The sequence below is a fragment of the Camelina sativa genome, chromosome 9 (genome assembly GCF_030686135.1).
Source record: "Camelina sativa cultivar CO46 ecotype springtype chromosome 9, ASM3068613v1".
Classification (NCBI taxonomy): Eukaryota; Viridiplantae; Streptophyta; class Magnoliopsida; order Brassicales; family Brassicaceae; genus Camelina; species Camelina sativa.
In genome coordinates this window covers 18,707,146-18,779,234 of record NC_141888.1, presented here as the reverse complement: position 1 = coordinate 18,779,234, position 72,089 = coordinate 18,707,146, and the positions used below count along the sequence as shown (strand labels likewise).

At 40.4% G+C, this 72,089-nt stretch overlaps 2 protein-coding genes, 1 non-coding gene and 1 pseudogene across 4 annotated transcripts; 2 read left to right on the top strand and 2 right to left on the bottom strand.

The window, feature by feature from the left end:
- Positions 1–21,808: 21,808 nt before the first annotated feature.
- On the top strand, positions 21,809–24,023 carry LOC104710967 (xyloglucan endotransglucosylase/hydrolase protein 31-like). Its single transcript, XM_010427628.3, has 4 exons — positions 21,809–22,492; positions 22,867–22,967; positions 23,063–23,280; positions 23,366–24,023. Exons 1-4 carry the CDS (start codon positions 22,291–22,293, stop codon positions 23,724–23,726), a joined length of 882 nt encoding a protein of 293 aa, XP_010425930.1. The 5' UTR covers positions 21,809–22,290; the 3' UTR covers positions 23,727–24,023.
- A 10,605-nt stretch (positions 24,024–34,628) lies between these two features.
- LOC147938289 (small nucleolar RNA R71) lies at positions 34,629–34,735 on the bottom strand. Its single transcript, XR_015567586.1, has one exon. It is a non-coding gene; the product is annotated as a small nucleolar RNA R71 (small nucleolar RNA).
- A 9,212-nt stretch (positions 34,736–43,947) lies between these two features.
- Positions 43,948–46,309, bottom strand: LOC147938288 (ABC transporter G family member 19 pseudogene; annotated as a pseudogene). Its single transcript, XR_015565625.1, has one exon. The product of XR_015565625.1 is annotated as an ABC transporter G family member 19 pseudogene (transcript).
- A 13,114-nt stretch (positions 46,310–59,423) lies between these two features.
- On the top strand, positions 59,424–65,066 carry LOC104715268 (uncharacterized). Its single transcript, XM_087465572.1, has 2 exons — positions 59,424–61,610; positions 61,695–65,066. Exons 1-2 carry the CDS (start codon positions 59,424–59,426, stop codon positions 65,064–65,066), a joined length of 5,559 nt encoding a protein of 1,852 aa, XP_087321698.1.
- The last annotated feature ends 7,023 nt before the right edge of the window (positions 65,067–72,089 follow it).

Genomic DNA, 72,089 nt, shown 5'->3' with positions numbered 1-72,089 from the left:
ATTATATAAAATTTATAAATTTTCATATTAGGAATTTCAGAATAAATTATGAACATAATTAGTTATGTTTTGATTTGAAATAATACCATCATTTTATGCATTGCCTTATATCTACCCACTATTTTCCTCAATTTTCATTTTTGTTTATATTACTTCTCATTTTTAACTTATTATTTTTAAACACTTGCAAATTTATGATCATTAATATTTGATCTCAATCCCTTCTCTCTTTTAAAGGCTCAAACATTATGTAAAGTTTGGTTTTCTAAAAAAAACCTATTACCATACAAACACATCCTCTTTCAGATTATTGTGAAAACTAAAACATTTACTTTCTATTCTATCCTCAATTCAATTTCCAACGAACAGCAAAACACTGGTAACAATAGTATTGTTGTTCGGATCATCCATTATTGGGAAGTTTCTAACTTTAGAAGATAATAATCTTACTAAGTCTTGAATAATTTTTCCAAAAATGTAAATTATTTTTACTATTATTCATCTTTTGATGATTTATGCAATCATTTTAAAATATTTATAAAAGAAAATAAATAATTGTATGTGTATTTGATTTTAAAAGAATTTTAATATATAATGATTATTGGCGTTAGATTCTTAGAGTAAGAGTTGAAATAAACATTACTATATTATTTAATACTAAAGTAAAATTTTGTTTTGGTAAGCTCCAAAACATTGTCATTTGATGCTCTCTTCTTTGACAAGTGTCAATTTGTTTCTTTAAATTTTTAGTGTAACAAATCTATTCAATTGAATTTACATAATAAATTTTTCTCTTAACAAATAATTTGATGATTAAATAGTTTAAGGATATAAGATTATAATATATATATTTGGGTTGTATAAAATAATGTCGAGTAATAATTGGCTGTTTCATTTCCACACTTTAATATAAATAATTCACATGATCTTGATATTACATTATTTTATTTTATTTATAATCTATTTACACAAGACCAATGGTAAGTCCTTAATGCACAAGGCACCATCACACCATGGATTGAGTTTCGCTCCATACGAATATAGAGATTTGGCTAATGGGCTGGTCTGTTGTGGCCAAATGGTTGACAAAAAAAATAAAAAAATAAACTAAAGTATATTTTAATATATAATTTTTAAATAGCTAAATGAGAATTGTATATATTTTTTGTGATAAAGAGATAACGGTATATATTTCTGTTTAAAGAGAGAAGTGAATATATATTTAAATTCATGATTTGATTAGCTAAGACCGCCCTTTCATAGGTCTATATTTATAATATATAACTCTTGAATATATATTTAAAAAAATAGACAATTTTAGTTATTAATTCACAATATTGTATTTTTATAAAACTGACACATTTTTTTTATTAACTTTCCTATTCTATCTCATCAATCCCATATTTTGTACTAACTCTCATTTTTGTAACTTTCATAATATTTATAGTAATGCAATGAATGATTAATAATAACATTTAGAAATATTACATATATAAGAAAATATATTAATATGTAATGATTGCATATCTATAACTCTTACATAGTTTACATAGTTTATGTGGCTCCTATAACAATGAAATACTCTCTCTATTTTAATTTAGTTGTCGTTGTAGGTTTTCAATAAAAATGTTTAGTTAATATTCCAGTTTATCCATGCTGTTTAAAGTTTTGACCAATGAAATATTTATAAAATATATCAATTCAAGGTAAAACAGAAAATTTAATAGTTTAATGACAAGTAAAAAACCGGAAGAAGTATAAATTACATTTAACTAATAAATAGAAATTGATATAAAAAATTAGTGTATTTATTATCCAATTAAATAATAAATTTTCTATACTATATGCGGCTTAATTACAATTTTCCTTATTAATAGAAAGATACACATTTTACTAACCTTCATACTATATCTCAAATCTCACATAATATTTTTATTTACTTAGTATTGTCTTAACTAACAATCTCCAAAATCACAAAAAAATATCCAAAAACAATGAAAACTAAATCCGTGCGTAGCACGGAGTGACTACTAGTTAATATATATGCTTAAAGTTTTTTTGAAGGTAATACTATTACCATAAATTTCACAATATTTTCATAATCTAGTTTTGCATTTTTCAAATCAAAGATAATCAATTCAAGTCATACTAAAACTCTTTTTACTCACTTTCACTTTGTATTATATATATTTCATATATATGCTTAAAGTATTGCTACAGCGCTGTAACAATACTCGTGATGACTATCCTGCTATAAAGACACGATCACAAGGTACTATTTTTTTTGTCATGTAAGCTCTACTACTCTGGATTGGTTTTCTATTTTGGAAAACTGTCAGTTTTTAGCTTGAATGGAAGAATTTTTTTTGCTGTAAAAGAAAAAATTAAGTAAATATAGTTCATGCAGTTTTCACAACGAGTAATTCCAGAGACGAATATACAACAATCAATCAATTTTTTACACGCATGTACCACAAAATATATAATAAACGATTTGTATAATATATGCTCACAATTAGCCAGCTGATGATTTTTTAATTTTGGATCTAATTCATACATAGTATAAAATTTCAACAGTTAAGTTTGGTCTTCGATCGACCACTAGATCAAAGAAATTTCAACAAATCAATAATCTAGTTTGATTTATTTATGTTTGTATTTTCTATTTTCTATTCTTTAATTTATTTTTTCTTTGTTTATATTTCAACAAAGAAATATGAAAGTTTGACTATTTTTGACGTTGTAGTTTATTTGACCTAGCTTATACAGATTTCCTAATTGTTGAAATCTGTTAACGATTTTAAGATCCATTTTCTAAAATTGTGTGTATTAATTCACTTCCAGAATCTTTTAAACTATTTAGAGTTGAAAATAATTGATAAACTATTATTAGATCCTAGAAAAAAATATGAAGCTACATTAGATTGATCTAGTTTCTTATCCCATGCATGTGACCCCCGATAGGAAATTGACCAAACATGTTTCATCTTCGGCTTTATCCTAATTAAAACGAAAAATAAAAGAAAAAGAGAAACCGATGTATTATAACAAAAGATAATGTCATTTTTATATAGGCCGCAAAAAAAGGTGACATATTTTCTTATATGAAAATGTCATTTGTTCATTGTACTTTATTCATATTTTCTTATATGAAAATGTCATTTGTTCATTGTACTTTATTTATATAGATACGTTCTCATTCTTCTTCTTTATTATTATTATTATTATTACATTTTTATATTCTGGTTCGAACCGACAGTTTATTTAACGATAGGTTCGATTATCTTACTACATAAAATAAAAACTTTTAATAAATATTTTGGCTATCTACATAATTTTAGCGAATTAAGACGCTTTGGCCAAAATGTATAGCATTGAAAACTCTGTTATTAATTATTTATTTAAGATCATAATATATTATATTTAGATAGCAAACACTTATTTTTAATAGTAGTTGACAGCCTAAGTTAAATATTATTTATAATTAAATTTCATAATATTCATATGTATTAAGAATTTTGAACTTTCTTTCATAGTGCAAGTACGCATATGCATAATACAAAAGAGGGTTATAACAATACAGTAGAATCTCTATAAATTAATACTCTTTAAATTAATAATCGCTATAAATTAATAAATTCTTTCGATCTCAAGTTGGGCTGGTGTAAAAAATAACACATTTCGATAAAATAATAAGATAATAATTTTTTTTAAAATCCTATGTAAAAATATGGTCCCATCAATATCATAAATTAATAATCAAATAAACTAATATATATATATATAGATATATTTAAGAAAATCTTGTGAGATATGACTCTAGTGTTGTTTGCCTATTCTTGAATTTGTATTTTTGTTGGAGCTCATCTCTAATTTTTTTCATTGTTGTCTTCTCAAATCCAAAAATTGTGGAGAGTTTTAGATGCGATAATTGCTTCTTTAGTAACTGGTTCTAAAAGTACAACAATATTTTCTTCCATGTCATCATTACCTTGAATGATAGTAGTAGCAATTTCTTATAAACTCTAAACTTCTAACATTTATCATTTTTACCTAAATATCTAGTCAACAATTGACATTCATCCTATTATGATAGCCAAAATTATATATTAAGTAAATTCTTTAAAAATGTGAATGATAACAAAAGTAACTAATTTTATAATAATTTTTTTTCAAAATTATGAAAATAAGAAAATCTCTTCATAAATTAATAAAATATTAATTTACCGATAAATTAATAATTATTAATTTATCGGTAAATTAAAACCTCTATAAATTAATAAAATTACATAGTCCCAACCTTATTAATTTATAGAGGTTTTACTGTATTAAAAACGTAGTAATGTTAGAAACACATTTTGGAATATTAGTGGAAACAAACTCTATATATCATCACTACGTTGCCTTTTGTTAAGAATCATTGCCACATGGTATCAACGAAAGTATGTTGTCAGTACAATACAGTTATATATATATATATATATTTTTTTTTTTTTTTCTTTTTTTATCATACAACATTTTACTTTAAAAAATAAACTCATGTATAGCACCGATTACCTTCTAGTATATCCATCTATATATACATTTTTGGAGACATTTATAAAATAAATCTTGAAGTTGACACTTATTTACAGTGATGCCATTGGTATTAAATAATTTACTTAATAAACAAATTAATTCTACCTATATTATATTTTTTTATAAAAACTAAATGTTTTAAAAAGTAACAAACATAATTGCAAATGTATACAGATTTTATTTCCTTATTTTATAAGGAAGTGAATGAAGAGGTTCATCCCTAAAAATTTGAAAAATTGATTTGATAAAAAGTGACTTTTAACATCACATACTATATTTTACTTTCACGGGTATCGTATGATGAGTTTTTGCGGACTAAAAATATTTGAATATGTTGCGTGATCTGCCTAGCATGGCGGGTTTGAACTATAGAACCAACACTAAAACTATTAGTTTATTTCATATACTATAGACTAGGGAGGTACCCGCGCTTTAAGCGCGGTAATAAGATTTTAGCAACAACAGTTTTGTTACTTCATGATATGTTATTTTCTGATTTAACATGTAACAATTGACATATTTAAACATAGTATTTTATCTTTTGAAAAAGTTTAAAATGTTTTATTGGATTGTTAAGTACTTTTTGTGTTTGCATATATACATAAAGGTTTATCTTACTAAAGATAAATAATACTCTCAATGTGAAATATTAATTGAGTCTTTTAAATAAACAACTAAACTGTAGTAAACAGATATTGAAATTCAATAAGTAAATTCAAAATTTTTAAAAGCGTAAGCAATTTCCAATAGTTCAATATTATAATGTATTATCTCAATTACAAAATAAAGATGAGAGTAATGCAAAGTTGGATTTCAAGTAGCGGTTAATACAAACATACTAAATTTTATAGACATTCAAAATGAGTAAAAATAAACGGCCAACATCCCATTCTTTACATTTGAGTGTCTGAGCTTTCACCTTGTTGCTTCATCACATGGTTTATGTAATAACGTCCAGCAAATTCAGACCTGTAAATATATAAAATGTTTTAAGAAATTTTACTTTAACATCATACAAAACTTGTTTTAATATACATAATTACATCTTACATAGTCTGGTGATGCTCCAGTCCTTCAAACTCTGGTTTTATGAAGATCTTCGAAGAGGCCAAAGTGTTTTCAAGACACGGTGCACCTACAGACACGGTGTATCGGGTAAATAAAGAGCTTCAATTTTGTCACCTTCACAGTTTAACAACAATTTTGTAAGAAGTCTTATATACAATAACTGTTAGAACTTGAAATTTAAGTAAAAATCATTCAACTAACAACCCTAACTTTTACATCCACAAGAAGCAGAACTCGTTTTGTAAAGAACTCTCTGACTCTCCAAGAATGTAAGACCTTGGCATTGATACACCAATTAGTTCTTCCGGGTAGCAGATCAGCAATATAATCGAACCTCATGATTTTCTCAAATTAGGTTTTTACTTGAATCTTCTCTTTTATCGAAAACAAAAAGGGGATTTTTGATTTGTAAGAATACAAAGAGTCACGACTAAACGTTGCGTCTTAATCTTTTTAGTTTCTCACATTTAGTCTGATTATTAAAAATTCTAATATTATATAAATAAATACAGTTTTAATATAAGGTTTTTCACACTTGCATGTACAAAATACAATTTATGTTAACATATTGAAGATGTTTTCACGTTTTCATTTTTAAAAACTTAACACTTAGATATTGATATGAAAAAAGTAATATTATTAAGGGGAAAAAACTGAAAATCTGGTGACAATTGTATGAGCTTTGCAAACTCGATCACACTTCATAATATCTCGCAAACTCCTATCCAACGTTTCAAAACAAAATATGTTCATCATTGGAGACTCATCCCATATAATGAGCTTTGCTTCTCTAATCAACTCGGCAATATAGGATTGACCATCTATCGAACACGTTGTATATTCGTCCACATTGATGGATATACCAAATCTAGAATGAGCTGTCCTACCACCTTTCATAAGTAAAGCAGGTATACCATTTGATGCAACGTTAAAAACAATATCATCCCTAGATCGTATATCAGCGCCAAGAATACTTCACAAGAATGTTTTTCCAGTGCCACCAAATCCATGAACAAAAAATATACCTCTATTGTTTCAATTCACATCAATAATTTCTAGGAAGACACTTTTTTGCTCATCGGTTGACATACGTAACAACCTGTTGTGATCCTCTCTTTGGTCAGCACGTTTATAGTTCCTCTCATCTATGAGAAGCCTATTCTCATTATTATTCATCATAGATTGGTCTAGTTTAGGATTCACAATAGTTGACAGAGAGCTTCCATTAGACCGCATAATCATTTCAATCTCAGCTAAACATAAGTTTGTTATATGATCCTGACTTAACATTAGACCTGCATTATAGAGTATTTTGATTTTAGTTGACATATTTATGATCAGAATAATAATCGTAAACGTCTGTGTACACCAATATATCATAAAATTTTCTTATATATATTCATATAAAATAACTATATATGTACTTTGGTTGTTCGTACGATTCCTTTGCAAATACAAAATATCTTTGCATAATATATTTTTTGTAGCGACCCATAGATCGAGAGGCACTGAAATACCTTTTGAAAGCAATAGTATGACAAACAACTTCCTTAAAAACGGCTTAAAACATCATGTACTTTCCTCTTTTATAGCTAAAATATATTCTTTGTCGTCATCCAATAATCCCAATTGCAAAGCAGGCATCTTTAAATTCCTTGTACACATCTTTACCAACTGACGAATATGATCAGTTTGTGATTTAAGCTCATAATTATTTCCGTTATTCGGAACCATGGAGTCTTTTATATGATCCCAAGTATTGAATTACCCAACATTGGTTACTTTTCCAATGACGTAAACTCATATCAAAATAGTACATAGTACATTAGAAGTTAATTACAGGAGATTTTAAAATATGGAGCAAATGTAACCTACCGACCAAGTAATCATCACAATAAGATTTTTCCATTCGTATTTTGAAGGATTCAAACGTGAAACACGATCAGTTAGAGAATACATGACCATATTATAACCTGCACTAAACGAAACCAGTAATTATAATCAAATTTAGATTTTAAAACGCATTGAATGAAGAATTTTTTAAGAACCTTGGAAAATATTTGAGATTTGTAATCAATCATAAGCTCTGACCGACGTGTATATATATAACCTAAGAGATTGCTATATATTCCTAAATATATAAAATTATTTAATAATATAAAATTTGTGTATTTATAATAATAGATATGTGTAAATATATAACATATATATCTCTTATATATGTTAATTTACTGATTTAAACAATACTTACTTACATCCTAATCTATCGATTATATAAAATCTAAATAAAAGACTAACCAAAATATATTTATTTCCATCTTTATCACTTTAATTTTATAATAAATACAAATAATCATCCATTTAAAGTAATTATATATAACATATTTATATATATTTTTTCTGAGATATGATAATTTTATTTTTCAACAATAGTTATTTCCATCTTTATCATTTCAAATTTGTAAATTTTATTTGAATCGTAAATTTTATCCTTTGCCAGTATGATTTTTACAAATAAAGGTATATAACAGTTATTTGAGTTGTCTAATATGTATATGTAACTGACCAAACTATATTAGTTATGATCTTTAGATTTAATTGGGCGTCTGGTGCTTGTTGAAAGCTCCGGATACCTTTCGGCTAACAACGTGCACACTAAACTTTTTTTCGAAATAAAAAACAAAGAGTAAGCTCCGGATACCTTTCGGCTAACAACGTGCACATGCACACTGAACTTTCTTACATATATTTATCGTCTTAAATTTACCAAATTTCAAAAATTTGAAGTTATATACACGATTATTTCGTCATTCATTTATGTATAATTTATTAATCTATTATAGAATAAATTAGAACTTTTTCAGAAACCTTTATAAATAAATATTTTCATAAATCCAAGCTTTATTAAAAATTTAAGATTCTATTATACAAAAGTCATAAAATAAATAATTCTATTGTTAATAAATTAAATAACCTTTAATGTTACAATTAAAAAATTAGATTAAATTAAAGAAACAAATATTATAGGAATATTGTAGGGTGAAAAAATTGTCTTCTCTTTGATCTTGGCTTCCACATCATGTCTTTATGATACCAAACAGATGGGCTTGAAATTTCAGCATAAGCGATTTCTTTGGCTTGAAGAGCTTGTGTATTGAATATAATCCAATCTGAGAATTTAGTTGTTGTAGTCGTCGAAGGAATCATAACATCATCCTCAGGACCATCCTCATTGTAGTATTCTTTAGGTTTAACCTGTTCAATATTTTTTTTTATAAAGAAAAGTAATAATTAAAACATAAAATTATTATCCATTCTCATATAACATGATTATTTAAATAATCTACATGAAATTTAAGCTAAAGATAAAAATTAAACAATTTCGTTTCTATATTCCCAAAAATATACATGGTTATTAACGATCAAAGTTATCCTGCCAATATGGCAATCCAAGTGTAATCAACTTATGAAAAAGAAATTATATATAATAGAAATAATTTAACACGTTAATCATTCCGATTATATAAAATAATACCTGATATTAATTAGAAACAAATTTATTTATCGATATTATCTATTACATTAACAGGAAAATAAAAGAATAATAAGATCCATATGCAATATATTTTTTTAAAAAGATGGAAGATAAATATAAGAATATATTATAAATATTCGATTGAAGAAAATTTTTTTTTTGAATGTTATTATAATTTTGAGAACATAATAAAAAAATTAAATTTATAACCTCATCAAAAAGCATATTTATTATACCTTTTTTGAAAGGTGAACCAATGTGACAACCCGTCCCGCGGACCCCACTAGCCCACTGCTAGCCGCCCCAACGGACCATCCGTGGGCCCCACTAGCCCACCGCTAGCCGGCCCAACGGACTCCAAGCTGGCCCTGCAGGGCATCGATCCTAACCCCTCACTGGGCAAATGGAACTATTCATCCAAATCCACAGTAGGTTATTGGTGTACCAGGCGTTCCTCGAACCCTGGTCCCCACCCTTTAACAACCTTCCCACATGACAAGTTGCCACCAATTGATCTGCAGGTCAAATGGTGGCAACTTGTCATGTGGGAAGGTTGTTAAAGGGTGGGGATCAGGGTTCGAGGAACGCCTGGTACACCAATAACCTACAGTGGATTTGGATGAATAGTTCCATTTGCCCAGTGAGGGGTTATGATCGATGCCCTGCAGGGCCAGCTTGGAGTCCGTTGGGCCGGCTAGCGGTGGGCTAGTGGGGCCCACGGATGGTCCGTTGGGCGGCTAGCAGTGGGCTAGTGGGGTCCGCGGGACGGGTTGTCACATAAAAATCGATTTTTTATTGTAACAACCCGTCCCGTGGACCCCACTAGCCTCACTGCTAGCCGCCCCAACGGACCCCAAGCTGGCCCTGCAGGGCATCGATCCTAACCCCTCACTGGGCAATTGGAACTATTCATCCAAATCCACAGTAGGTTATTGGTGCACCAGGCGTTCCTCGAACCCTGGTCCCCACCCTTTAACAACCTTCCCACAGGACAAGCTGTCACCAATTGATCTGCAAAAATGAAACAACCGACCCTTTTTTTTATAATAAATAAATAATAAATAATAATATAATAAATAACTACAACTAGTGGTCCCATACCCACTAGCCACCTAACCACATTCACAATCCAACAGCGGAACAACATACCAATAGATATCCAATAAAACAATATCCAATAACCAAATAAGTAATATCCAGCATTAATCCCAAACAGCATAAATCAAACAACCAGCAATCCTAACAATGCTCTAAGACTCAATTCTAGCAACCTAACAATGCCAGATAACCATACAATCAAGTCCCTAGAACATCCTCCTCTTCATTGCCTTTGATTCCACGATCACACTTTGCCTTTACCTGCACCACAAACACAAATTGAGATGCATGAGTATTTGATAAACACTCAGTGAGGCAATCCTCCCATCTACTGGGCTATACACACAAGCAATAAGATCTCGACATGCCACAAACAACAATCAATAAAACAAACCAGGCAATATACATAGCATGCAACATCCATCGTAACTGAACGAGGGGTGTCGACCGACACCAGATGGTGTCGATCGACACTGACTATCTGGTGTCGACCGACACCAAACTGGTGTCGACCGACGCCCTGCCCGACACTCCCGAAAACCCTAGTTTGTGTCGACCGACACCTCCACATGGCATCGATCGACACTCGCCAAAGTCCCGAGCCGTCCTCGCGTTGGTGTCGACCGACACCCCCAACTGGTGTCGACCGACACCGATGCCGAGCAGCGATTTCCCTCGATCAGAAACTCCGAATCTCGCCTCCAATCTTCTCCAATCCGCTCCTTGCACTCCCAGAAGCCAAACCCAGCCCCGACAGCAACGAAATATCATAGAGAACTCAAAGAAACAACCACATAAGCACCAAAACACATAGAATCTAGAGATCTTAGCTTAGATAAGCTATGGTCATGCACTCACCTCTTTGCAGGAAGATTCTGACCAACAAGAATGAATTCCCTCACTCCTAGCAAGCTTCTAGCACCTTCCCAGCCTTGGATCTCCCAAGAACAGCAAGGAATCTCTCAATCTCTTCCCAAAAGCTCAAGAACACTCTCTCTTTGTGTTTTCTCTCAAAAACGGCGAATAAGACAAAACAACACGACCCTAGGTCGTTTTCTTCCTTTAAAACTCGATTTAGGGATTCCCTAAACCAACCACGCAAACCGGATAATTAAAATTGAACCGACCAAACCGACCACAATTGGTGTCGATCGATGCCTCACTAGGAGGTGTCGATCGACACCCTTACCAAAATACCAAAACTTGGTTTGCGGGTGTTACAATTCTCCCCCACCAATCTAGATTCGTCCTCGAATCTCGAACAACCATCAGTCAAGGACTCCCGTGCAACCGTCTCCACGGCCCGCACTCCTCCAGGCTCATTTGCTCTTGACTTTTTGTACTTTCCTTTACTCATAGGCCTAAACCTTGAGTTTTTATTGGCTCCTCATCAGACCTAAGTCTGCATGCCAAAATATATAAGGAAAAGTCCAAACTCGTCTCTCGGGTTGCCACCCTACAGCGCGCCCCCGAATCGTCATCCGAAGTCGATATACCACCCATACTCCTGAGCCACAAAGTCTCTGAATATGGCAGTACTAGGAGAACCTAAGTCCTCCAAGAGTCGCGAGCAAACGATTCTGAACACGTCTGAGCCCTATCCCTATCCAGGTTTCCTTCCCGTGGCTCGCGTAAAACATCTCAATGTCCTACCAACCACATATCCCCTCACCGGGATACCCCATGACCACACAAGTATCATCTTCACGCCACAAAGGCCATCTGTCCCGAAGGACCGTCTGTCCCGAAGGACCATCTGTCCCGAAGGACCATCACAAAGACACTCTGGCTAAACAGCCCGCCACAAAGGCCAAACAAACGTCCTAAAAAGGACCGCCACCAAGGCCACACAATTGTCCTAAAGAGAACCGTCACAAAGACACTCTGGCTAAAAAGCCCGTCACAAAGACCACACAAATGTCTAAAAAGACCGCCCCACACGGGCACACTGACTCAAAAGTCCGCCACTAAGGCCACACCCAAGCCCCTCCAAGGCTCTCCACCGCTAAAATGGACAAATTCCAACTCCCGGAAAACTTTCCATATTTAGCACTTTCCATTTTTTTTGGAAACTTTCCACTTTTGGAAACTACTATTTCAGGAAACTTTCCTCCAAAACCCCGCCTCACGGAAACTTTGTACCCCGAACACCACCTCATCTTGTTACTGAGTCGCACAACCAACCTCCCCAAGCGACCGAGTAACAAGAGAGATGGGCTGGAATACTCCATTCCCGCTCCAGCCACGGATTACAAATGGGACCAGGCTAAACAAGCTCAAGTCGCGGCTTGCTTCTCATACCACTTCTTGAACCTTGCCTTCATCTTTGCCTCAGGCTCCCAAGTCTGCTCCTCAACACCATCACAGTCCCACAGGACTCTCATCAAAGGAATCTTCTTCTTCCGAAGTTCCTTGATCCTCCTCTCGAGAACCCTCACTGGTCTCGCCTCCAAAGTCATGTTAGGCTGAAGATCCTCAGGAATCTTAGCCAACACCTCCTCTCCCTCACGGAGACACTTCCGCAACATAGACACATGGAAAACCTTATGGAATGCACGCATCACCTCAGGTAACTCCAATCTATACGCCACTGGTCCAACCCGCTCAATCACCCTGAATGGACCCATATACCTCGGACTCAACTTAGTCTCTGACAATGACCTGTTCGGACCCCGCAACATGGCCATCTTGAGGTACACTCTGTCTCCCACCTGAAACTCAAGATCTCTCCTCCTCCTATCTGCATAACTCCTCTGCCTATCCTGAGCCTCCTTCATGTTCAGCTTGAGAACCCAAATCTTCTCTGAGGTCTCCTGAACAAAACTAGCACCAAACATGCTCCTCTCCCCCACCTGAGTCCAGCATAATGGTGTACGACATGGCCTCCCATACAAAGCCTCATAAGGAGCCATCTTAATACTCGCCTGATAGCTGTTGTTGTAAGCAAACTCTACCAGGTTCAGGTGATCTGCCCAATGGCCACCCCAATCCAACACACACATCCTCAGCAAATCCTCCAGCGTCTGGATCGTCCTCTCTGACTGTCCATCAGTCTGGGGATGATAAGCTGTACTCATATGCACCTTAGTGCCCATATCTGCCTGAAACGCCTTCCAGAACACCGAAGTGAACTTGGAAATCCCTATCAGACACAATGCTCGCTGGCACCCCATGCAACCTGACTATCTCCCTCACATACTTCTTAGCCAAGACCGCTGCTCCATCAGTCTTCTTAATGGCCAGAAAATGTGCTGACTTAGTCAACCGGTCCACAATGACCCAAATAGCATCAAAGGTCCGTGACACTGGCAATCCCACCACAAAATCCATAGTGATCATATCCCACTTCCACTCCGGAATGGGTAAACTCTTCAGTAACCCGCCAGGAACCTGATGCTCAGCCTTCACTAGCTGACACACATCACACCTCGAAACCCAACTAGCTACATCCTTCTTCATCCCGACCCAATGATAGTACCTCTTGAGATCACGGTACATCTTAGTCGCTCCTGGATGAATGGACAACTTGCTCGCATGAGCCTCTCTCAGAATCTCCTGTCTCAACTCCTCATCCTTGGGCACACACACACGACCGTGCACCAAGATAGTACCATTATCTGAGACCTGATACTCTGAATCCACATCCTTAGAGGCATTCACCAGCCCCAAATCCTTCTCCTGAGCCAACCTCACCCTACTCAGAAGATCTGCTCTATCTACTGCTTCCAAACCCAACGGTTCCTGTGAAACAGCACACAAGCTCAAAGCACTGATCTCCCCTACCAGAGACTCCATCTCCTGCTCTTGAGCCGAAGCTACCCTCTTCCGACTCAGAGCATCTGCAACCGTGTTAGCCTTACCAGGATGATAGGCTATCTCCAAATCATAATCTGCCACCAGCTCCATCCACCGCCTCTGTCTCAAATTCAACTCAGGCTGAGTGAATATATACTTCAGGCTCTTATGATCTGTGAACACCTGTACCTTTGCACCATAAAGATAAGATCTCCAAATCTTCAGGGCAAAAACTACAGCACCCATCTCCAAATCATGGGTAGGATAGTTGCCTTCATGCACCCGCAACTACCGCGAAGCATAGGCAATCACCTTCCCATGCTGCATCAGAACACAACCTAAACCAACTCTGGATGCATCTGTATAAACCACATAGGGTTCTCCCTGCTCAGGCAAAGCCAACACTGGCGCAGTAGTCAACATCTCCTTCAGGCTTGCAAAGCCTTCCTCACACTCTTCTGACCAGACAAAAGGAACATCCTTCCCTGTCAACTTAGTCATAGGACGTGCTCTGCTTGCAAACCCCTGCACAAATCTCCTGTAGTAACCTGCCAATCCAAGGAAACTTCTGATCTCTGTGGCATTCTGCGGTATAGGCCAATCCCTGATAGCCTGAATCTTCTCTGGATCTACAGAAACCCCCTCTGCAGAAACAATGTGACCCAGAAAGCCCATCTCACGCTGCCAAAAACTGCACTTGCTCAACTTAGCAAACAACTTCTGCTCCCGAAGCTTCTCCATAACTGCCCTCAAATGCACTGCATGCTCCTCAGGACTCTTAGAATAAACCAGGATATCGTCGATGAAAATGATGACAGATACATCCAGAAACTCCTGAAACACACTGTTCATCAATCTCATAAACGCTGCTGGCGCGTTAGTCAATCCAAAAGGCATCACCACAAACTCATAGTGCCCATACCTCGTCCTGAAAGCAGTCTTCCTCACATCTGCCTCATCTATCGGTATCTGATGATAACCCGATGCCAGATCCACCTTGGAGAACCAAGTAGCACCCCTCAACTGATCCAACAACTCGTCAATCCTCGGGAGAGGGTACTTGTTCTTCACAGTGACCCGGTTCAAACCCCTGTAATCAATACACAACCGGAAACTCCCATCCTTTTTCTTGACAAACAACACCGGCGCTCCCCACGGTGACACACTAGGACGGATGAATCCCTTACTCAACAAATCCTCTAGCTGCTTCTTCAGCTCTGCCATCTCTGCTGGAGCCATTCTGTAAGGAGTCTTGGATAACGGTGTCGTCCCCGGTTCCAGTTCAATGGTAAAAGGATCCGACCGAGATGGTGGTAATCCCTGCAAAGACTGAAACACATCCTCAAACTCCTCCACTACCGGAATACCGCTAACCGTAGACTTCCCCACTGACTCTGGCATAGATATAGTAACCAAATAAGCCTCACGACCCTTCTCGATCATCTTCCCAGCCTGAATGGCTGAAATCACGAGACTCCCCGAAGTCGGTCTAATACCCTGAAAAACCAACTTTCCTCCTGGACGCTCAAACTCCACTCTACCCCGATAGCAATCCAAGTGCACCATATGCCGATGCATCCAATCCATCCCGAGAATAATATCATACAGCTCCACTGGACTGATAAGCAGATCTGCTGGCCAAGACTCTCCTGCGATCTGAATATCAATTCCTCTAGCTCGTCCAATAACTCTCAGGAACTTGCCTCCCGCAACTCTAACAACTCATGTACGCTCTCCAGGATTCCCGCTGATCCCCGCACACTCTGCACACTCTGGAGTAATGAAGCTAGGGGCGAAGCTCCAGAATCAAACATAACGTGGGACTTAAGCCCGCCCACCAACAAGGTCCCTGTGATCGCTCCAGCACTAGTTCCACCAGTCTCTGCTATCGTGTAAACCCGTGGCGCCTGCTCAATCCGTGCTACCTGCTGACCTCCAGGCTGCACCTGCTGCAACGCTGCCACTGCTGCCGGCTGCAACTTGGGACACAAGGGCCTGATGTGCCCTGGCTCCCTGCAATGATAACATACTCGAGGCCCCACCGTCGGAGCACTCCTCTTGGGACAGCTAGCAATCTTATGATCCTTGCTCCCACACTTGTAGCAACTCGGACCACTCTGTGTCCGCGTAGCCTCCCACTTCCTCTTGGTTCCCTGTGCAGGCCTACCGCCCCTGCTCGAACCACCCTGCTGCTGAGCCCTACTAGACTGCGCCACTGGAGTAGCCGACACTGACTGTGCTCGGATATCCTCCTCAATCTCTGCTGCATTCTCAACCAGCTCTGCACGCATAGCATAACTCCTCCCTCTACAGTGAACTCTCAAGTCATCACGTAGAGCCCTCAAGAACCTCCTGATCTGAGCCTCCTCAGGCTCCATAGCCCGACCCCCATAACAAAGAAGTCGACTGAACTCCAAGTCCAGCTCCCGCACTGACCGTGTCCCCTGAGACAACTGAAGGAACTGCACCTCCAAACGATCTAATGCCTCTCTAGGAAAATACTTGCGGTTGAACTCCAAAACGAAGTCAGCCCAAGTCATCTCCCGCTGTACCCTCCTAGCAGCCACAGATCTCCACCACAACTCAGCATCACCACTCAAAAAGTAGACCCCTATGTCCACCAAAAACTCCTCACGACATCTCAGAGTATGGAAGTTACGTTCCACTCTCGTCCTCCACGCATCCGCAGCAGTAGGATCTACACCTCCTGAAAACTGCTCAGTACGCAACCGACCCATCTCTGTCAACATGCTGAGATAACGAGCATGGACCCCCGCATCCGCAGCCACTGGCTGCCGCTCCTCCGCCACCACTGGTGGCACTACCTGAGCCTGAGCCGGTACCACTGGTGGTAACCGCTCTAACACCTGTGCTAGCAAAGCCGCAACGTCAACACTAGGGACTCCACCCGCTGGGACCCCCACACCCGGGACCCTAGCATCACCGGCCACTGGGGCATCAATACCGCCCCCTCCTGCCACACTCACGGAATCCCCCGGAACATCCTGCGACTCGCCAACACCCTCAGCTGTCACACTCTGGTCCTCGGTCTCACTAACCACTGGGGCTCTACCCCTACCACGACCACGTCCGCGACCACGTCCGCGTCCACGACCTCGACCAGTCACAGCATCCTCTCTAACCATCTGCACTACCATGAACAGAAGGCTAAGCAAACAATTTCTATTATAACACAGAAACATAAACTCACCGTGGAATCACACACTCGGCTCGAAGAGGATGTTCTAGGACTTCATGCCACACACAATTGACTAACTCACATAATCAATCAAGACATGCAATCCCAAACATCTACAACAGAAACCTAGTGAACCCAAACCTAGAACCGTAAGGGCTCTGATACCAAAATGAAACAATCGAGCCTTTTTTTTTTAATAAATAAATAATAAATAACTACAACTAGTGGTCCCATACCCACTAGCCACCTAACCACATTCACAATCCAACAGCGGAACAACATACCAATAGATATCCAATAAAACAATATCCAATAACCAAATAAGTAATATCCAGCATTAATCCCAAACAGCATAAATCAAACAACCAGCAATCCTAACAATGCTCTAAGACTCAATTCTAGCAACCTAACAATGCCAGATAACCATACAATCAAGTCCCTAGAACATCCTCCTCTTCATTGCCTTTGATTCCACGATCACACTTTGCCTTTACCTGCACCACAAACACAAATTGAGATGCATGAGTATTTGATAAACACTCAGTGAGGCAATCCTCCCATCTACTGGGCTATACACACAAGCAATAAGATCTCGACATGCCACAAACAACAATCAATAAAACAAACCAGGCAATATACATAGCATGCAACATCCATCGTAACTGAACGAGGGGTGTCGACCGACACCAGATGGTGTCGATCGACACTGACTATCTGGTGTCGACCGACACCAAACTGGTGTCGACCGACGCCCTGCCCGACACTCCCGAAAACCCTAGTTTGTGTCGACCGACACCTCCACATGGCATCGATCGACACTCGCCAAAGTCCCGAGCCGTCCTCGCGTTGGTGTCGACCGACACCCTCAACTGGTGTCGACCGACACCGATGCCGAGCAGCGATTTCCCTCGATCAGAAACTCCGAATCTCGCCTCCAATCTTCTCCAATCCGCTCCTTGCACTCCCAGAAGCCAAACCCAGCCCCGACAGCAACGAAATATCATAGAGAACTCAAAGAAACAACCACATAAGCACCAAAACACATAGAATCTAGAGATCTTAGCTTAGATAAGCCATGGTCATGCACTCACCTCTTTGCAGGAAGATTCTGACCAACAAGAACGAATTCCCTCACTCCTAGCAAGCTTCTAGCACCTTCCCAGCCTTGGATCTCCCAAGAACAGCAAGGAATATCTCAATCTCTTCCCAAAAGCTCAAGAACACTCTCTCTTTGTGTTTTCTCTCAAAAATGGCGAATAAGACAAAACAACACGACCCTAGGTCGTTTTCTTCCTTTAAAACTCGATTTAGGAATTCCCTAAACCAACCACGCAAACCGGACAATTAAAATTGAACCGACCAAACCGACCACAATTGGTGTCGATCGATGCCTCACTAGGAGGTGTCGATCGACACCCTTACCAAAAATACCAAAATTTGGTTTGCGGGTGTTACAACCAACAACAACTAAAGCTTTATGATTTATGGATTTGCTTTCCAAGAAACCACTATACGAACAAAAAAATAAAAAGAATGAGTTGATTAATCATAAAAACAGAAAATCGGAATACAAATAAAAAATGTTGGGAAGATGATTAAATAATTAAACGTAAAACCTCAACAAAAAAGCACAATATTATACCTTTTTTGTAAGGTGAACCAACAACAACCAAAGCTTTATGATTTTTTTATCTTGCTTTCCAAGAAACCACTATACGAACATGAAAATAAAAAGAATCAGTCGATTAATCATAAAAATAGAAATTCGGAATACAAATAATTTTTTTTGTGAACATGATTAAAGAATTAAACGTAAAACCTCAACAAAAAAGCACAATATTATACATTTTTGTAAGGTGAACCAACAACAACCAAAGCTTTATGATTTTTGGATCTTGCTTTCCAAGAAACCACTATATGAACAGAAAAATAAATAGGATCAATCGATAATCATAAAAGCCAGCAAGATCGGAATACAAATATAAATTTGAGAACATGATGAAAGAATTATTGAAATTGATAAAAATATAAATTCAATAGAAGAGAGTTTTTTTTTGAGAACATGATTAAAGAATTAAACGTAAAACCTCAACCAAAAAAGCACAATATTATACCTTTTTGTAAGGTGAACTAACAACAACCAAAGCGTTATGATTATTGGATCTTGCTTTCTAAGAAACCACTATATGAACAGGAAAATAAATAGGATCAGTCGATGAATCATAAAAAACATCAAGATCGGAATACAAATATAAATTTGAGAACATGATTAAAGAATTATTGAAATTGATAAAACTATAAATTCAAGAGAAGAGAGTTTTTTTTTTTTTTGTTGAGTTATGGTGAAAGCAATCGATTGTATTTATAGTTGTGAATGACCTATATTTTTAGGGTTTCCACTGAGGAGGTGTATTGTCTACGGGTTTTTTTTTTCCTGCAGAAGCCCATTAATCTATAAACAATCTAAGCCCATTAATTATCTCAAATCTATAGAATTTATAGTATAAAACAGAACTATAGTTGTAAAAAGATGTTTTCCAGGAAATTTAGGGATTAATTTAGCAAATTCTATTTGTGCAATTAACTTTTTATGCAATTAGATTATTTCTAATCCGATTTTTGATTTATTTTTAATGCGAAAAATAGGTAATTTTACGTCCAGGGGCAAAATATTTCAACGTGAAGGGCAATTTCATTAATGGTATAATGGTAAAATTTTGCTGAGATTGAATGTGGGACGTTTTCACTTCTCATTTAATATAATTGATTTGTAATCATAGTTTAGAAAATTAACTTATAAATTATTTAGTGTATGAAGTACAAAATATTACACATACTACAACACATTCTTAATATTCCAAAAAAAAAAAGAATTATATACACATAAAAATATACACTAACATACCATATAGGCATATATACATCTATTTAATTATTGAAAACAAAACTAAGTATTTTAAAATTTTATATTCTATCTAATAACAAATGTAATGTAATTAGGTTCTAAACTGTATAAAATATAAGAAGAAGAAAAAATATTCTAAACAAAATTATAAATTAATTAGATAAAAGTTAATTAATTAGGAATTTGAAAACTAAATAAATTAAAAATTATTATTTAAAATATAATAATTTATAATTTGCCACGCGGTGTACCGCGGGTGAAAACCTAGTATTGAGTTATAAATTATTTTGGCTAAATTGAAAACAGGTCAATATTGAATACTCCTAGGCCCTGTTTTAAAAATCGGTCTAGGCGGCCGTTTAATCGCTGGTTACATAGTGGGCGGCTCCTTACCGCCGGGATTTCACCATAATCGGCCAACAAATTGGAAAATTAAAAATTTTTTTTTTAAGGGTTTTTAACCTTCTAACTATGATTTCCTTTCATAAATCTGTTATATGAAGGCTGAAACTATGAGAATACCAAGCTAAAACGACTAATAAATAAGAAAAATGAGGAGGCAGCTTTTAAATTAGGGTTTTCAGTGGTTACAGATCGACATAGAGAGAGGAAGAAGACGAGGGCATTTTCGTCATTTCACGTTAATTAGAAAAACTGTTAAAAAAAGAGCAAAATGAGACTATGGGACTTTGAACTCGTGAACTATGGGCTTTAGTTGAAGATGAAAACCGCTGGACTGATCTAAACTCTCGATAATATTTTACAAGTATACATATATATACATTAAACCCTTAAAACTAGTCTCTGATTAATCCCTGATTTAAATCCGATTTTCCGATTAATCGCTAGGCCCTCCCTCACCGCCCGACTAACGCCTAGCGATTTTTAAAACAGGGCTCCTAGATAGCAACCGTACAGGAAAATGGCCAAAATCAACCCCAACTATTTGCCAAACGCTTTTTTATACCTAAATTTCAATACCTTGCAAATAACAGTATGGACTGTATTAAAATTCTAATTTGTTACCTAAACTATATAAAATATTGTCAATTTCAACCTTTGTTCGAACAGTGTTAAATCAGAGTTAAGTGATATTGATTCAGACGATCTGTGACATCCACATGGCACTGGAAATAACCAAAACTAAGTTGTTGTGGTCATTTTTAGGTGTGTTGTGGCAAGAAACAAAATGTTTGACAAAAAATGGAGTATTGGAATCTATTTTTGGGTGCGTTGTGAGACTTCATTTTTGGTCATTTCTTGGTACAAAATATCCAAAAATGACGAAAAGGACGTAGTTTTGGTAAGTTCCAGTGCTACGTTGAAGTCACGGACCGTCTTATTCAACATCATCAAACTCTGATTTAACACTGTTCAAACAAAGATTGGAATTAACAACATTTTATATAGTTTAGGTATCAAATTTGAATTTTAATGCAGTTCAGATTGTTATTTGCAGAGTGTTGAGTTTAGATATAAAAAAACGTTTGGCAAATAGTTGGGGTTGATTTTAACTGTTTTCCCAGCAACCGTACCTAACGATAGTATTTATTAGACCGTGTGAAAAAGACATTGTTTATGTGGGTGGCAGCACTCGTGTTCTTATGGGTTTTGACTACAACATGCATGCATATTAAAGTTTGGACTTTGGATCTAAAATCCAAAATTGTGCAAAATACAATGGTATGTTCGTTAATAAAGTTGGGTATTATTATCTCGTCTACAACGTTATATTTTTTTCTTTTGTTTCTAATTTAAATTTCGTTATACTTCTATTTTATATCAGGCTTTATATATATAATTTATTAGTCAGTTTCCTTTTCTTGTTTTTTTCTTACTTTTTTTTCTTTATTAAATCATATATATGATGTAAGTTGACATTAAATGTTCATATATGACATGGGAATGGGATCAATCCGTAAGGCCCATCCAATCGACGGATAACAGTCACTCACTCCTATAACTGTCGGACCCGCACATCTCTCTATTTATACTCACCTGTGTCCTCTCACTTTTCTTCATTCATTCCATACATATTTGTCTCTCTTTAATGTATTTATTCCCCCTTTTGTAGTAATAACCACTCAAAAGGGCTTTTACTTCACTCTCAATATGGCTTTGTCTCTTATCCTTCTAGCTCTCTTAGTGTTATGCCCTAGTGGTGGTCACAGCCAGCGTTCTCCTTCGCCAGGATACTACCCGAGTTCCCGAGTACCGACTTCACCTTTTGATCGTGAATTTCAAACTCTATGGGGCTCTCAACACCAACGTCGAGAGCAAGACGTTGTTACTCTTTGGCTCGACAAATCCACTGGTATGTTCCTTTTTTTTTTTCAACATATTTTGTGGACTCAATTCGATGGTCCGTGTTATAAAATGCAATAAAAGGTTATTTTTATTCATTTGGAATTAATACATCCTTAAAAAATTAATAAATGTAATTGTTGATTAGAATCATATTAGGTAAGCGACGATTTGGTTGTTTCGTTGTCAAACCTCACTCACTCAAGTTTCTAGTGTTATTTTATACACCGCACGACTTGTAGGACTGTGTCGGTAGCTTATATTTATTATTTTCTAATTTCTAATTATGTTTTTTTAATTATACTCATAATGGTTTTTTTTTTGCCGTATATTCGTATGTACGTAATAAATTGATTTTAGTGACTTATTATTAAATATGAACAGGGAGTGGGTTCAAGTCTATTCGTCCATACCGGTCGGGCTACTTTGGTGCTTCCATAAAGCTCCAACCAGGCTTCACGGCTGGAGTTGATACGTCCCTCTACGTAAGCATATATGATCGAACTATAATTAAATAAACCATCTAATAACTTTGTAGTTAATTCAAACGTTACTAAATGACAACTTTTTCGATTTCCAGCTATCAAACAACCAAGAGCATCCTGGAGACCACGATGAGGTCGATATCGAGTTTCTAGGGACGACGCCAGGGAAACCTTATTCTCTTCAAACAAATGTATTCGCTAGAGGAAGTGGCGACCGAAATGTCATTGGGAGAGAAATGAAATTTACCTTGTGGTTCGACCCTACTCAAGATTTTCACCATTACGCAATTTTGTGGAACCCTAACCAAATTGTGTAAGTCAAGAATTCTTATATTAATTACTCCATTTGTAATTTGTTTGATATTCTAAATTGGATTATTTTTTTCATATATAAACAGATTCTTCGTAGATGATGTACCGATACGTACATATAATAGAAAGAATGAAGCTACGTTCCCCACAAGACCGATGTGGGTTTACGGATCGATATGGGATGCATCAGATTGGGCCACGGAAAATGGAAGGATCAAAGCTGACTATCGATACCAACCATTTGTGGCTAAGTACAAAAACTTTAAGCTAGCCGGATGCACAGCCGATAGCAGTAGCTCATGCAGACCGCCATCGCCTGCACCATTCCGCAACCAAGGGTTGAGCCGGCAGCAAATGGCAGCCATGACATGGGCACAGAGAAACTTCTTGGTCTATAACTATTGCCATGACCCGAAAAGAGACCATACCCAAACACCAGAATGTTAAACACAAACAAACAAAAGAAAGGTTTTAATAATTTTACTTCGCATTACCAAACATACAATTTCAGTTAATAATTGGAGGTCTTGTGACGGGTCCACACTGGAAACTCGATTGAAGCAGTTGAGCGTCCGGTCCTCTACGATTTGTGATTAAAAAGAAACGGTTTTGTTTTTTCAAATACTTTGTAATGTTCCATTTGGTATCTTCTAATAATTGTGGCTATATTGTGTGATCATATTAATATATGTGGTATTGTATTGTTGTGTGAACCAAAGAAAGAAAAAAGTTGTCTTTTCGACAGTGGCTTGAGTTATTTGTTTGATTTATATTTTTTCTCTCAATCAACGACTAATCAGGAGATTAGTGGTTGATTTGGCTTAGTGGTCAGATACATCAAGAGTTCAAGTCACCACAATAGCCTAGTGTATTCGAAACATGAATTTTGGCAGATATGAAAGCTATATATATATATATATTTACAAATAATCCTGGCTGCCCCAAACAATGATGGACCATTGTACTTTCATTATGGATCATTAAATAAGCGGTTATAGCAGATATTATTGAACACAAACAAAAAATAATCAACGGTACGAAAATATTAAAAATCCTATATACATGTCGATCGATTTAGTTGTTAAAACAAAAATATAAGAGGGATCATTCAACAATAAATCAAGAATCTAGAAGGGAAAGGTTAATGGTGCATGAGGGAAGATGAGGATAATGATGATGATGATGACCACTTTTCCCAACGTCGAAAGAGATGCTAGTGAAACAGTGAAGACGACACTGAACAGTGTGGACCCAAAATCTAATTCTCGAAGATTTCATTACCCTCTTGGGTTAAAAATATAATGAAAGAAATATATTTTTCATAATTATTGTTGTCTTATTTCAAAGTGTTGTTATCCTCTTTGGCCTTTTGTGTGTGTATTTCGGTTGTCGACGTCATATAAAGAGACGTCCCTACAATTTATTTTTATTTGTTACATATTAACGGGATATGATGTGTTTATAACTGAAATTGACTCTTTTAAAAAAAAAAAAAAAAGAATGAGGACTAGAGTTTTTTTTTTTTTTTGAACAAACAAGAACTAGAGGTGGTTAATACTGTAAAAGTGCCTTTAATTGAATATGATATGTTATTTAATTATGTTGCATTTTTTCTTTTATCGGAGTTGGATTCTATAAGATCATGTTATTTTGCGTAGTAATAATTAGGCTATTGATTTAATTTTGTCGATTGGAAGAGAAAGAAGAAGTTAATATTCTATACAATGTATATAATTATTCTGGTGTAGTCTTTTTTTTTTGAATTTAAACTATCTATGTCAATCTTCTCCAATCAGTCAATTGCAAGAAATTTACAGATTTTCTGTTGGTTTATTTGTGATATTTATGTTAATCGTCATCCGATCATAATATGAAGCTCAGATTCATTAATTTTTATTTCTCTACAATGGTGTAGCGAACATAGTAATTGCAAAATAAAACCTCTAAATCTGATTTAGAAGTATTCACAGTGATAATTAAACTAATCCTGTTGAAAGTATATTATTTCACATTGAACGTGGAAACGGTCACAGTAAGATAAAACCAAAATTTGTTCGATATAGAATTAGAACTCATAATGGTTACTTCCTACCGAAGAAAATTCTAGGGAGATGCGATCGGAACCAAACATGGTAGATGATGTCTTGCACATAACCGTTCTAACCATTCTAGCACTTTTCAGCTTTTAATTGTATAACAACTAAAAGTTAGAACGGTTTATCTTTCTGACCAAACGAGAAAATATCTTAGCTCAATTTATCACTATGACAGAATATGATCATAGAATCTTCGAATTAATAGTAGAAACACTAAGTAAATCTATTTGAAGTCTCGATTTTGCAGAGATTTAACGACATAAGTGATTAACAATATAGTTCAAAAAGTAACAATAAATACTCATTATCTTTGTACCAGCAAAGTTCGAATTCGTAGCAAACAATGTTTATATATTCGTGCACATAAAATAGTATTGACAAACAACAAATACCCGTCTTAATCTCAATCAGGTAATCATCTAATAGATAAGATAGTAGTAGTATACGACATAATCATTCGAAAATATATTAATCACAATCATTAATTTTTAGATAATTTATTATGAAAAATGAAATATTTCAAAAACATCAAAATTGTTTAAAAGAATTTGATCCTTCAAAATTACCCTCTTGAAGATTTCATTACCCTCTTGGGTTAAAAATATAATGAAAGAAATATATTTTTCATAATTATTGTTGTCTTATTTCAAAGTGTTGTTATCCTCTTTGGCCTTTTGTGTGTGTATTTCGGTTGTCGACGTCATATAAAGAGACGTCCCTACAATTTATTTTTATTTGTTACATATTAACGGGATATGATGTGTTTATAACTGAAATTGACTCTTTTAAAAAAAAAAAAAAAAGAATGAGGACTAGAGTTTTTTTTTTTTTTTGAACAAACAAGAACTAGAGGTGGTTAATACTGTAAAAGTGCCTTTAATTGAATATGATATGTTATTTAATTATGTTGCATTTTTTCTTTTATCGGAGTTGGATTCTATAAGATCATGTTATTTTGCGTAGTAATAATTAGGCTATTGATTTAATTTTGTCGATTGGAAGAGAAAGAAGAAGTTAATATTCTATACAATGTATATAATTATTCTGGTGTAGTCTTTTTTTTTTGAATTTAAACTATCTATGTCAATCTTCTCCAATCAGTCAATTGCAAGAAATTTACAGATTTTCTGTTGGTTTATTTGTGATATTTATGTTAATCGTCATCCGATCATAATATGAAGCTCAGATTCATTAATTTTTATTTCTCTACAATGGTGTAGCGAACATAGTAATTGCAAAATAAAACCTCTAAATCTGATTTAGAAGTATTCACAGTGATAATTAAACTAATCCTGTTGAAAGTATATTATTTCACAGTGAACGTGGAAACGGTCACAGTAAGATAAAACCAAAATTTGTTCGATATAGAATTAGAACTCATAATGGTTACTTCCTACCGAAGAAAATTCTAGGGAGATGCGATCGGAACCAAACATGGTAGATGATGTCTTGCACATAACCGTTCTAACCATTCTAGCACTTTTCAGCTTTTAATTGTATAACAACTAAAAGTTAGAACGGTTTATCTTTCTGACCAAACGAGAAAATATCTTAGCTCAATTTATCACTATGACAGAATATGATCATAGAATCTTCGAATTAATAGTAGAAACACTAAGGGGGGTGTATTGAAACTATGATTTTGGAAGATTTGATGGGATTTAGAAAATTTGGAATTTTGAAAGATTTTAGGGAAGTTGATATGATTTATTGTAAAATTCTTTCAAATCCCACATAAAACCATGAGATTTGGATTTCTTTATTTTTAACTAAACAAATCCCACCTAAATCCTCCAGAATCTCAAAAATCATTAAAATCCAAATCCACAAACTATTTTGAATAACAGTAGATTTTAAAGTAGATTTTTAAATCATCAGTTCAATAACAGTGGATTTTAATAGACTTTTTAAAATACATGATTGAATAACATAGGATTTGTAAGTTTCACACAAATCACTTAAAATGTCAAGTTGAATACACCCCCCTAAGTAAATCTATTTGAAGTCTCGATTTTGCAGAGATTTAACGACATAAGTGATTAACAATATAGTTCAAAAAGTAACAATAAATACTCATTATCTTTGTACCAGCAAAGTTCGAATTCGTAGCAAACAATGTTTATATATTCGTGCACATAAAATAGTATTGACAAACAACAAATACCCGTCTTAATCTCAATCAGGTAATCATCTAATAGATAAGATAGTAGTAGTATACGACATAATCATTCGAAAATATATTAATCACAATCATTAATTTTTAGATAATTTATTATGAAAAATGAAATATTTCAAAAACATCAAAATTGTTTAAAAGAATTTGATCCTTCAAAATATATTCATTAGTCTTTGATTTTGTTGTCTAGTCCTTGTCTCGTATACCCTCATTTTATTTGATATTAGCTACACATTTTACAGATGATTTCGGTTGCAACAACTTTGTTCCCTCCATTCCACCTGCAGAGGATTTTATTTTTAATTAATTTCCAAAACCCCCAAACGAAAATTCGGTGGTGTCCAAAAAACTGGAGTATTTGCCATAATAACTCTTAGTCGTAGACGTTCAGGTTTTCGGATCATTCTGGTTTTGATATTTTTATTTATGCGGTTTTTTAAATTTCGGTTTAGTCTAAGTTTGGTTTCTTTCGGATTCAATTAGGTTGCGGATCTTGAACGAGCAATCGAGCTGAAATCAAATTATTTTTGGATATTTTTCCAGTTTTTATTCTAACCAAAAATTTTGATGTTTCAGAATTTTCAGATATTTTAGGATATTTTTGAGCATTTTTGGATATTTTCGGTTTAGTTTAGATTCGGATATTCAGATATTTTAGAATTTTGGATTCTTTGGTCTAAAAGTAACTATTAATTTACGGTATATAATTGTATTTGGGATATCTATTCAGTTCTTGATTCAGTTTCGGTTCGGTATAATTGGGTTTTAGTCAATTTTGATTTGGTACCAAAATTAAATTAAAAGCAAAAAAAATATATTAATTCTTTATGTTTCTTGGACCCATTATTTAGTTATTTTGTGATCAACTGATTGTGGATGGGTATTTTGATAACATAGCCAATTAAACTGACGCTTATAAAGGCCCATTACGTTATATGACTCAAAAGCCAAGATCAGTGATCCATTTCTAGAAGATTCTTGTTTGGTCTTGGATGTGAGAAAGTGAATCCATTTATAGTTCTTTTTTCTTATAAAAAAAATCTAATACATCACCATCACAATTTAACAAATATTTAATCTTATTATAAACTAGAATTTGTACCCGCGCACGCACGGGATTTTAATTTAAAAGATTTCTTATCAATAGAAATTGTTGAGCTCAAATATAATTATTCCAACTTTTGAGTATAAATATTAAACTTACTTTACTCAGTGATATATAACATATATATTTTTGAAGATAATATTTCTTTATTATATCTATTAACGATTTTACGTGGGATTTTAGTTAAAATATTTATCAATAAGAATCATTGAATATGAATATAATTTGAAAATTAAAAGATAAATCTATATAAATCTCGTACTTATTTTACTAATCTATATATTACATATATTGTCTAGTGTCACAATAATGTTGTCGACAATCTTCTGACCGTTTATTTTTAAAAGAGTTCATTCCATATTCATATCTCATGAAAACATAATTTTAAAAGTTCTAACGTCAATATCGATCGTTGACCTAATTATAGAGATCATTTAAACATATAGATATCCTACATTAAATGTGAATATACAAAGTTTCATGAACAATTTTAGTGCTATGTCGCTACAATGAGATTGTCCAAATGCATCATCTGCCATAATAGAATTTCCGACTAACTAAAAAATGCTTAAATGATGAAACGTTTAAACCCCATAATGAATATCTATTCACTAATCCAAGTTACATATTTTTCTAAAATCTCATATGTTAATTTTGTGATGCAACCCCAGCTTCGTCTTCTAAAATAAATATAATGTACTTTAAATATGTTGTATTCCAATGTTTTGGGTTAAAAGCATTTGATAATATATATATATATATATATATTTTATATTTATTATATATGTTTTATATTATGTTATAAAATTGTAGCTCCAGTTGATAATATACCTTATGAGATATGCTACACAAATCACATACCACTTTTTGTAACGGCTTACATATCATTTTTTTCTATATTTACTGACCATTGACTTTGTTTTTTTAGATAAATTATTTTTTTTTCAAAATTCTTTTTCATAGTTTTCCCAAAAAAAGTGTGCCTTTTACAATATCTTTGTTTTAGATCAAAACTTTTAAGTTAAGGTAAGTTAAGTAATTAATCTTTTCTTTCTTATAATTAAAATTTAATAATAAATCTTTATGGTATATGTTTCTTAGAAACTAATGTTTCACTTCAATTTTATTTTCATGTTTAGATTTTTATAAATACAATTACATAACTTGTTTTTTACTCCACCATGCAAAGAAATCTTACTTACATTCTAAAACTCATTAACCCATTCTAAATTTTGGAATATAATCATTTTTGGTTATATTTTAATAATATTATTACCAAAACAAATTTATAGTATTATTTTTACTATTTTAAAATTTTCATTTATTTTACTTAATTCATTTTTAGATAGTTATTATTTTATTATTTACTAAAAAATTAATTATATTATTGTTTATACTATTGAAAATTTTAATTAATTTTAGTTTATTTGTTTATATTTATTTTTACTATTATTAATTATAAGTAATGAATATGCAATGAATTAATATTTAAAATAGTATTTTTTATGTAAAAAAAAAAATTGATTAGGTGGATGCTGATGTGGAGGAAGGAGAAGTGAGCAAAGTTAACTTTATTTATATAGATCTATATGATGATATTAAACTACCTCAAATATACGATTACGATGAATAGTTTCCAAGAACAATATTTTTACGGTGTAGCTCACTGCTCACCTTGCGATACTGGAATCTAGGAACAGACGGTTTTGCATATCTAACATTCTATAATAAATTTTTATTATTTTATTATATTTATTAATTTATAGAAATTTAATTTAAAATATATAATATCTAACTCAACATACAAATTCATAAAAAAAAGATTTAATATAGCTAGCTAGATTTAGCTGGCTGAGTGATAACTGTTCGTCCTAGCCGCTTCTCTACTTGGCACAACCCCAGAGACTCCTCCTTCTGGCGGCGTCGAATCAGATCGGCACCATTGGGCCACTGTTCTTTCACGGTCGTTCTATCCTCTGTTACCAACCCTTATTCTGGACTGATTTTGAATCCACCAGAGATTCATCGGTTTGCCAAGCTACTCCGACCATGCTTTAGCTTCATGTATTCTTTGCCCTCTCAGCTCAATCGGTGAGACGCCTTGAGAAGATGATTCTTTCGAGACCCCAACCTTACGTTGACTAATCTGAGATCTCTGGGTACCCTATGTGCCTTGCTTTCCGCCACTCTTACCAGCTTTCCTCGAAGTCAATCTCACCACCTCATTTCTCCTTGGGTTCATACCCTCTCACCAAGTGTTTTACTTGTTTAATATTGGAAGGGAGCTGTAGTGACCCTCACTAAGGGTAAAAACCCAAAATAAAATTTTGGAGAAAAAGACCCGGAAAGAACTTAGAAAGAAGGAGAAGAGAAAATAAGGAGGAACGACCGAAAGAAGTCCGAAGAAAAATTAACAGGTCGGATAATGGCCAATGGCCGATGGTCAAGAGACTAAAGCCTATAGGAAGTCCTAAAAAGTAAGAAGAAGAAGAATGGCCAAGTCAAAACCAAAATGAGCCAAGGTACGGTCGAGACTTCGTGTCCCGATCAAAAACTAGCATTTCCACGCAAAATTATGGACGCAGGACGGAGATTGTACGGACAGGACGTACGCAGGTCGGAGATGGTACGGACGGGACGTACGTGAGAGAATGATGGTAAGGATGCGGGACGTACGCGGGAGGAATACGGTACGGGCAAGACGAACACGGGGTAGAAATGGCATGGACAAGACATATGTGGGACGTATATGGTACGGACGCGGGACAAAAATGGTACATACGCCGGACAAACGTAAGAAGGATAAAGACTTAGAGAAAAATCAAAAGTTCTCTTTTAAATCGCCAAAGTCCAAGGAATTATATAGGAGGGAGGAGAATTGGGACACAAGAAAGAATCTTTGCCATTTGTCTCAAAGAATGCCATTTGTTGGAAAAGAATTGCCACTTGTTGAAGATGGGCGACACTTGTGCGGTGAGTGGGTTTCACACAAGCCATGCAGCGCCAAGTGTCTGACGATTGCAACGCACGCGCGCCATGCAGCGCATGCAGCGCCAAGTGTCAACAAATTTTTGCCATTTGTCTAAGCGATTCCAAAGGAGAGTTGGGGCATGCACGCCTATAAATATGAGTCTTCCAGCCTCATTTGCGACATCTTCAGCTCAAAAGAAAGATTACAAAAATTCTCTTAAGTGTTCGATTCCACTAAGAAGAGGAGGTCGGAGCTCTGGACGCCGTCTGGACGTTGAAGGGACGTTGTCAGGAGGCTAAGGGAATGCTGTCTGATCCGCGGTGCTGTGAAATCCGACCGTCAATCCTCTACTGAATCACTGTGAGTATATGGTAGTTTGTGTGGGGTACTGCATGGACTCTAGGGTTCATGTACGTAACTATTGCTTGCTGCATTTAGACCATGATTCATGTTAGAATCTGTTAAGGATGTTGCATGCTTAAATTGGTAGGATTCCTGCTAGATTCATGTTAATCACATATAATTTATGCTAGGATCACCATGCATGTTGAGAATTGAAGAGATAGAAACCTCATGTTTACTTGATGAAATTCATGTTTACTTGATGCATATTTTTAACAATTTGGCTTGGTTAAAAATCGAACCATGGACTTGCATGCATGATTAAATTAATAGATTTTGACTGCAATATTTTCTTGCATAAAAATCGGATAGGATGGCTTGCATGCATGTAGAACAATCTAAGTAATATGTCTATATTTTGTCTCTCCTTAGCCTATTTTTATCATGCATTTAGCTAGGATAACTCATTGGTTTGCATCATTTTCTAGTTCTTTCTATACACTTTGCACGTCTAGGTAGCTCTTGCATAATCCTTGCATACATTGTGCATTTTGGAGTATTTCAGGTATTTAAGAGACGTTGGAAGCCATTTTCGTCCGAGCCATTGTCACCATCTCCGTTTCGTCCGAGCCATTGTCACCATCTCCGTTTCGTCCGAGCCATTGTCACCATCTCCGTTTCGTCCGAGCCATTGTCACCATCTCCGTCTCGTCCAAGCCATTGTCACCATCTCCGTTTCGTCCGAGCCATTGTCACCATCTCCGTCTCGTCCGAGCCATTGTCACCATCTCCGTTTCGTCCGAGCCATTGTCACCATCTCCGTTCCGTCCGAGCTATCCGTCCAAGCCATGCTCCTCAGCCTTCCATCCGAGCCATGATGACATTGCATTCCATTCGACGCACACGGACTCGATTGCACATGTCGGGAAGAAGGACGTTTCGTTTTAAGTTTTAGGGCTTTCCATGTTGGACTACTATATATACATTTTGTTAAGTCTTTGCGGAGACATCTTATCTTTTATCTCGTTTTCGTTCCCAGAAGGTTTTAACCTAGCGACAAAAATACGTTCTGAGACTTGTATTCCGATATCGTTGAGATTTATTGAGATTTTGCATTTGATTCCTTCTACAAAGTTGTTCATCTTATTTTTATCTACCTAATAATGCTTGTTTCAATGATTTCTGTTTTTGCATCCTTGACTATGATTTTCGGATCTGAGTAGTGTATCAGTTCTTGAGGATGGGATAGATTAGGTGGAGGATCTTAGGATGTAGAGTGTTTAATTTTTGATTGTATGATTCCCTTCTGGACTAGAGTTAGAATTACTAGTTTCTCTCTGATCAATTGGAACTAGGTTCGAGACATTTCCGCACCCAAAAGGTGTTTGATGAAATGTCTGACCAACTAGTGCCAGAGACTTACGTTTCTAGCCTAAGAGATTAGTTGTCTAGGATGTTTGTTGACGTGAATGAACTTGTTTGTCATGCCTGCTCGACCACGTTTCTCTAGCGAGAGCTAGGTATGGAAGTGGTTGAGTCTGAGTAGCTTTTGCCAAGAGATTGGATTAGCTAAGTTGTGATGTTCATTGTTTAGGGATACTTTGCTTGTGGTATGTTAAACACTCCTTAGTTTAGGATACTCCACCGACATCAATTACCCCATCCTTAGGACTTCTTTATTTCTGATTTTTATTACATTCCTGGAACTGTTTCGTTTCTTGCTTTTTAGTTCATGCTTAGACTCGTTTATGTTTTTATTCATTTTCGCTTCTTGTCATGCATTTTCGTTTCTAGTTCTGTGACTCATTTCCGTTTCGCATTTTGATCATTCTAGGATTGTTAGATAAAAACACTCTTTGAATTGGCTTGACTTGTGATAGCTTGGTTGCATCTCATTTGTTAGCAACATCCCATTTGGATTGACACCTTAAGTACTACAACGCATAAGGTTAATTGAACCAACTAGGAGACACAAAAATCCTAGTATCAATTTGGCAGCGCCGTTGCCGGGGAGGATTCTTTTTGCTACATTTAAGATTTCAAGTTTTGCAAGATTAAGTTTTGTTAAACAATCATTCTGAGTACTGACTTGCTTTGGTTTTCTGCTTGTTTGTTTTGTATCTCAGGTACCTGTTGATTGCAACCTTGCATGCACACCAGATCAAGAGGGCATCAGAATCTCCTTCCTGTGATCGACGAAATCAATCGGTTGCAACGCCCACGACAAGCTCGTCAAACCACTGATCATCCCGCACACGTCACTATGGAACACCAGAATGAACCACATCAGGGACCGCGAAACATTGTTGCTGGGGATGTACCGAACACTCATACTCAACGTGCTGGAATCGTCCTTCCCGCCGTGCCGAACAACAACTTCGAGATCAAAAGTGGTCTGATCACCATGATCCAAGGAAACAAGTTTCACGGGTTCCCTATGGAGGATCCACTCGACCACTTGGACGTGTTCGACCATCTTTGTGGTCTCACCAAGATCAACGGCGTGAGTGAGGATGGTTACAAGTTGCGCCTTTTCCCTTTCTCCCTGGGAGACAAGGCTCATCAATGGGAGAAAAACCTTCCCAAGGGATCAATCACCACCTGGAATGGTTGCAAGAAAGCATTCTTGGCCAAGTTTCTCTCCAACTCCAGAACAGCACGTCTAAGGAATGAGATTTCCAGCTTCACTCAGAAGAGCTCAGAATCATTTTGTGAAGCATGGGAGCGTTTCAAGGGTTACCACAGCCGGTGTCCACACCATGGTTTCAGCAATGAGTCACTACTGAGCACTCTCTACCGTGGTGTACTTCCAAAGATACGCATGCTGCTTGACACTGCTTCAAATGGCAACTTCTTGAACAAAGACGTAGATGAAGGTTGGCAACTCGTCGAAAATCTCGCCCAGTCTGATGGCAACTACCATGACAACTATGATCGCACAGTTAGAGGAGATGCTGGCTCTGAGAAGAAGTACAAGAGAGACCTCAAGAATGTCAATGAGAAGCTTGATCGCCTCTTGCTCAACCAACAAAAGCGCATCCACTTCGTATCTGAGGGTGAACATTTTCACGTCCAAGATGGGGAGGGTGAGCAGTCTGAGGAGATCAGCTAAGTCTAGAATCAAGGTGGATACAACAAGGGTTACAACCAATATCAGACGAACCCCAATTTGTCTTACCGGAGCACCAACGTTGCAAATTCACAGGATCAGGTGTACCCTCCTCAGCAGCAACAACAAGGTACGCAAAAGCCTTTTGTTCCTTACAATCAGGGATTCGTCCCTAAACAACAGTTCCAGCAAGGTTACCAAGCTCCCTCAGGACCACCACCAGGATTCCGCCCTCAACCAGTTCAGCCTACTCCAGCCCCAGATCAAGAAATGAAGCAAATGATGCAACAACTTCTTCAGGGTCAAGCTAGCGGATCTTTGGATACTGCTAAGAAGTTTGCTGAACTCAGTCAGCGAATGGAGTGTTCATACAATGATCTTAATGTCAAGTTTGAAGCTCTTAACTCCAAGATGAGGTATATGGAATGCAAGACTGTTTCTACTTATACTCCAACACCTGGCCAACTACCTAGAAAAGCAGTTCAAAACCCCAAGGACTATGCTACTATCCATGCCATCACCACCCAAGCTGTAGATGTACGGCTCACTGAGGACAATGAGAGTTTAGATGGGGAGAATTTTCTTCAAGATGAAGTTCAGATAAAGGATCCCGTCGAGGTGCTCAAGGATCCAATTGAGTCAGCCAAGCAATCTGATCCTCAAGCTACTAAAGAACCCGCTGCTCCCAAGGATAAACCTGTGAGATTCATTCCTCCACCATACAAGCCACCTCTACCATTTCCAGTGAGGTTTAAGAAGCAGCTTACTGAGAAGTATAAAGCTCTGTTCGAAAAGCAAGTCAAGGAGATTGAGTTGAGGATGCCGTTGCTTGATGCATTTGCATTAGTTCCTCATTACCAGAAATTCCTCAAAGACTTGGTGATGGAGAGATCAAAGGAAGTTCAAGGCATGGTGGTACTAAGCCATGAGTGCAATGCCATCATTCAAAGGAAGGATTTAACCCAGAAAGAAGACTCTGTCCAAGACAGCAAACAGCTTGACGTGTCACCAGATGAGACACAAAATCACCTGGATCGTGTAACTTCTAGTGTAGACACTCGTATAACATCTGGACATGCTGGAACGAGCTGTAACCGGGAGAAGAACGACTCTAACCAGTGCACCACCCTTTTTATCCTCTTTGCCAATCCCTGGAACATACAGAAGGGAGTTAGTAGAGAAGTACAAAGCTGAGTTTGATCAACAATTGGAAGAACTGGAACCCCATATGTTACTACCTACAGTCTCAGGTCATACACCTTCATCCCCTAAGTCCCTTAGGGAATCTAGTATCCAAAGAATCAAGGAAAAGGAGGAAGCAACTAAGGCAGCTCATGAAAAGGTTAAAGAAGATGAGGAGACAATCATGTTGAGTCACCAACGTAATGAAGTGGAGATGATTGTCCCTAAAAAGCTTGAAGACCCTGGGTCTTTTACTCTACCTTGTACTATAGGTCCACTGGATTTCAGTAACAGCCTATGTGACCTTGGTGCTTCGGTCAGCCTCATGCCACTCTCTGTAGCTCAGAGGCTAGGATTCAACAAATACAAGTCAAGCAACCTCTGCTTAATATTAGCTGATAGGACTACTAGACTGCCTCATGGTCTACTAGAGAACCTGCCCATCAAAATTGGACAAGCTGAGATTCCTACTGACTTTGTGGTACTGGAAATGGATCAAGAGCCTAAGGATCCACTAATTTTGGGAAGACCTTTTTTAGCTACAGCTGGAGCAGTCATTGATGTCAAGAAGGGGATGATTGATCTCAATCTGGGTAAGAATTTCAAAATGAAGTTTGATATCAAGGATGCTAAGAAGAAGCCAACTGTTGATGGGCAGACCTTCGTGATTGAAGAGAAAGATCAGAAAGTTGGGTTTGACATCTTTGAGGGTGTGAATGAGGCAGAAACAAGAGTTTGGGTAACCAAAGAAAAAACTCGAAGGGGCACTCGACCGTGTTCCAACTCAAGTGCAGTTGTTGCTCTACCTAAGCGTCATGACCTGCTTCCTAAACTTCACAAACCACAAGAGACAAGTCCTCCCGCGCTTGACAGTTTGTCTGAACTCCAAACTACCAAGATTCTAGGGGATTCAGTGAGAGAGTTAACAGCTATGGTGAAGGAGATGAGTGGGCAAATTAAGAAGCTCCAAGGTACAATGAGAAGTTCTCCTTCAAGGAAATTAAGGTGGAGGTTTGGGATAATGAAGAAGAGCAGTTCATTTGTTGTTGAACCTGGGCAGAATGTTAAAGAGTATCTGGCTAGACAAGGCATTCTAGAGGGGTCTCTGAAGCCTCTCTATGAACCTCCCAAAGCATTAGGAGTATGAAAAGTCAAGCTAGGGACTTTAAACAAGCTCACTTGGGAGGAAGTCCCAAAGGTATCTCTGTAAATACAATTTAGGATCTTGTGTTTTTAATTTTTGTTTTTCGTTTTCTGCTGTTTAGGAATCCACAGAAGGGAGTATGGCCGACTAAAGTGGCAAAAGAAAAAAATTACAAATAGCAGAGTGTTTGGTTTTGCAGACATGGAATGAAACAATAGAAGAGGAGCTCTCGTGAAGCTCTTGCCGATGACTCGACCTAGCCGCGACTCGACGAAGTTATGACACGAACCGGAGCTGCCCCCGGAACCAACCTTCACTCCCACTCAATCGACGACGAACCGTAGCTGCTCCCGGAACCAACCATCATCTCACTCGATCCACCGTCGCGAGCACTGACTCCTTCTTTTACAACTGAGGTACTCCTACATTTCCTTTGTATATACCATCTCATCCTTGCATTGTTTCTATTATGATTCTCAAATCCTACTCCAAATTTCTCTTACACACGGGACTGTGTAATTTAAGTTTGGGGGAGGGTTTGAGATCATGTATCTAATGTTGTGTTCTGTGATTCTTATTTCAAATTTTTGTATCATATCATGCTTGCGTTTTCATCCATCTATTTGCATAAAAAAAAAAAAAAAAAAATTTTGAAAAAAAATCGAAAATTTCCACAAAAACAGAGTGTTCATGTAGTTTGCACTTGCATATTAGGATTGCGTTTATGTTTATTCATATAGGGTTGTTGCATTTAGCATAGGGGTTGATGATGATTGTAACCTTGTTAGCATGCTGGATTCAATAGGATAGGATCAAGGCCCTTGTTCTTAGTTCTTTGATGTTTGTTGATTGAACCTGAAAAGTTAAGATTGAAGCATGTTTTGACTTGATATCATTTCCTATCTACTTGAACCTAATCCTGACTTGCAATTATCCTGTTATGCATTGAAGTTGAACTCATGGATACCATATACATACTTGGATTGTCTTTCACATTTTTACCACCCTTGTCAATCCAAGTAGCTGATTCCCATCTTTGGAACAGTCCCCCGCACCCTTAACCAACCGTTCTTTCAAGCCAATTGTATTCTTGAGTGTCAAGCCTTTTTCCGAGTTGAGCTTGTTAGAAAGTGTTAGGTTCTAACCGACAAGAGTAGGATCCTGTGTAGTTCTAGTTTGCGTTATCCGGACTAGTAGGACTAGGTGAGAACTCGATTTTGGGTATTAGGTATGGATTTGTGCAGAAAAATGAAGTGTAAAACGGAAATAAAGGGTAGAAAGTCTTTAGGAGGGGGATGTGCTTTCGAATTTTACAAGTCTAGTAAAGGATTTGGGTTGACCAAAGTAAAAAGAGTAATTGGTTTTGGGCATGAAATAAAAAGATTAGACAAGGAAAAGAAAATAAAAATGCTTATGATGTCTAGAGTCCTTAGAAGAAAAGAAAAAGAACCATAGTGATAATAAAGATTTCTCAATCTGCTAGAATGATAATAAGTGAACTTCTCCTAAGACCAAGTATAAAGAGTGAAAGAATGGGTTTGAGATGATGTTTCTGATGAAGGGTAGAGATAGGACCAATTTCGGTTTGGAATGTTCTTTGGGTAGACAGGACGCTGCTCTTGTATGTATCAGTTGGTTTCAACCTTTAGCCTTCTCTTAAGCTCAACTCATTTTCGTGAGAGAACCTTGTCAAGTATTGATGAAACCACTCGAGAAGGAGACCATCTAAGTCTCCAACCCTTCACCCTAGCCAAATGAGTTCAACGACATTGCTTAACTTGATTCACGGTTCTCTGTTAATGAATGTTAAAGGGAATGATTGATAGGATTGCATGTGTAGAAAAAAATATAGAGTCCCTTCACCATGCATCATAGAACTAAAAACAAGGACCTTGATTCTAACTATTTTATTTAGCATGTTTTAGGTTCTGAGACCCCATCTTCGCACCTCTTCTCCATACTCTATTCTTGATTGTTTGCTTGAGGGCAAGCAATGAGTAAGTTTGGGGGAGTTAATATGTCTATATTTTGTCTCTCTTTAGCCTATTTTTATCATGCATTTAGCTAGGATAACTCATTGGTTTGCATCATTTTCTAGTTCTTTCTATACACTTTTCACGTCTAGGTAGCTCTTGCATCATCCTTGCACATTGTGCATTTTGAAGTATTTCAGGTATTTAGGAGACGTTGGAAGCCATTCTCGTCCGAGCCATTGTCACCATCTCCGTTTCGTCCGAGCCATTGTCACCATCTCCGTTTTGTCCGAGCCATTGTCACCATCTCCGTCTCGTCCGAGCCATTGTCACCATCTCCGTTTCGTCCGAGCCATTGTCACCATCTCCGTCTCGTCCGAGCCATTGTCACCATCTCCATTTCGTCCGAGCCATTGTCACCATCTCCGTTCCGTCCGAGCTATCCGTCCAAGCCATGCTCCTCAGCCTTCCATCCGAGCCATGATGACATTGCATTCCATTCGACGCACACGGACTCGATTGCACATGTCGGGAAGAAGGACGTTTGGTTTCACACGCTTCAGGAGATTACCGAACCGACGCTTTACCTTGTCGTTTTAAGTTTTAGGGCTTTCCATGTTGGACTACTATATATACATTTTGTTAAGTCTTTGCGGAGACATCTTATCTTTTATCTCGTTTTCGTTCCCAGAAGGTTTTAACCTAGCGACAAAAATACGTTCTGAGACTTGTGTTCCGATATCGTTGAGATTTATTGAGATTTTGCATTTGATTCCTTCTACAAAGTTGTTCATCTTATTTTTATCTACCTAATAATGCTTGTTTCAATGATTTCTGTTTTTGCATCCTTGACTATGATTTTCGGATCTGAGTAGTGTGTCAGTTCTTGAGGATGGGATAGATTAGGTGGAGGATCTTAGGATGTAGAGTGTTTAAGCTTTGATTGTATGATTCTCTTCTGGACTAGAGTTAGAATTACTAGTTTCTCTCTGATCAATTGGAACTAGGTTCGAGACATTTCCGCACCCAAAAGGTGTTTGATGAAATGTCTGACCAACTAGTGCCAGAGACTTACGTTCCTAGCCTAAGAGATTAGTTGTCTAGGATGTTTGTTGACGTGAATGAACTTGTTTGTCATGCCTGCTTGACCACGTTTCTCTAGCGAGAGCTAGGTATGGAAGTGGTTGAGTCTGAGTAGCTTTTGCCAAGAGATTGGATTAGCTAAGTTGTGATGTTCATTGTTTAGGGATACTTTGCTTGTGGTATGTTAAACACTCCTTAGACTAGGATACTCCACCGACATCAATTACCCCATCCTTAGGACTTCTTTCTTTCTGATTTTTATTACATTCCTGGAACTGTTTCGTTTCTTGCTTTTTAGTTCATGCTTAGACTCGTTTATGTTTTTATTCATTTTCGCTTCTTGTCATGCATTTTCGTTTCTAGTTCTGTGACTCATTTCCGTTTCGCATTTTGATCATTCTAGGATTGTTAGATAAAAACACTCTTTGAATTGGCTTGACTTGTGATAGCTTGGTTGCATCTCAATTGTTAGCAACATCCCATTTTGATTGACACCTTAAGTACTACAACGCATAAGGTTAATTGAACCAACTAGAAGACACAAAAATCCTAGTATCACTAAGTTGCTTGAATTTTATTCTTGTTGCTTGAATTCTTGCTTGATTTTCTTGCTTGAATTGCGCCAGGACGTGAGGGTTGCAAAGCCTAAGCGAAACCTCAGCCGTGGGTGGAGTCGCGTCCAGGGAGGACTTGTCGGGAAGCTGCAGCTTCCATCCCTCGGCCGGACCACCCCGGTGCGGTTCCCATTGTAGCGTCCCGTGGCTGTCCGATGGCCTTGTCTGGCCTAGGGTGGTTCGGGGGCGTTACCGGAGCTCTGTTTTGACGACAGAACTGAGCGAGATTTTAACGGTAAAAGCTTCAACCATGGCAGCCCTTTCTCCCCCTCATGCATCTCTGGCTTTTATAGTTCATGTTTTGGCTCTACGCTACTCCGATCCACCGCTTTATCCGATGAAGATTAAATTCACAAACCATACCATCGTGATATCTTCTGATCCTGTTGTTGGACAATCCAGTTGATTCTTGCCTCCAATGCAGCTCCTTAACAAATTATCCTCTGTCTACTCTACCCATGTTTGAGCCTATCGAACCCTGGTAGTTAGAGTATCTCGACTAGACTTTGTTACATGTATGATGTGGAAGCTTTTTAGACCCTCTAGAAGATTATCAAATCCAGCCCTATTAGCTTTCTCTGCCTCTATTTTGGTTGACCAAAAACACCTTAATAGTTGTGCAAAAGCCTCTCTAGGATGGTTAGATAATTACCTTTGTCCAGATCAGTTGGAAAGTGTGTATCAAAAGCTCACTGAAACCCCCAAATTGTACCATCACCACTTGCCTGTTGGTTCTAACTTAGTGTCTATTTTAGTGCCTCAATGGAAAGCCGACTACAAGCTTTGTGTGGGACTCCTTCACCTTGATGGCTATGAGCTTCATGTGAGGGAAGACCCACCTGCTCTGTTACGACTTTGCTTCCATCTTCCTAGGCTCAACCAAAGAACAATCTTATCTCTCAACCCCTAGGGTGTAAGCTCAGGTTTTCCTTTCTTCCACAATGTAATACTAGCTACAAGCTTTGTGTGGGACTCCTTAACCTCCATAACCGAGGGCTTCATGTGAGGGAGGACCCACTTGCTTTGTTGCGATATTGCACATATTATATAAGAGTCTCGGTAGCTTCACCCACTGTTATGAGAATTGAGCCAGAATATGTATCAATCCTTGATCAAATTTTCTTGAACATTCTCTTGTTGGCGAGAACCCCATCCCTCAATCCCCCGTTGTACCACATTTGTAAAAGCTTGGTTGTATATACTGCAAGAGCCATCGATGATCACTTGCTGATCGAGGAAGACGCGTATCATGTCTTCAAATGCGCTTCCACCATGGTCCCAACAGATATTTCAAGCTTTGCTAGCCTCTCAAAGACTTGCACCTCCTTGAAAACTCATGGAATCAATATTTTTTTATGCCTTGTAACCTTATTAAGTATTGTAACTGTTAAAGTTTCCTTTGTATAAACTCTCCTCTTTGAGGATTTAAGTTTAATGAAAGCTTGTTTGACAAAAAAAACATACAAATTCATGTTTCAATCAATTACTTAACACTTGAAAAAAAAATCATAATTATTTACCAACAGATCTATGCTAACTGTCTACTAAATGATTATGATAGACAATAGTGTTCTCAACATATCTACGCTATTGTTAATTATTAGTGCACAACTAGACCATTGTGATGTTTCAAAATTCACTATATGTCAAAAGTGTGTTGTAGCTGAGATGATTTCTTATGTACTACTTGAACGAAATATTGCCTCACATGTAAGGGTCTTTCTTTGCTATCGGAATAGACAATCGTTCCTATTGCAAACTCTCTCTTCTCTCTCTTTGAACACCAACATTTTCTGATACCCTATTGGAGCAATATAAATAAATATTCCCAAAAAGGATTTTGTCTCTAATTCACAATCCTAAACTCATTCTAGGATTCCCAGTTAGTTCTGATGTTTCTTTAAACAATAAAGCAATGCTTCCCACCTTTGTCCCTCAAGACTTTACTGCTTTATAGATTCGACATAGGGAAAATACCAATGCCACAATGCAGTGTTTGATTTTTCCCTCCAATTTTTTTTTTTTTTTTTTTTTTTTTTTTTTTTTTTTTTTTTTTTGCGACGTCTCTCATTCTCACAATTAGAGCGTGGGTCTTTGAATCAACTTTCTCTATGTGTTGATGGAATGGATATTGGCCTTCCAAATTTGAGTTAGTTCTCGAACTTTGGTAATTCTGTTAATTCTAATGGCTCGTTTATTGAGCTCTATTGTTCTCTTGATGTTACATATGTGGAAGTATAAGACTAGAACCTGGTCCAATCAAAATTAACTTAAGTCGTCCCACCAATTCCAGGAATAAGGTAATCCTCACCGAGTTTTCAACTGGTAACACCGAATCAGAGGAACCTTATTTAACTTATTCTACATGGATCAAATAACATAAGCACTCGCCAACACTGACCCTCCCAGCACTTACTTTCCATCATGCATAATTATCTCTTTATTTCTTTTATGGCTTTTTGTACTTATTAATTTTCCTCTTTTTTTTTAAATTTAATTATATATATACATATCTATATATATTTTCAATCACTATATTTATAACATCACACACGTTTTTTTTAATAATATTTTCTTTCTTGAAACAAACTAACCAATGCGTGGAAATTTTCAAATTACACATTAAGTGGCTCCAATTTCATTCTGATTTATAGTGCTTTAAATATAGAAGTCTACTCCAGTGTTCGACATTAATTGTGTGCAGAAATGTTTGAATTTTCTATGTTGATTAGTCAAAATTGATTTACTTTGTAGTTTGGGAGAACACATTAATCACGTTATAATTTCACACAATTATAAATTATTCTTTTTTTTTTTTCTGTCTGTAATTCAAACACTTACAATATTCTTGGATTTAAATTTAACTATTGAACTTCGAATCAAAGATATTTTTTTTATTTAGAAATATCCCAGAAAGATACTAAGATGAAACGATTACATAAGGCTACAACTTGTCAACTTCGATCAAAAGTTATAACAACGAGAAGCTTATACTTAGAAGCTTGCGCACACAAGTGTTTGTGGGGAATGATAGCTTCACGTTCTCTTATTTCTGCTGCCAAACAGCAAGGCGAAGTAAAACAAGATCCTAAAGAAGAGACCGGAAGCCAACGTGATCCACAAGCAATCCCACTTGCTCAATTGAGTAATACCTTGTTGTGCGAGTAAATTAGACCCTGTCTTCAAGCATGTGGACTCCGTTATCTTGGTTTTCAACGATCTACTCAGAGTTTCAAGGAGCTTTATCTTCCTAGAATAAGACACACCTCCAAGAAGAGTACCGTCGAATACTTGGACTCCCTTAACAAAGCAACGTAACGGGTCATCAAACTCATTGATTAATACAGCCTCGTACGGATACTTGAGAGGTGAAATGTAATGAAACCATATCCAATAAAATGGTATCCGATCTCGATTGACGTAGAATCCACTCAGCAGTAAACAATAAGCAACATAGGCAATAGTGACCATGTAACTTATCATGATATTCGGAACAACGCCGGATATGAAAGTAACGACAGAGGATCCAGACCAGAAGGAGGCGTAGATTATAAGGGAATAAAAGAAGAAACCTTCTAACCCGCCGCTCAAACCAACGGTCCAGAATGTGATCGAGGCAAAGACTAAGGAAGGGGCAATTAGTTGAGGCAAGGACACCAAAGAGTGAGATATGACATAAGAAGATGTTCTGTACGCGTTGTGCGTTGTCTCTCTCAAGAAAATGTATCGTTCTTGAATAAAAACTGGGATATTGTCTAAACAACAGTAGAACATTGTGGGCACGACGAATGCAAAGAATGTCGATCTCTCTTGTGCACCTCTTGGAGTGTTGTCTAGATTCCAGTACACAGTGGCTAGGAGAATAGCGGTCACCATAACCATAGCGATCCGTGTTCCCATGAGTTCGGGCATCCGGATCCAGTTTTTAATGTACCGTTTGGCTAAGATGAGTGTTTCAAAAAATGATGGATTGGCATATGAAGCTATTGATTCTATGGCAATGGGATTGAATCCAGATGTGCCTGAGACTAGTTTGCCTCTTGAAACACTCGCTTTGATCGCTTCTTTTAAGGATAAACCTTGGTGAGGTGTGGTTTGTGGGGTGGCTCGAGCTGATTGGCTGAGTTTGAGCTTGTTCTGCTCCCACTTTTTGTTGAATTCTACTAACTCTTTGGTTCCTTCAGTGGATCCTTCAAATTGTCGAATCAAATCAAGTGCGAACTCTGTGATGTTCTCTTTCTCAGGAATCGGATGACCGAAGTCAGAGAAGAATCGAGGAAGACTTGTTGGAGATCCACTGAACACACTCTTGCCGCGAGATAAGATGATAAGCCGATCAAGCAAATCTACAATACGAGCACTTGGTTGATGGATCGACATAATCACAATGCTGCCACTCTTAGCTATTCGTTTAAGAACTTGCACCACCATAAACGCGTTGGTGGAATCTAGCCCGGACGTAGGTTCATCAAGAAACAAAACGATTGGATCGTGGATAATATCGATTCCTATTGAAACACGTCGTCGCTCTCCACCAGAGACTCCACGGTGTCCTTCATCTCCGATCACTGTATCCACCGCATTTCTGAGCCCTAATTGGTCAATTAGGGTTTCAACACGTTCCATCTTCTTGGCTTTGGACAAGACTCTTGGAAGACGAAACTCGGAAGCGAAAACTAGGGTTTCTCTAACAGTAAGCATCGGAAAAAGAAGATCGTCTTGCATCACATACGCTGATATAACTTTCAACAATCGAGATTGCAAAATCTTCTCTCCGTTAAGTGTTACTGAGCCTCTCAAGCTCCTCTCCGCAACCCTCCCCGCTAAGGCGTCGATCAAAGTGGACTTCCCTGCTCCGCTTGCACCAAGAACGGCTAGAATATCGCCGTCACAAGCCTCACCGGAAACATCATCGAGTAGAGTCTTCACGGAGCTTTTCCGTGAGAAACCAAACCCCTGACGAAGTGTGACATCGTATTGAAGATTGTTAAAGGCTAATACGAACGGTACTGGTTGTACATGTAAGGCTTCGACATCTATCGTGTGATGAGCTGGATCGTCGCTTCTGGCGGGGTTGCCAGAATCTTCCTTCCGGAAACTGTCGCAGTCTTTTAGCAACTCGGCTAGCGTAGGTGATCCGATGGGAGAGATATCATTGTTGTCCGACAAAACAATACGTTGCGTCGTAATGTTTTTAGAGCTAGAGTTCCAATCCTAGAACTGTCTTTGTTTTTTTATGATAAGTGTAACTTGTTTATACATGGAGTATTTATAGGTAAACTATAATTGGTGTCGTAATTTGTAAACTTATTATTTATTAATTTATAAATAAAATATCTGATAATAATAATGATTTGTGTGTGTGAGTGTGAAGCATGATGGTGCCACGAAGTTAATAGCTTAATGTGTGTGGTTTATAGAACTCCGACAATGAGCATCATCATTTCGTAGAATAGATGATTTCATGTAGTTTCGTTTTCGACATTGTATTGAGGAACTAGAAATCGTGATTCATGTGGCTATTGAATTTATTATATAAGCCTTAGAAGAAATGCAATTTGGCTTCTCCAACGCGAGTTGCGTGTTTAAACATAAGCTTCTATGGGAGTCAACTACAATTTTTTTGTTTAAAGCTATGTATGTTTCTAAATAAAAACATGTTTAAAGTGGGGATAATTGGTTTGTGTATTTTAAGTAAAAATAAAAATGTTGTTAGTTTCACAAGCGGATGAATTTAGTAAATCTTATAAACCACCCTTTCAGAAGCTGTTTTAACTAGTATGAACTATTATTCTAGTTTCTAGAAATACGTAAGAAATTGATAACACGACAAACAAAACAATCATATATCAACTTTAATAGGGCTGCATGTACCAGTCCCCTTGTAATGTAGCGTTTCAAGTAGGTTCCCATATACCTTCAGTATCTATTCAATTCAATTTATACGACTTATGTTTTACTCAATTCCACCCAGACTATATGCCTACCTAAATAACCAAAATCAAAGGGGATTTTCAAAAATTTTCAGTTACATTTTAAAATTGATGACCCGACTATTTCATTTGGTTTTAGTTTCGTTCTCTATACATTATACATATTCTTCTTCTTATTCTTCGTCTTCTGCTTCTGCTTCTGCTTCTGCTTCATCGTCTGTGGTGGAAATTGAAGTCGGGAATCTGAAGCCTCGTTGGTTGAAATCAAGCATTACCCATACAAAGATGTTGTAAGTGTTGCTATTCTATTACCTAAGTTGTTATTGATGTTGGATTTGTTTGAAATTGTCAAGAATTGATCGAATTTTGAAACGTGGATTATCAATTTTTAAGGCAATTGAGAAGCTTTATTGGTTTTGGACCTTTTGGTTAATTGGGTAGATTTATATAGTGTGGCTGTAATTGGGTAGAATATATATTGTATAGGTGGAAATGGGTAAAGGCTGAAAGTACAGGGAAACCTACCTGAAAGTTTAGCAAGAACAGCATCACAAACTTGATGACAATCAGATTCGATGTGTTTTATACGCTCATGGAAGACATGATTAGCCGCAATATTGATTTCCGCCTAGCTATCGCAATGTAGAGTGACAGGAGCGGTGTGAGCAACACCAAGATCTTGGAGAAGAGCTTTTAACCACACGATTTCCTTAAGAGTGCACCCCATTGCTCGATACTCAGCTTCAACGGAAGAACTTGAGACAGTATTTTGTTTCTTTGTTTTCCAAGAAATAGGATAGTTGCCCAAATAAGTGACATAAGCCGAGAGAGAACGACGAGTTAGAGGGCATGCATTATAGTCAGAGTCGTAGTAGGCAGAAAGATGTAGGACACTATCAGACCGAAGTAAGATTCCTTGAGCGAGCGATCCTTTGAGATAATTGACAAGACGAAGCGCAGCCTCCCAATGAGCCACAGTTGGTTGCTTTATAAATTGAAAAGAATATGAACGGCATAACAAAGATCAGGATGGGTGATTGTAAGGTAGATTAAACGTCCAATAAGATGACGATACTGCTCAGGATTATCAAACGCGGGACCTTTGTCGGTGGCAAGTTTGTGATTCAGCTCAATAGGGACAGCGGAAGGCTTACAGCCAAGCATACCTGTTTCTTTAAGAATATCCAATGCATACTTACGTTGAGAAAGGCAAAATCCATCTGGACCACACGAAACTTCAAGGCCAAGAAAATATTTGAGCTTACAGAGATCCTTCATGTGAAAACAAGTATGAAGTTGTTATTTGAAGTTAGCAATGGCCAGAAGATCATTCCCAGCAACAATGAAGTCATCAACATAAACAAGTACATGAATGACTGAGGCACCATGCTTGAGAGTGAAGAGAGAGTAATCAGCATAGCTCTGAGTAAAACCAAACTGATGAAGAGCAGTAGACAACTTGGCAAAGCAGCATCGTGGAGCTTGTTTGAGACCGTATAAAGACTTTCGTAGATGACAAACCTTAGTAGGATCAGAACATTTAAAACCGGGTGGCAACTTCATATACACTTCCTCCTCAAGATCGCCATGAAGAAAAGTATTGTGAACATCCATTTGGTGCACCTCTCAGTCATTTGCAGCAGCAAAACCTAGCAAAGATCTAACGGTTGTCATCTTCGCAACCGGAGCAAACATTTCTTTGAAATCAGTACCTTCTTTCTGGTGATTTCCCAAAGCAACCAACGAGTTTTGTGTCGCTCAAGTGTACCTGGAGACAGATCGGTGATATCCCATGTATGGTTGGCCTCAAGTGCGTCAATTTCCTTGGACATAGCATCGCACCATTCTATAATATGAATAGCATCTTTAAAATGCTTCGGTTACGTGCTATCGATAATATCAGAGGGATCGATATGAATAGCATCTTTAACAACTTAGGTAATAGAATAGCAACACTTACAACATCTTTGTATGGGTAATGCTTGATTTCAACCAACGAGTTTACAACCTCACCCTCGAAACCACCAACACAGGCTTGTGCAGTTGTACACAACCGAAAACGACAATAGTTTATAAAAGTAGAACAGAGAAGTAAAACAGAAGAGTAAGAGAGAAAGACACACAGAGCTTTAACGAGTTCAGGTATCGAATGAATACCCTACGTCTCGGCTTGACGGCACAAGCAATTCACTAGTATAATCTTTTTGTGTTATGTTACATCACGTACAAAGGATCCTTATATAGAGACTAGCCCTAGATTTGAACTTATCTCTACCTTTGTATCTATCCAACTTTGATTCTAGCTTATCACAATAACAAACTCTCCTTATCACTCATATAGATAGAGTGAGCCGGTTACAACTTGAGCCAACCAAATAACAACCACTTAACCAATGATCTTCAATCGACTCTTTGTACCTGTTTGAGTTACAACCAAACCTGGTTTAACTCAAACCACAAGTGTTGTCTGTCACATGTACGATCAACAATCTCCACCTTGACAACAACACCTTCTTGAGCTTGTTCCTTGTACCGCCAAGCTTAGCCAGGTTCTTAGTGCCTGGTTACTTTGAGCAAAGCCAAAGCTTGCTCAAACTTCTGAACTGGAATCACCTTAGTAAGCATGTCCGCAGGATTCTTCGATGTATGAATCTTCTGCACAGCTAATCCTCTAGACTCAATCACATCTCTGATGAAATGCATCTTCACATCCACATGTTTCGTCCTCTCATGATGGACATTGTTCTTGGCAAGACAAATTGCACTCTGAGAGTCACAAGATATATTGACCACATCTTGTTTGAATCCCAGTTCCTCTGTTAACCCTTTCAGCCATATGCCCTCTTTGACCGCTTCTACCAAAGCCATGTATTCGGCTTCTGTTGTTTAAAGAGCTGTACCGTGTTGCAGACCCGACTTCCAACTCACTGTGTTTCCACCTGCAGTAAACACATATCCAGTGATGGATCTTCTGCGATCCAAGTCTGCCGCAAAGTCTGAGTCTGAATAACCTTCAACCTTGAAATCTTGACTCTTTCTAAACACCAAACACTTGTCTTGACTTCCTTTCAAATATTTGAGAATCCATTGTACTGCAGTCCAATGAACTCGTCCCGGATTACTCATGAACCTGCTCACCAGTCCCATTGCATAAGCAACATCCGGTCGTGTACCAATCATAGCATACATGATGCTTCCTACAGCATTTGAGTAAGGGAACTCACCCATATCTGCACCTTCCTCTGCATTCTGAATAGCAGCCAACTTGAAGTGAGCGCCTATGGGAGTTGACACAGGTTTTGCTTCATCCATTCGAAACACTTGCAGAACCTTCTTTATGTAAGTAGACTGTGATAGTGTAAGAACTCCACCTACACGATCTCTCTCTATATCCATGCCCAATATTCTTTTTGCTGGACCCAAATCCTTCATATCAAACTCACTCTTCAGTAGCCTTTTCACCTTGCTAACTTCTGACATGCTCTTTGATGCAACTAGCATATCGTCTACATACAAAAGTAGGTAAACATATCCTTCATTCTCCAGCTCCTTAAAGTATACACAATGATCATATGCACTTTTGATAAAACCATGTTTGATCATGAATTGATCAAAACATTTATTCCATTGTCTTGGAGCTTGCTTTAAGCCGTACAGAGACTTCTGCAGATGACAGACCAACTCTGTCTCACCTTTAACTTCATAACCCTCAGGTTGATCCATGTAGATGTCTTCTTCTAAATTTCCATGTAAGAAGGCAGTCTTTACATCAAGCTGTTCCAATTCCAGGTCTTGATTCACTGTTATCGACAACAACAGTCTTATAGACACATGCTTGACCACCGGTGAATATATCTCTTGATAATCAATTCCTTCCCTCTGTGAGTATCCTTTAGCAACCAATCTAGCCTTGAATCTAGGCTCTTCAACTCCAGGTATGCCAGGCTTAATCTTGAACACCCATTTAGAACCTACAGCCTTTTGATCCTTTGGTAGATTTTCTAAACTCTAGGTCTGATTTTTCATGAGAGAATTCATTTCTTCATCCATGGCTGCCTTCCACTTCACCCAGTACTTGCTTCTCTGAGCTTCATAGTAGTCTCTAGGTTCTTCTGATTCAACCTCCTCTGCAACAGAAAGTGCAAAGGCAGCATCATTTCCATCTGTAAACCTGCTTGGACGAGTGATCTCTCTTCTGACTCTGTCTCTTGCCAACAGATAATTGTCCAAGTCCTCTTCTTCTTCACCAGATTCATTTTCACTATCATGAGCTTCTTCTGCTGCTCCACCTTCAATTGTATCATCTGACACACTCTTACAAGTTTCAACATCCTGAGCAGCATCAACTATCACCTCGTTTCTTCTTTCAGTTTCAGGTTGAGGTTTCTGTAGTTTCTTTTCTCCAGACAAGTCTTTGTAGAGCTTATCTTCGGTGAATACAGCGTTTCTACTAATGACACACTTCTTTTCATTAAGAAGCCACACCTTGTAACCCTTCACTCCATAAGGATACCCAATGAAAATTCCTTTCAATGCTCTTGGCTTCAGCTTTCCTTGATCTACATGAATGTAAACAACTGAACCAAATCTTCTTAAATGTGAATATCCAGGTGTCTTACCCAGCCATAACTCTTCGGGGATGTTGTAATCGTTTGCACACGATGGCGTCCTGTTGATGATGTACACTGAAGTAGCTGCAGCCTCTGCCCAGAATTTCTCCTCCAAGACTGATTCATTCAACAAACATCTCACTTTCTCCATGATTGTTCTGTTCATACGTTCAGCAACGCCATTCTGTTGTGGGGTGTATGAGCATGTTCTGTGTCTCTCAATGCCATTATCTTTGCAGAAACTATCAAACTCAGAGTTACAGAACTCCAAACCATTGTCAGTCCTGAGACACTTCACCTTCTTGTTAGCTTGATTCTCAACAAGAATCTTCCACTCACGAAACTTGCTGAAAGCTTCATCCTTCATAGCCAGAAAATACACCCACACCTTCTTCGAGAAATCATCAATGATGGATAAGAAGTATTATTTCTTTGACAGGGAGAATTGAACGTTTGGAGATCCCCATAAATCTGAGTGTACATACTTCAGTACTTCCTCACTGTTGTGTTTACCAACATTGAAACTCAGCCTTTTGTTCTTTCCCATTACACACACTTCACAGAACTCCAAGTTGTTGATCTTCTTCTTGTAAAGAATTCCTTTCTCAGTCAGAACTCTGAGATTCTTCATACTCATGTGGCCTAGTCGACTATGCCACAAAGCAGTATCATCCTTTGACATAATACTATTTGATTCACCAACAACAGTTTCTCCATCAAGATAGTAGAGAGTTCCGCACAACGTTCCTTGCAGTGCCAGCTTGTTGTTCTTGAAGAACTTGTATTTTCCATCACCACCAGACTGTTTGTAACCCTGCAGGTCTAGAGTCCCAACAGAAATCAGATTTCTTTTGAGGTTGGGAATATACCTGACATTAGTTAGTCTCTTGACTGTTCCTCCTACAGCTTTGATTGCAATTGTACCAATCCCTTGTACTGTGACAGACCTATCATCTCCCAAGAGAACCTGCCCAGTTGCAACTTCTTCAAAGCTGTCAAACCAATCTCTTCTTGAGGTCATATGATATGAACAACCAGAATCGATAATCCATCGTTCTTCAGATTTTTGATCTGAGACTGAGAGAGCCTTCACTTCCAGCAACATGTCGATGATTACAGCTGCATCACCATCTTCACACTCCATCTTCTTCTTTCGTGCAAAGCAGTCCTTCTTTAAGTGTCCTTCTTTCTTGCAGTACCAACAAGTAATTCTGGACCCAGACTGTGAGAACTGAGAATGAGCTTCTCCTTCCGAAGTGATTTAAATAGTGGAGGAGCTTATCGCCCTAAAACAGTTCCGAACTGAATTGAGAGAATTTGAACTTGTATTGCTATTGCTGGAAAAAATATTCGATCCACTACAACTGACCCCTCCCTTACATATTTATACCGACCAATTTATTACTAAATTAATGTGCCATTAATAGGACGCGATTTGCGCAGACTAATTAATCCTCTTGAATGCGGGAATCTTTGACCTGGACCGAGCTGCGAACTGACCAGCACGAAACATCTCCGCGCTCTCTTCCTTTCTCCGGGCCTGATGGGCCGATCACTAATTCGCTCTTGGCCCAGTAGACTAGCCCGGCCTAGGCCCTTTTGCCTATTGCCCGAGATGGCAGATCGTGGGTAAAACAGTTGCCCCCCAAGTCTCCCGAGCTGAACAGTTCGGGGGACTTTTATCCTTCAAGCGATCAATTTCGGGAACTGAATATTCCCCATATCTCCACGATTTGATCGTGGTAATGATGAGATTTGCTTTCCCGAACAAGACTTGGGGCCAACTAGGTGGCGTGTTACGAGGACCAGCTGTTTGTTTCCCCATCCTCTTCCGAGGTGAACCTTCTTCAAGAGAGGGTCGCCGATCTGGAGGCCCAGGTAAAAGAGTATGCAAGGCTGGAGGCTGAGAATGCTAGCACCGTAGCGAAGGCCGAACAAATCCGAGCTCGGATGAAGAAGGCTGAAATAGAGGTGATCGACCTTGGGGTTGCCAACGAGGACGTCCGAGGCAAACTGAAGAAGGCGGGGGACCTTTACTTCGAAGCAACGGAAGATGTGAAAGCAGCCAAGAACAGGTTGCACGAGATCGAGCTTCGCAATCAGCTACTCGAAGCTGGCAACAGCTGCGAGATCGAGAGGGTGTGAAGGGAGGAGAGACAGGCAATGAGGCGAACTCTCCATCCTCTGGTCGAGGAGGCGAAGGTCACCTTCGAAGAGAGGGAGAAGCTAGCCCCGCTTCAGATCCGGGCTGCCGAGATCAGGGCTAACCGGATGCTGGTCGAGGAGATCTCTAGGGGCGAGATCCAAGATATGGAGTCCGAGCTCGGACTCCTGAAAACTGACGAGGAGGAGGCCGATGAAAAGGTTTCAAAGGTAACTCCCCGTGAACTCGACCTTGCTGCATTCTCATCCCTCTTGGCGGATACGCCCGATCTCTTAAGCAACGAGCACCCTCTTAGCGTCACAATCGACGAGTCCGGTACTAACCTCGGGCAACTCTCGAATCAGGGGATGGACGACTATCTGGCGACCACCAGGTCAGAGGGGGAGCTTGTGGAGATGGGCTTGGCCCTCTCCGAAGCGGCGTCTGAACCTGTCCCTCCGAATCAATAGTTCCTATTCTGGGGTTGTTTTGGCATGAGTTGCCCCCCTTTTTGTAGTATTTATTTTTAGATTTGGTCGTGGTGACCACTCCGTATGAACTATTTTCTTTTTGTGCCATTTTTTGTTTAATTTCCACAATGCGAACTAAATTTCCAAAGCCTTTTGTTTGAAAAGATGGTTCGAGCAGAAATGAACGCGAAGTGAGAACTTCGGTTAAATAGTTCGAAAAAATGACATCCCAACTTTTATCAGTAAAGCTGAGTACGAAGTGAATACTTCGGTTTAGATAAGAATTTTGCAAAATTAAGCTTTGACTTTAAGCAAAGCGGGGGACGAAGCGAAGACTTCGGTTTAGTGTTTTCGCAACATTGAGCTTTAAAGTAAAGCTGAATACGAAGTAAGAACTTCGGTTTAAGATCGCGAAGTTGGACCTCGGCTTTAGATGCGAAGTCAGGCTTCGGCTAGATAAGAATTTTGCGAAACTAAGCTTTGATTTTAAAGCGGAATACGAAGCGAGAACTTCGGTTTAGAGTTTTCGCAACAATAAGCTTTTAAAGTAAAGCTGAGTACGAAGTGAGTACTTCGGTTTAGGTTTGCGAGGTTAAACCTCGGCTTTAAATGATAGATACGAAGTTAGACTTCGGTTTTTTTTTTTTTGTTTTTTTTGTTTTTTTTGTTTTTTTGTTTTTTTTGTTTTTTTTGTTTTTTGGTATACCATTATTAACAAAAAAGTTTAAGAAAACTTTAAGTTTTATTAATATGGATAGCTGGACCCAAAGTGGGCTGCCTACGTACCCTTATCGGGATCAAGCTGAGACATGCTTTTTGGCGGGCGGTTCGAACCGTGGTTTTCCTGCAGGCGGAGCGTTTTGTTTTTGTGCAGCGGCGAGTTTGTCTTCCTCCGTAACTATCCAGTTCGAAGCCCGGTGTAGTGCGTCCTGAATGGTTGGGAACCGATTTACGGAAAGCTCTTCGCGGAAGCGAGATTCATGCCAGAGGCCGTTCTTGAGCGCGGCCAGGGCTGTGGTGTCCGAGAGTCCGGGAATCTTGACCTGGATCTCCTTGAACTTTGTTATGTAAGACCGGAGAGACTCTCAAGCCTTTTGGCTTAAGTTCCAAAGCTGAGCGTCCGTCACCGCAGTTTCGATTAGGCTAGAATACTGCTTGACGAACGAGGTCGACAGCTCGGTAAAGTTTGAAATGGAGCCGGCTGCTAAAGATGCAAACCAAAGCAGTACCGGTCCACTAAACGTTTCTGCGAACAGCTTGCAGTACCCAGCGTCTGCTTCGTGGGGCTCGAGGTCCACCCGGCTAGCTGTCAGCAAGAACGTCTTGAGATGATTGGTCGGATCTCCTTTTCCTTCGTAGCTCGAGAACTTAATTTTGCCCGTATCTTTGATGCGGACTCGGGCTATTTGATCGGAAAAAGGAGTTCGCCTTGACTCCTCGATCACTCGAAAGATGTCTGGAGTTGAAGTGGTTGCACTGTGCATCACAGACCGCATGTCTCGGATTTCGCTCTGCATACGGAAGATCTCGGGATTAGTGACATACCACGGAGTCGAAGTGTTTCCTTCTACAGGGAGAGGAAGACGGACTGGGACCTCAGAAGATCGGAGGACACCAGGCTGAACCGGAGTATGGCCATCGCCAGTCAGCGGTGGCGCTGTTTGTGTGTTGGTTTGGGGCGGGAACGAATCTCCCGGAGTGACATTTGTTGCTGCCACTTGCGAGGTGGAAGGTGGAGTCACACCGAAGAAATCCAAAGCACGTCGACGCGGGTTTTGGTCGGAGGACAGGAGGTCGACCCGGTCGGTGTACGTGCGGTGGGAGGCCTAGAGATCGGCTACGGACATCGTGATTTCCTCCAGACGAGTGGAAATCTGGCCCTCCAAGCTGTCGAAACATTCAGTAAGAGCGGCGGAGGCGGCTTGCTGACGGTCGGACTTCTCGGACAAGTCCTGCAGGAGCTTCTGGATCACCTCCAAGGATGCCTGATTGGGAGAGCCGGTTGCCATAGCGGTGGTTGTGTGGAGTGTACTTGTGTATGAAGTCGGAACTAATGAGAGTCAGGCGATAACTCCCCTCCTTCCAGCGCCAAATGTGAGAACTGAGAATGAGCTTCTCCTTCCGAAGTGATTTAAATTATGGAGGAGCTTATCGCCGTAAAACAGTTCCGAACTGAATTGAGAGAATTTGAACTTGTATTGCTATTGGTGGAAAAAATATTCAATCCACTACAACTGACCCCCCCCCCCTTACATATTTATACCGACCAATTTATTACTAAATTAATGCGCCATTAATAGGACGCGATTTGCGCGGACTAATTAATCCTCTTGAATGCGGGAATTTTTGACCTGGACCGAGCTGCGAACTGACCAGCACGAAACATCTCCGCGCTCTCTTCCTTTCTCCGGGCCTGATGGGCCGATCACTAATTCGCTCTTGGCCCAGTAGACTAGCCCGGCCTAGGCCCTCTTGCCTATTGCCCGAGATGGCAGATCGTGGGTACAACACAGACCTAGATCTTGATCTGCCTCTGCTTTTGTTCCTGTTGAATGATTCTCTTGTTTCAGCTCTTCCTCTAACAACATAACTCTCACCATTACCAGCGTTTGAACCATTCTTCCTAGCTTCTTTCAGTTCCGTCTCCTTTGATTTTGCAGCTTCTGCAACCTCTTCCAAGGACAGAGTTTCTCTACCATACTTGAGTGTCTCCTTCAGCTGATCATACTGAGACGGTAAAGAACTCAGTAACAAGATTGCTTGAATCTCTTCAGTGACTGAGATTTGCAGACTATTTAGATCCGAGACTATCTTGAGGAAATCATCAATATTCTCATCTATAGTCTGAGACTCCAGCATCTTGAACGTATAGAACTTATGTTGCAGATAAATCCTATTAGGCAGTGATTTAGAAAGATATAACCTCTCTAATGTAGACCAAGTTGTTGCAGCGGTAGTACACCCATCAATTTTCTTGAGGACATGGTCTCCAGCATTGAGAATAATCAGATTCATAGCCTTCTCTGATTTATCAAGCCTTTCGACTTCTTCTTTCTCCACTCTTGCCTTGTATGATTCATCACTTTCGTCTTTCTTGATCTCAGGTCCTGTTGAAGGTGTTGTTGGTTCTGACAGAACATCCTTCAACCCTAGAACCGACAGATGCGCAAGCATCCTCTTCTTCCACAATGAGAAATCTCCTTTCCCATCAAACCGTTCCACTTCGATCCGTGCGTTCGTCATCACTTCGAGCAACCAGAGGCTCTGATACCACTATTACAACCTCACCCTCGAAACCACCAACACAGTCTTGTGTAGTTGTACACAACCGAAAACGACAATAGTTTATAAAAGTAGAACAGAGAAGTAAAACAGAAGAGTAAGAGAGAAAGACACACAGAGCTTTAACGAGTTCAGGTATCGAATGAATACCCTACGTCTCGGCTTGACGGCACAAGCAATTCACTAGTATAATCTTTTTTGTGTTATGTTACATCACGTACAAAGGATCCTTATATAGAGACTAGCCCTAGATTTGAACTTATCTCTACCTTTGTATCTATCCAACTTTGATTCTAGCTTATCACAATAACAAACTCTCCTTATCACTCATATAGATAGAGTGAGCCGGTTACAACTTGAGCCAACCAAATAACAACCACTTAACCAATGATCTTCAATCGACTCTTTGTACCTGTTTGAGTTACAACCAAACCCGGTTTAACTCAAACCACAAATGTTGTCAGTCACATGTACGATCAACAGTTTAAGTGGTCAAAGGTTTAAAGCGTCTACAGAAGATTTTGGGGTTTGATTCTTAAACAATGCCGTTTTTTCAGTTTATTAACGCAAAGTCTATATTGGAGGTTTTAGAGGAATGTATGAAGAGTCATCGATCGTGGTCTTGTGTGGTTCGTGGAGACCATGTCATCCGATGTTTTACACTTATATAATTATTTGTCATAAATTCATATATGGATCCATTTATTGCAAAGAGAACTGCATTGTGGAATGTTTGTTTGTAGAAGTATATATGCTGCAGGTAGTGGACAAAAAAAAAAAAAAATGTAATCAATCATCATAATAGGATTGGATGAAATATTTTTTAATGATGGTTTTCGATACAAATGCTTGGCGCAGCACGATTGTTTCAGAAGACCCAAAAAAGTGAAAGAAAAAAAAAACTAATTAAGAACATGTAAAGGATTTGTGAGTTTTAACTTCAGGTTCTTGAATTTAACAAAACTGTTAAGTTTATACCAGATTAAGTGAATTTCTTGAGACAAAAACGTGAAATGTAGGCGGGAAAGAAATGAGGAACATAAACAAACCAAATTTAGTATATATTGAGAATAAAACAAGAGTACACACAACATCAATTCTGCAGTTAGGGGCAAGTAGTGATAAACTTCTCCCTTCATGCTTTATTTGGAAACAAAAGAAACTTGTACATTAACGTAAACACACATTAAAACCAACAAAAACAGCAGTTACTCTTTTTTTGTTTTTCGGTAGCAATGGCAGTGGTTCTCGCTTCCCTCAACAACCCCTTTACATACATGTTGACCCTTGTATGTGCTTTTGCAACATTCAGTGCAATCAACGTTCGTACCAAGGAACGGGTCTGGGCCGCACTCGTTTAAGAACGTGAAGCATGCAGGTTCAGCATCGCTCTTCAGGATTTCTGCATGTTGACAAATCATCATGATCGTTGTTAGGGGTGGATCCAACCCCAACAAAAGGGCCCGGCCCAGGAAAAAGCTCAAGGTATCCCTTTCAAGAGAAGAGGGTATTATGGTCTTTTATATGGACGAACCGACACGATTCCCTATAAATACAGGCGTACGGCCCGCATTTCAAGGGATCGTAAAAAAGGCAGCAGAATTCGTACAGCAAAAACCAGAGCTCAGCTCGTCCAAGAAAAAGTCAACGTTTTCCAGCCTATAGCTCGGAGAGTCGACGAGCTATCAGCCCGTCGATTACTTTGTTTGTAACTCGTTTACATTGTGTTGTAATCCGTCCTTTAGTGCCTCGGCACCGATATAATAAAGAGAACTTCGACCCTCCCTTGACCGAACTAAATATTCTAATTGTGACCAAAAGGGACATCAACAATTTGGCGCGCCAGGAAGGGGTACGACAAGTCAAAGTTTTCTGAAAAATTGAAGAACGGACCTACACCAACTAAACGAGATGACGATAGTTGACAAGGAAAGAAGCAAAGACGCAAGCTCGTCGGGGGGAGCAGTCACCCCGGCGACGGATCAAGCGGAGCAGATAGTCCTTCCCACGCCAGACGCTCCAAGGAAAGTTGTGACGGTAGAAAGCCCAGAAACGTTCGTCATAGCTACAAATTTGACGACCCCAGCGACCGCAGAGGCACCACAGGCGCCGACACAACTCTCTCTGCTCAATAACCAGCCCGTCTCTAGCATAGACGAGCTTTTTCGAGGAATCTTAACGCGCCTCGACCAGCAAGAAGAGCGAACAAACAACCGTTTGGATGCGCTCACTGCGGCGCAGCTCAATTCGCAAGACGAAATCAATCATCTCCACAACGTTCGGCTCACCCCAAGGAACTTCACCTCAGCAGGGACAACGCCAGGGCCGTATGTACAGACCGGCGCATTAGAGCGCAATCCCGTCCAGCGCCTTGCCGAGCAGGGTACCGAAGTGGCAGATCGAACGAAGGATGCCGAGCTAATAGCAATGAAACAACAAATGAAAGAAATGGCCGCGATGATCCAGAAAGCGACGGATAAGGCACCCGAAGTCGGACTCATGCTCGAGGCAACACAGCGAACTCCATTCTCCCAACGACTCGCTACAACAGCGGTCAAACGAGCGGTCAAGCCAAGGTTGGGCCATTACGATGGAACGGTCGACCCACGAGACTTCTTGCTCACCTTTGGCGTGGCCCTCGGCCCATTGCAGTTCAGCCCGGCAGAATACGACGCAGGAGCTTGTCAAGTTTTCGCCGAACATTTGACGGGGACCGCCTTGAGTTGGTTCTCGAGGCTACCACCAGGGTCAATCGACAGCATCAGGGAGCTGATAACTGAATTTCTGAAGCAGTTCTCTGTTTTAATTGAGGACAAGAATTCCCACGCCGACTTATATGCCTTAACCCAGCACAAGGGGGAATCGCTTCGGTCCTTTATTGGACGATTCAAGGAGATTTATGTCAACATCTCAATCCCCGATGCGGCCGCAATCGTTGCGCTCCGAAACGCACTATGGTATGAATCTCGATTCAAGGAGGAATTATCTTTGACACATGTCGAGACCGTGGCCGAGGCATTACTCCGAGCTGCAAAGCACATTGGGCTCGAAGAAGAGAAAGCTATCAACGCCAAGAAGTATTCCTCGGAGGCAAGTGCAATAACCAGACAGCCTATAGCCGTAGCTCCAAAAGTCGATTATGTCGAGCCACGGCAGCACTTCACCAAGAACCAAGATCGAACTCGCCGAACCTTTGCGATCGGCGAAAATAAGTATATCCGGAAAGAAGGAGCTGAAAATAGCGCGACCTCGTATTGTGACTACCATCAGAGTAATACCCACTCGACAGACGAATGTCATTACCTCCAGAGGATTCTGATGGAACGATACAAGAAAGGCGCAATAGTCGTCGAGCCGGACAGAAGCAAGACAGTCCGACCTGGACGACATGATGCCAAGCGCGCTGAAAATATCGCTCGAAAGTTCGTCAAAGATTCAAAGATATTAGCCGACCAGAGTGAAGATGAGATGGAAATACCAAACCTACTAGCTGAGCGACGAGAGGACAGCGGTCGCGACAAACGACCGCATACAGACCGTAAGCCTGATCAACGTCCCCCGACTATAAGACGAATCAATATGATAATGGGTGGACTAGCCGGATGTAACGATTCGGTTAGAGCGATCAGAGATTATACTAAGAAAGCCGAAATGACGAAGTCTTGGCCGTCGCGGTTCGAGGCTGAAAGTATGCCAATCACCTTTGACGGAAAAGACCTGGAAGGTTTGGACCTACCGCACAACGACCCGTTGGTCGTCGAGCTCTTGATCGGCGAAAGCGAGGTGACGAGAATATTGATCGACACTGGAAGCTCGGTCAACGTCATCTTCAGAGACATCTTGGCAAAAATGGAAATCGGCGAGCGGGACATTATGCCAGAATGTCACTCTTTGACGGGTTTCGACGGGGATCACCTTATGTCCGTCGGCACAATTACTTTGCCGATCTTCGTTGCGGGGATAGCCAGGTATTTCCGCTTCGCAGTCATCGACAAGCCGACAATCTACAACGTCATCCTCGGCACCCCGTGGATCCACAAGATGAAAGCCGTCCCATCAACGTATCATCAGTGCGTTAAATTCCCAACTTCAAAAGGGGTGTACACGTTGCGCGGCAACCAGCAAACCGCACGAGCCTGTTTTCTGATCGAGCATAAGCTTCGCACTGGAAAGAAATTATAGCAATCAAAGCAGCGAGTCGGCGACAACAGTACGTCGCCGACAGACGGGAAGCCGACTGCTGTCCAACAAGGCGTTGCCGCGGTCGAGGAGGTGAGCTTAGACGAGAACGACAAGAAGCGATGCGTGAATATCGGCACAGAAATAACATCCGCCATGCGAGACGAGTTAATACTTTTCCTCAAAACCAACATCTCAACGTTCGCATGGAGCGTGACTGATATGAAAGGAATCGACCCAAACGTCACGACCCACGAGCTTAATGCCGACCCAACGCATAAGCCGGTCAAACAGAAACGGCGCAAGTTAGGCCCTGAACGGTCGCAAGCAGTAAACGATGAAGTCGACAAACTCCTTGGTGCCGGGTCAATCGTGGAGGTAAAATATCCAGAGTGGCTAGCCAATCCGGTAGTCGTCAAAAAGAAGAATGGAAAGTGGCGAGTTTGCGTCGATTTTACCGATCTTAACAAGGCCTGCCCAAAGGATAGTTTCCCACTGCCAAGAATCGATCAGCTCGTCGAAGCAACTGCGGGCAACGAGCTGTTAACCTTCATGGATGCATTCTCCGGTTACAACCAGATTCTAATGCACAAGGACGACCAGGAGAAAACATCATTCATCACGGACAGAGGGACGTACTGCTACAAGGTCATGCCCTTTGGTCTAAAAAACGCGGGAGCGACGTATCAACGGCTAGTCAACAAGATGTTTGCCGAGCAGCTCGGCCGGACTATGGAGGTCTATATTGACGATATGCTCGTCAAATCACAGCATGCCAAGGATCATATTACTCACCTACGACAATGCTTCGACACCCTTAACAAGTACGGGATGAAGCTAAACCCGGCCAAATGCACATTTGCAGTAAAATCCGGCGAATTCCTTGGGTACCTGGTAACCAGACGAGGCATCGAGGCGAACCCGAAGCAAATTAAGGCGATCATCGATCTACCACAACCAAAGAACGCCAGAGAAGTACAGCGGTTAACTGGACGAATCGCTGCTCTAAACCGCTTTATATCCAGATCGACCGACAAGTGTCTACCATTTTACCAGCTTCTCAAAACAAAGGGCAAGTTCGAGTGGACTGACGCCTGTCATAGCGCGTTCAACGAGCTAAAAAATTATTTATCGACCCCACCAATCTTAGCAAAGCCGGAGCTAGGCGAAATCTTATTTCTCTATATCGCTGTCTCGGAGTCGGCCGTCAGTGGTGTACTCGTTAAAGACGACCGAGGAGAGCAACGGCCCATCTTTTATATAAGCAAATCACTTGACGACGCGGAAACTCGCTACCCAACAGTTGAAAAGGTCGCCTTGGCAGTAGTCACGTCGGCAAGAAAGCTCCGACCGTATTTCCAGTCACATACTGTCGCCGTCCTGTCCAACCAACCTTTACGATCTATATTGCACAGCCCAAACCAATCGGGTCGACTAACGAAGTGGGCGATTGAACTTAGTGAGTACGATATCGAGTATCGTACTCGGCCGGCTGCAAAGTCCCAGGTACTCGCCGATTTCTTGATCGAGCTGCCGTTTGGGGAGGCCGAACCAACACCTGTCGACCCGTCAGATGACCGATGGACCTTGCACGTGGACGGAGCGTCCTCTCATCTTGGATCGGGCATAGGGATTCGACTGACTTCGCCGACCGGAGAAATTTTGGAGCAATCCTTCCGCCTTCGATTCCAAGCAACCAACAACGTCGCCGAATACGAAGCACTTATCGCCGGTCTTAAGCTCGCTAACGGAATGCAGATTAAGCGGATACGAGCTTTTTGCGATTCCCAGCTTGTCGCCAACCAGTTCAGCGGCGAGTACGACACCAAGAGCGAACCTATGGCCGCCTACCTTAGTGTCGTAAAGATTTTGTCAAAGCGCTTTGACGAATTCGAACTCGTCAAAATTCCCAGAGGAGACAATGCTCCGGCCGACGCTTTGGCAGCACTCGCCTCAACATCGGATCCCGATCTTCGGCGAATCATCCCGGTAGAAAGCATAGATACGCCGAGCATAAGTGAAAATTACGCCGAGACGTGCCTCGCACTCCACCAACCAAATGAAATAAGGACGACTTATCGGTCGATGAGGTCAGGCCAAAGGTGCGAACCCGCATCTGGCAGCGACACGACGGATTGGCGGGTAGAAATCCGAGCATACCTAGCCGACGGTGACGTACCAACAGACAAATGGGCTAGACGAAGATTAAAAGCCAAGGCCGCCCACTACACTTTGATGAAAGACCATTTGCTCCGGTGGACGGCGGCAGGAGCCTTGTTGCTTTGCATACACGGCGACGACACCGAGCGTGTCATGATGGAAATGCACGAGGGAGCTGGAGGAAATCACTCAGGTGGCCGAGCCCTAGCACTACGAATCAGGAAGCATGGCCATTACTGGCCTACGATGATATCTGACTGTGAAAAGTTCGTCGCCAAGTGTGAAAAATGCCAGCGACACGCCCCCATTATTCATCAGCCGACCGAACTGCTACGAGCTGGAGTAGCCCCTTACCCTTTCATGCGCTGGGCAATGGACATCATCGGCCCATTACCAACTTCCAGACAAAAGCGATATATACTCGTCCTAACCGATTATTTCACTAAATGGGTCGAGGCTGAATCTTACGCAAATATCAAAGCAAGGGACGTCCAACTCTTCGTCTGGAAGTACGTAATCTGTCGTCACGGCCTCCCATACGAGATAATCACCGACAACGGCTCACAGTTCATCTCCCTGCAGTTCAAAAATTTTTGTGCAAGATGGCGAATCAAACTAAGCAAGTCGACGCCGAGGTATCCACAAGGGAACGGCCAGGCAGAAGCTACCAACAAAACCATACTCGATGGTCTTAAGAAAAGGCTAGACGCCAAGAAGGGCGCCTGGGCCGAGGAGCTTGATGGAGTACTTTGGTCCTACCGGACGACCCCAAGGACGTCCACTAACCAAACCCCATTCTCTCTGGCTTACGGAATGGAAGCAATGGCACCGGCAGAGGTCGGTAGTTCGAGCCTCCGGCGGACAATGCTCGTTCAGAACACCGCGCTCAACAGTCAGATGCTCTTGGATAGGCTAGACGAGTTGGAGGAAGAACGAGACAAAGCACTCCTACGAATCCAGAACTATCAACTCGCCGCAGCTAAGTACTATAACAAAAAGGTCCATAATCGGCATTTTGACGAAGGTGATCTCGTCCTTCGCAAGGTCTTTGAGAATACCGCCGAACCGGATGCCGGGAAAATGGGAGCTAATTGGGAAGGTCCATATATAGTGTCTAAGGTCGTCCATCCCGGCGTGTACGAACTCTTAACCATGGGCGGCAAACCGGTGCCGAGGTCTTGGAATTCAATGCATCTCAAGCGCTACTACTACTGAAAATCACCAAGCGAGCTCGGCTATGTGTAGCTCGTCCTTTCTATAAGTACGAATAAGCATGTAAATGTGAACTACGATCGGCTTGATCCCTCCTGATCGGGGGGTACGTAGGCAGTCCCATTCTACGGGACCCAGCCGCCAGTAATATAAAATTTCTTTTTCAAAAAATATATCTCGTCATTTGCGAATCATTTTAGTTATTACCCTGGCCCGGTAATGACCTGACGTTCCGACGTATTATTCTAAGCCGAGTCGCACTCGCACAAAAAGGGTAAGCCGACTTTTAACGGTCGCCCCCGGTTACTTTAAGCCGAGTCCTAACTCGCACTAAAAGGGTAAGCCGACCATCACGAGTCGCACTGTTTTCAAAAAAAAAAGAGTGAAAGAAGAATTCTCGAAAGTAACATGAAATTTTAACTTGTTAAAAAAAAAAAAAGAGAGAGAAGCGAAACAGTCTGATGCGGGTGCCGACCCCATTACGGCACAAACCAAAAAAAAAAAAAAACAAAAGCCACAACAAACCAAAGACAAGTCATTCAATTCCTAGATCGGCGTTGGAAGGCACGTTCAATTCCAACCCACCAATTGTCGTCTGCCAATAGCGGCACGACTCTTTCACATCCTTCAGCAGGTCCATCGGAATAGCCACACCTCGTCCAACCATGTCCTCGAGGTACGTACAAACCCCATCGACGCGACTACTTTCGCTAAAGTAGTGACTTGTGCTCTCCAACTGCCTCACATAACGGCGAAGCACGTCGATACGATCGCGACGAGCTTCGATCTCCTCCCGCTCCTCGAACGGCCTCCGACCAAGGGTGTCAAGGTCGCCCTGCTCAAGTGCGGGAACTACCACTTCCGCATATAGATCTTCGCGCCGGGTCCGCTCTTCCACCAACCGATCCCATCGCCACTTTGGGAAGAAGAGCCCTTCGTCGATCAGCGGTTCAAGACATTTCACAACCCCGTCAATACGACAGAAGTCGTAGTAACGTTCGAACGAACGACGGGTGGCAATGATGTAAGCCCTTAGCCGTTGAATGCGAGCGTCGTAATAGACGAGTTCCGATTGAATCACCTCGTCAGACCTAACGCCGAGCTGTTCCCGCGCCCTGCGTAACCACGCTGACTTAGTTGTCACCGGCATCAGAGCAACTTTCTTCTTCCTAAAAAAAAAGATAAACAACAAACACAATGAACTCACCAAGACAGAAGTGAAGGAAAACACAGACTATTTATAGAACGGGGGCACAAGTTTCCAAACGGAAAGAGCATTAAATGAGATCAATAAATCCAATAAGCAACGCTTCGAAAATAAAGCATTAAATGAGACCCTCAATTAATGCCTCCAAAAGGACGAATAAAGTTTTCAAGGGAGCCGACCCCTATACACGGCGCATAAAGTACGAGGGAGCCGACCCCAAAACACGGCAAAAGAAAGAAAGTACGAGGGAGCCGACCCCAAAACACGGCAAAAGAAAGATAGTACGAGGGAGCCAACCCCTCAACACGGCGACAACCCTGATCACGTGACCAGACCAGCAACCGGAGACTCGCGCCCAGGAGTGGAAGGACGAGGTAACCCACCGGCAGAACAGTCCGGAACCTGCTCCTCGACTCCATGAGAAGGTTGGTCGGTGACTTGTGCCTCAACCCCATCCGAAGGACGGTCGTCAACCTGCTCCTGCTCGTCCAGTTCTTCGCCCCCGATCTCCCCACTCTCCGACCCTTCATCCCCGCCCTCATCAGTGTGACCCTCCGTATTCCCGCTGATTGGGGAAGCGATCCAAGCCGGAATTGGGGGGAGAGGCCCGGCGAAAATCTGAGACAAGTCAAAATCAGCGTCGGAGATGTCTGGCAGATCAAACTCTTCAACCTCATCCTTCAGCTGATTCATCACGGTCACGACCTGGCCCTTAAGCTCCTCATCAAGCAAGGAAATTCGACCCTCGGCGGCGAGCGTCTCCAGCATTTGAACGTTCCCAACAGCTTGGTTGTATTCAAGGAATTTCTCCCGCGACGCTTCAACCGCTTCGGCGTGGCTTTTGTGCTTCGCTAAGAGCCTCTGCACACGACCGGCCACCTCATGAAAGGCATTGATTCGCTCATGGTGCCCATATTCATCACGCCGATCCCTGAGCCTTCTCGTCTCCGAGCTAAGGGTTAGCTTCAGACCATTGCAGGAAGCTTCGGACTCCTTAAGCTTCGTCGAAAGAGAATCCCGTTCTTTGATAAGCCCACTCCGGTGATGTTCGAGCTTGGCCACAAGGTCGCTAAGCCTCTGGTTTGACCGAACTGCATCCCCCAATTGAGCCTCGAGGCGCTCAATCCTCTCATTCGACGCCCCTGAACGTTCCAGGTCTCGAACACGACGTTCGTAGCGGGTCGCCATGCGGTTAATACGCGCAATAAACTTTTTTAAAACAAAAAAGAAGAGAAGAAAAGGATTAAAATACACTTAAGGAAGATCTGCGAAGCGAATTGATTTAACTAACGAACCTCAAAAGACGCTTGAGCAACTTCAGTGACAGCATCGGACTCTTTCATCCTTTCAACAGAAGAAAGACAACCTTCACCATAATGGATCTTTCGAAACAACTCGGCACAAGACTGCGAGTCAGATGGAAAGGGACGAGCTCTAGATGAATGGGCAAAATCCCAGCTGAAGTCGACCGACTTCGACTTCTTTAGCGAGACAGATGGCTCTTGTTCAGGGCCATCTTTCCTTTTCTGTGACCTTTGTGGAGGGTCGGCAATGCGACCAGGAGTCCCGTCCACCTTCCTCCTTGGGAGCGTCTCTTCAGGGCCAGTATGGCGGTTAGGCGGGGGAGACCTTTGACGGGTTTCCACAGCTCGACGAGGGGAAGGGGGGACCTTTTTGGACGATCCTGCAGCTGGGGGATCGGAACCTCGACGAACATCCTGTCGGGGAGCCGACCGAGACGACGGCTCTGGAGCTTGGCGATAGCGAGCGGATGCATTAGGAACGTTCAAATTCAGTTTCCCCATAGTCTCAGCTAAAATAAAAAAAAATATAATGGGGACAATATCAAAACAAAGCTCGCAACGTATATATGTACAACCAAAAAAAAAAAAAAAGGAAATAGTACCCCTTGGTCTTCGGCTAGATGCTAACTTCCGCGGACGATCCTTTCTACCCTCGGTTCCCGGCCAAACGAATGGGCAGCGGAGCTTAATCGCGTCTATTTCAGCTCGGAAAGAAGAAGGGTATGGAAGCAAACACCTCGGAATAACAACTGAAAAAAAAAAAAGAAGGGGGGGAGAGGTTTAAAAAAAAAAAACAAAGGAAGCAAGTGAAGATAACTAATCAAGAAGGGTCGGCTACCGGGTGAAGGGTTCCACCCAGAAAACCAAGGGATCGACGGATCCTCCATAACCCCCGCGGCAACTTCCAAAAAGAAATATGAGCCTTTCCAGTTATACGTTTTACCCTTGGCACCCTCGACGAGCGTCGTCTTCTTTCCCGAGGCTACGTAATAAAGCCCGGGAGTCTTCTCCCGACTCGACGGATTCAGACACGTCAACTCTTCGAAGTGATCACAAGTGAGCTTGACCCCGGCAGCCTCGGCCATGATCGAAAGACCGACAGCATTTCGAAAGGTCGCCGGGGCAAATTGGGAAATAGCCGCCTTTCGACGAGCAAAATACGTCATCAAAAAAGACGGAAGAGGAAAGGTGAGTCCGCACTCGGTGAAGTATTTCTCTGAAAGACAAATAAAACCGGAAGGTGCATCCCAGGGACGTTGAAAGGCGTTCGGAATCAAGATCTTCGGTTTCGTGTTCAGTTTCCTGGGACGATCCGCAACAACTGTCACATCAACTTTTAATTTCCCGATACGAAGAGCGTCAACTGCCGCATCAATTTTTATCGACGTCGCCGGCATATGATTGAAGAGATTCACGGTCGGCAAGGGGACGTCGTCCAAATTAGGAGAAGACAAGCCATCATTCATAGGCTCGTCTATCAGGGAAGGAATCTTGAAAGTAAGCCCAGAAGAGCTAGGGACTGCAGATCCGGGAGCAAGACGACGCTTTATCTCTTCGAATTGAGCCGCATCTGAATCCGTCGAAGACGAGTCAGAGGGTCTTGGAGAACGAGTTCGACGGCGAACAGACCTGGTAGAGCCGCTAGATTAAGAAGTCGTCGCTCGTCGAAGGTGACTTCCGGCAGAGGGATTGGACGACGCGGATCGAGGGGAATTCATAATAAAGGAAAAACGACGACACGCTAAAAGCAATATAACGACGAGATAGAAGAATGGAAAAATACCTGAACGACGGAAGCACCAAAAACACGAGAAGAAGATAACAAGGGACATCGAGGAAGCGATATTTATAGGGGGGAAAAGAAGAATCCAGAAACGCCATCATTGCAGCACGCGCTTCATGACGATCCAACTTCCGGATTTCACGCGCTCCAAGCACCGAACGCGACGATTCGACCCTAAACGTCGGAAACTGCACCTTCACGCGCTATATTCCCACGCGCAGTCCTTCGCCTAAAGACTACAAACTAGAGGCGAGGGGGGGGGGACTATTGTTAGGGGTGGATCCAACCCCAACAAAAGGGCCCGGCCCAGGAAAAAGCCCAAGGTATCCCTTTCAAGAGAAGAGGGTATTATGGTCTTTTATATGGACGAACCGACACGATTCCCTATAAATACAGGCGTACGGCCCGCATTTCAAGGGATCGTAAAAAAGGCAGCAGAATTCGTACAGCAAAAACCAGAGCTCAGCTCGTCCAAGAAAAAGTCAACGTTTTCCAGCCTATAGCTCGGAGAGTCGACAAGTCATTCAATTCCTAGATCGGCGTTGGAAGGCACGTTCAATTCCAACCCACCAATTGTCGTCTGCCAATAGCGGCACGACTCTTTCACATCCTTCAGCAGGTCCATCGGAATAGCCACACCTCGTCCAACCATGTCCTCGAGGTACGTACAAACCCCATCGACGCGACTACTTTCGCTAAAGTAGTGACTTGTGCTCTCCAACTGCCTCACATAACGGCGAAGCACGTCGATACGATCGCGACGAGCTTCGATCTCCTCCCGCTCCTCGAACGGCCTCCGACCAAGGGTGTCAAGGTCGCCCTGCTCAAGTGCGGGAACTACCACTTCCGCATATAGATCTTCGCGCCGGGTCCGCTCTTCCACCAACCGATCCCATCGCCACTTTGGGAAGAAGAGCCCTTCGTCGATCAGCGGTTCAAGACATTTCACAACCCCGTCAATACGACAGAAGTCGTAGTAACGTTCGAACGAACGACGGGTGGCAATGATGTAAGCCCTTAGCCGTTGAATGCGAGCGTCGTAATAGACGAGTTCCGATTGAATCACCTCGTCAGACCTAACGCCGAGCTGTTCCCGCGCCCTGCGTAACCACGCTGACTTAGTTGTCACCGGCATCAGAGCAACTTTCTTCTTCCTAAAAAAAAAGATAAACAACAAACACAATGAACTCACCAAGACAGAAGTGAAGGAAAACACAGACTATTTATAGAACGGGGGCACAAGTTTCCAAACGGAAAGAGCATTAAATGAGATCAATAAATCCAATAAGCAACGCTTCGAAAATAAAGCATTAAATGAGACCCTCAATTAATGCCTCCAAAAGGACGAATAAAGTTTTCAAGGGAGCCGACCCCTATACACGGCGCATAAAGTACGAGGGAGCCGACCCCAAAACACGGCAAAAGAAAGAAAGTACGAGGGAGCCGACCCCAAAACACGGCAAAAGAAAGATAGTACGAGGGAGCCAACCCCTCAACACGGCGACAACCCTGATCACGTGACCAGACCAGCAACCGGAGACTCGCGCCCAGGAGTGGAAGGACGAGGTAACCCACCGGCAGAACAGTCCGGAACCTGCTCCTCGACTCCATGAGAAGGTTGGTCGGTGACTTGTGCCTCAACCCCATCCGAAGGACGGTCGTCAACCTGCTCCTGCTCGTCCAGTTCTTCGCCCCCGATCTCCCCACTCTCCGACCCTTCATCCCCGCCCTCATCAGTGTGACCCTCCGTATTCCCGCTGATTGGGGAAGCGATCCAAGCCGGAATTGGGGGGAGAGGCCCGGCGAAAATCTGAGACAAGTCAAAATCAGCGTCGGAGATGTCTGGCAGATCAAACTCTTCAACCTCATCCTTCAGCTGATTCATCACGGTCACGACCTGGCCCTTAAGCTCCTCATCAAGCAAGGAAATTCGACCCTCGGCGGCGAGCGTCTCCAGCATTTGAACGTTCCCAACAGCTTGGTTGTATTCAAGGAATTTCTCCCGCGACGCTTCAACCGCTTCGGCGTGGCTTTTGTGCTTCGCTAAGAGCCTCTGCACACGACCGGCCACCTCATGAAAGGCATTGATTCGCTCATGGTGCCCATATTCATCACGCCGATCCCTGAGCCTTCTCGTCTCCGAGCTAAGGGTTAGCTTCAGACCATTGCAGGAAGCTTCGGACTCCTTAAGCTTCGTCGAAAGAGAATCCCGTTCTTTGATAAGCCCACTCCGGTGATGTTCGAGCTTGGCCACAAGGTCGCTAAGCCTCTGGTTTGACCGAACTGCATCCCCCAATTGAGCCTCGAGGCGCTCAATCCTCTCATTCGACGCCCCTGAACTTTCCAGGTCTCGAACACGACGTTCGTAGCGGGTCGCCATGCGGTTAATACGCGCAATAAACTTTTTTAAAACAAAAAAGAAGAGAAGAAAAGGATTAAAATACACTTAAGGAAGATCTGCGAAGCGAATTGATTTAACTAACGAACCTCAAAAGACGCTTGAGCAACTTCAGTGACAGCATCAGACTCTTTCATCCTTTCAACAGAAGAAAGACGACCTTCACCATAATGGATCTTTCGAAACAACTCGGCACAAGACTGCGAGTCAGATGGAAAGGGACGAGCTCCAGATGAATGGGCAAAATCCCAGCTGAAGTCGACCGACTTCGACTTCTTTAGCGAGACAGATGGCTCTTGTTCAGGGCCATCTTTCCTTTTCTGTGACCTTTGTG

What these genes read in the sequence shown, in the direction of transcription:
- LOC104715268 (XM_087465572.1), top strand. Translation starts at nt 59,424, where the DNA reads ATGACGATAGTTGACAAGGAAAGAAGCAAAGACGCAAGCTCGTCGGGG. An exon ending in AATTCCCAACTTCAAAAGGG is followed by an intron (nt 61,611 to 61,694) that starts GTGTACACGTTG and finishes AAGAAATTATAG; the next exon opens with CAATCAAAGCAGCGAGTCGG.
- LOC104710967 (XM_010427628.3), top strand. Translation starts at nt 22,291, where the DNA reads ATGGCTTTGTCTCTTATCCTTCTAGCTCTCTTAGTGTTATGCCCTAGT. An exon ending in TTGGCTCGACAAATCCACTG is followed by an intron (nt 22,493 to 22,866) that starts GTATGTTCCTTT and finishes AAATATGAACAG; the next exon opens with GGAGTGGGTTCAAGTCTATT. An exon ending in TGGAACCCTAACCAAATTGT is followed by an intron (nt 23,281 to 23,365) that starts GTAAGTCAAGAA and finishes ATATATAAACAG; the next exon opens with ATTCTTCGTAGATGATGTAC.